Raw genomic sequence first — 72,089 nt, 5'->3', positions numbered from 1 at the left:
ACATTGGATACCATTTTGTCACAGGAGAGGTTTGCCTCAAGAATAGATCCTAGGTATGTAATTTCCTTCTTACTTATGACAATAATGTCACCCACTGCAACTGAGAAGTCGTCGGATTTGCTGAGATTATGTTTCGAACCGAAGAGAATGGACTCTGTTTTACCCAGGTGTAATGATAATTTATTATCGGCGAGCCAGGTGCAGATTCTGCCGAGCTCGGAGCTGAGGGTTTTTTCAACCTGCAATCTGCTCTTGTCAGAGACCAGCAGGGCTGAGTCGTCCGCGAACAGGAACAAGTTGCAGTCACATGCTGATGACATGTCATTTGCATAAATTAGGAACAGTAACGGACCTAATATGCTTCCTTGTGGAACACCACAGCTCACTGGGAGGGGGGGGGGGACAGAGTACCGTTTACCTCCACCATCTGTTCTCTCCCCTCCAGGTAGGACCGCATCCAGCTCACCGATAGTTTATCAAAACCAATTGCTTTTCGCTTGTCAATCAGAATGGGGTGATTGACAGTGTCGAAAGCCTTTTGTAGGTCCAGCATCACCATGCCGCAGTACTTGCCCTCGTCCACCTCTTGTTTGATGTGGTCGCTCAAATAAAGAAGGCATGTGTCAGTGGAGTGGGATGTTCTAAAGCCAGATTGAAATTCATAGATTAGTTTATTTTCCGCGAGGTACTTTTCGACCTGTTCATATACTATTTTTTCCATGACTTTCGAGATGGAGGTAAGTATAGAAACAGGGCGGTAGTTGCCTGGGTCCAATTTGCTGCCCTTTTTGTGCAGGGGGGTTACTCTTGCAATTTTGAAGTCTTTGGGTACTTTTCCCTGTTTTATGGAGAGGTTAATTATGTGAGCTATGACTGGTGAGATGGCGGTTGCTGTGTCTCTGAGGAATTTGGAGGGGATATTGTCGTGGCCAGTGGCCTTGTTAGGTTGGAGGGCGCTTAGTTTAATGAGTACCTCTGCTGTTGTTACCCTTGCTAGACTGAAATCATCTTTGCGTACCCCTAGGTTTTTGTAGTAGGTCATGATGTGATCTACCCCAAAAAGCCCTGAGTGGGAGGGTAATTTATTTACAAGAGTTGTGGCTATGTTTGTGAAAAAATGTATCTTCATGAAATGTCTCATCTCTCCTCTCAAGTAAAATCACTTAATACTTACCTTTCATAACTCTGTTCAAGTGCTGTTATGCAAGAAACTGGGGCAGACTAGTAGATTGTCTGCATGTGTGTCTCATAGAATAAGGACATATTTGTAATAAAGATACCTAGAAAAAAAAGTGTTGGATTATATAACTGCAGTATAATATAGCAATCTTATTATTAGTTTTCATATTATTTGAGTATAAATAAAAGATTTCAATCTGCTGGTGCTGCTCAATGAACTCCAGAGGACCTCCAAAGTCCCATCTTCAGCGGCCCATAAGGGTCCAAACAAAATGTTATAGAAATCTATTAAAAAATCTAAAACAATCTAAAAAAGAAAGCAAAAGGTGTATCCTTTTGGGAACTTGAATGACTAATGGAAATGTTATGATAATGTTGACAAAGTTAACATTGTGTCCTGCAAGTGGGACAACAGAACCTAAAAAAATGTGAAAAAAGTTTTATGTTTAAAATATACCAAAATACACACGCATTAGCTGCTTTATATTTGAAGAACATTTATTATTTGGGGGTTTTGTCCATTACATACCATAGCAGATAAGTAAGGTATAAGGTCGAGTTTCTCCATGCCACAATGAACAAACAGCAGGTTATTTGCTAAACATCATCTTCAGTGAGCCTGTAATTCTTCAAATCTGCTCTTGAAATAGTCACAACATCTGTGGCAGCCATGACAGAAATATGAGTGCCCAGGAGCTTCAGCATTTCACGCTGAATGGCCCTGGAAATATTTGATTGACAGCCAACTTCCAGTGAGGTTGGACCTGCGGGAGGGAAAGGTGACGGGACAGCATTTTCTGCGACACGCAGCTCATCCCAGAGCTCTGAACTGTCACATGCAGGGTCATCAGACTGAGGCGGGACACAGCTTGTTGAAAAGCTTCATGTGAGAGGTGACAACTTTTCTGACCGCAGAATTGTTCATGATCAGCGCTCAGCAATGCTCACCTGTGCATGCTTTAGATATCACTGATGACCCTGCGAATGTTACATAACCTAAACATCTGCTGTCTGCAGGGCAAAGATCACCTGCAGACACTTTATCTGCCATATAATCTAATTACCTTCTATTACTTCAGAGGATTGAAAGGCTTTATTTCTCAAATGCACAACAGTTTATATTTGGCATTGAAAATCTATCAATGATCTTCTAAAATGTCCGTGCGCAATAATAACCCAACCCATAGATCCGTGGGTGAATAATGTCAATCACCACATTACACACATCCCTTCACATTTACATTTTAATTTACATTAAAGTATTTCGTGAGGCCTTCTAAAATGTTTTTAAATATAATTAGGGTTGTAGTTAATTAATTTAATTAATTCCACAACCACACACATGGATTAACATCGATTTATACATTAATGTAGCCTTTGTTTCTGCTAAAAGAGGTGTCAACCAGATGGGCCAACAAAAAAATCGGCGAAATCGAGTGTGACTATTAAAAAATAAATAATTATTATATTAATATTGACAATAACAACCGACCGTAGGGTAGAGCATTTGCCGGGGAGCGTTCTCATGGCGTCTATTATCAACGCTATGGGAGGTCTATGAAGGTCTATGGGACGCCCTGCCCGTTGAAAACTGACTCTCAAGGGGTACCCTGTGCGTAATAGAGTGACGGGGAGGGGCCCTGACTGACTGTCAACATGTGATGGGTTGGGAGTGAGAACGTGTTGGTTGTACAGTGCGTAGATGCGGCGGACAGACGGGTCTCAGTTGGTTTGGTGTCCTATGCTTACTTTTAATACTTGTAAATACAACTTTTGGCCCGGAATTTCAATTCCCCATTTCAGCGACCAGAGAGAGAGGGGGGGGGGTATATCAACCTGGTCTCACCAGAATGCGTGACTCCACCACGACTCCTTAACACCGCAGTACGTGGTGGAATCACGCACTCTGTTACGTGTCGGCACCACGCAAAGAAACCCCAATGTAAAGTGAATGAGGCTCCTTTGTCGTAGTGCACACACGCATTTCTACAACATCCAGCAGTGAGCTTTTATTCTATAAAACGTTTTTAAAATCTACTTTATAGCTTGTAGTAAGTCACGGGAGGCTTCTTTTATTTTATTTGTATTCATAATAATTTTTATTTTTCGTAAGAATGTAAAAATTACATTAGTTACGATTTTTTTTTCTCAAAAAACAGTGCATTGTGTGTAATACAACTGTGATTTTTATTAAATTAGTTAGTTTTTAAGGAAGGCCAGAGCTTCAGCTGTGTCAAATAGATTGTTCCCTTTAGTTCACGTTTTTTAAAAGAACATTATATTACGATTTGATCATGTCCCCTTTATTGTATTACGGAGAGCAATGTGAGCGTCCATTCCCACCCGGAAGTAAGTATTCTCCTTACTGTCGATTGATTTTACAGTGATATCTGCACTACTCATCAACTCAAAAACATCAGATTATCCTTGTTAATTACACAACATTGATTGGTTTAAATTGTGTACAATACTTTTGTATTTTCCCCTTTCGATTCGGAGAAACAAATATTTTTTCGGGATTTTTGGATGGCAGAAGACACTACACTACCCAGAATCCTCAGCTATCGTTTGGGACTACACCATGTGCTTAGCTTGACAAACCCCATCACTGCCACTCCAATATCCAATCACAGAGCTTGAGGACTGATCACGGGGTTTGTCAAGCTAAGCACATGGTGGCCCCGTCTCAGGTCGGTTAAATTAAATCCTTGCTTCCCTCACTTGCGTCGTTTCCCTGCGTCTAGTCCCTCCCACCAGGAAAGCATGGAGGGACGCAAGGAAACCACGAGAAGCAGGGAAATTAGTTTTAAGAGCAATGGGACGTCCTTTCCTCCGGAGCGTCACGTGAAGCGACGTCCGTTTGTGATGACGCCCCACAGCTGTTCGTCTGACAGCAGCTCTGTCCCCGTTGTTTTCACAAACACCCCTGCCACACATTAGGCTTGTTTGAGACAAGTTGCGGCTCGCCTCGAAAGTAGACGAGAATAGCCGATCGCAGCCGGGGGAGGTCTCAAAAAGCTCGCCTGAAGTCGGACAGCTCGGAGTCGGCTTCGTCTTCTTCTTCTTTCGGTTTTTTAAATTATACATGAATTGAAACCAAACACAGTATAAACTGAGGAGTGACTCCCGTGAGGTTCATGTATTTTCTTCACTCCGATGGGAAACGGCTCTCATGTCAAGAAGCATGAGATCAGTGCATGCACTGCATCGTCCAATCAGTGAGCAATACACAGTAAGGGGGCGGGGCGAATGTCTGAAGATTTAATCGGAGGATGGATTGGTGGTTCCTCGATTATCGCTCCTCTATTATCGCTCCTCGCTCCTCGATCCTCGGTCCTCCGGCAGAAATAAGAGCCATGGGACGGTAGCCTACTCAAGATGGTGCAGACAAATCAACTTCCGGTGAGAGGAAATGAAAATAGTCGACCTGAGACAGGGGGCCCTTCTCACTTCTCTTATTTTTCATTTCCTCGCTCCTCGGTCTCGGTATCACCGGAAGTTAATTTGTCTGCGCCATCTTGAGTAGCGTCCCAATGGCCTTATTTCTGCCAGAGGAGCGAGGAACGAGGAGCGGTAATGGAGGAGCTATAATCGAGGAACCACCAGACCATCCTTCGATGAAATCCTCAGACATTCGCCCCGCCCCCTTACTGTGTATCGCTCACTGATTGGACGATGCAGCGCATGCACTGATCTGATGCTTCTTGACATGAGAGCAGTTTCCCATCGGAGTGAAGAAAACACATGAACCTCACGAGAGTCACTCCTCAGTTTATACCGTGTTTTGTTTCAATTCATGTATCATTTAGTTACAAATATGTGATATATCTGAACAACAAAGTGGTCAAAAATCATTTTATTCATTTTTTGGAAACATTTTCATGATCGCTTTTTTCGTTTTACATTTGAATTTATTGTCATTTCCATTCAGTCAGTCATTAAGTGCTATTAAAATGTTAATGTGCTACATATCCACACAAACAAACAAACAAAGTGTGCAATCCAATGAATGTTAATCTAACTGGGTTTTGATAGATAACATATCTCTTTTTCTTCTCAATTATTTTATTTCTATTGTGCACTCTAATCAATATTAATCCAACTAATGTTCGTTTATACATTTTAAGAATGGCGTTTATCTTTTTTGAGAATGAGGTCTTATTTGATTTAATGTATTTGGGTCTACAACAGATGATACAAATGTTTGTGTCAGTAAATGTGTACTAACAGAGGCGGGGGTGTTTGTGAACACCACGGGGACAGAGCTGGGTTGCATTCCAGGGTTGCATTCCAATAGTCCATTTAGCTTAGGAACCTTCCTAACGGAGTGAAATGACCCGAAAGTACGTCACTGGCAGCCATGATAAGTGCCGTTCCAATTCTCCAAATGAAAGGAAAGGAGGTTTCAAACTTCCTTTATAACCTCCTTTAGCTTAGGAACCACTGGACCTCCCTAACCGAAAGGAGAGGAGAAAATGCTGCCCCACAATGCATTGCAGCCGCAGCATTTGCCATCACAACAGTCGGCCGTTCACGGAAACAACCGATTATGACCGAGAAATTATATCATGAAAGTTACGGTGCTTATTAAGCATTTTAAAACGTATATGGTAAGTTACCAAAGTGCTTTGTTCTGAATGTTCATCAGTATTATAATCAAAAAGAGAAATATGAACGTTAGTTTTTACTGAAATGATCAAATAAAGTCTACATCTCACAGTCTTTACTGAGCTGTGTGGAGTTTGTTCAACTTTTAAAAGATGTTTGAATGGTGATATACACAGTGATAGATGTTAAGGACTAACGTTTATAATAAATACAGTATTTATGTTAAGATCTTTTCATACAATCATACGTATTGGGATCATTTGTATTAATGTGGACCGGAGGGAGAGGGTGACGAGCATAAGTTTCACTTTCCTTTTTTATTTCAATTCCAACTTTGGTCATGAAGAATATGTTTCTCTGTTGTCCACGTTCATAAAGCATAAAGCAACAGCATCAGAGCACGGTGCAGAGTCTATAGATGAATTTACAGTAGTCCCTCGTTCTTATTAAACATCCATGTTGTAGTCCGCCGTATAGAAAACTGTAGTTTCCATAGTTTCTGTAGTTTCCATAGTTTCCCCACAGCAGCAGCCTCCCCTGTCATACTCATAGACTGGCCATACTACAATGTAACGGAAAAACATCTAAAGAAAAACTAAATAGTAATAATAATAAAATGTCTCCACTGATCTGTGTTGTGAATGTGATTTATGTATGATTCCAATCGCTTTTTATAGTCAAAATCAGAAAATTTGCCGAGCTCCGCTACAACTACATGGGAGCGATGAGGAGTGAGGCAGGGACGAGCTCTGCCTCTCGTAAGCCCACAGTAACTTGCTGGAGCGCGGGCACTAATTTAGCGCGGGCACTTATTTTGTGAGCGTGCTCAAGCCAGTTACTGTGGTGAGGTGAGGCACAGATGAGCTCTGCCTCACCTCAAAATCAAGCCCCCAGGAAGTGCGCCGGACTCAGATGAAAATATTCGTGCTGGCCAAACGGCGGTACTACACTTCCGTTTGGTTGCCAGGCCCGGAAACACTTTTTCCCATTGACTTACATGGGGAAAGAGTGGTCTGTAACTCGTTGGATAATTTTTTTTAAACTAAATAAACTACCCAGTATGAACGTTTGTATAGCCCTTATTAAAAACATTCGTTCCTCAAGTTGTAAAAATATGCTAATAACGTTATTCTGAGAGTTATTTCCCTCTGCATTATGAACGCGCATCTAACCCACGGGACCGCGCCGCCCGGCACATTCATGTTACGTGTCCCGACCAATCAGAGCACACTGCTCACAGGGAGGGTGGGGGCTGGAGCTATTGGAGCTACAACGAGCCGTTAAAGGCAGAGAGTGAAATTCAGTGAATACACGTAGTCAGGGCCGTATTCAGGATTTCCTAAATACCGAGGTCCAAACATGCTAGGGGAATTCGGGGGATACCCCCCGAGAATTTTGGGATTTTCATGATCTAGTTATGGTGCTTTTTAAGTCCTATGGGGGGTCACAAATTGGATAATATATCGATTTCAAACCATGTCAGTGGGCTGACAATGTCAGCATCAATTATTTTGAAAGTGTAATACATAATAAGAATCAGTTGATTGTTACTATTAATGATCTGGACATGCAGAAGAGGCTAAAATGATCACAAAACATTGTCAACATCAGTGGCGAGCCGTGACTTTTATACCTAGGCCCTTCTGACGCCCACCCCTTCCCTCGAGTTATTACGTCACAGCGTATACGTATACTTCAGCGGAATATCAAAACAACGGCCCGGGGTGCAAAACGCATCAATGAAAGCGACCCTCTACCACACAAAACAACACCTGTAAATAACCCTATTTGTGTTCTTTGAAATTGAAAAGGATATTGCATTGTGTTTGTTACTTTCGTTGCAGTTGTATGTCTTAAGTGTAATTTGGCATGCTTTTATTTTGAAGGCGAGTTAACGCTGTTGACAGGAAGTTGTTGTTGCTATGGAAACAAGAAACGTTTCACAGCGGACAGAACTTGTCATAAAGTCCGCGATAATAACACCCACCCATTTAGCGGGAAGATATGATTGGTCAATTGTACTGTCATTTGACATTACTCTCTCGTTCAGTTACTATAGCGGGGCCCTCTGTGAATTCATAGCTGGACCGCCTGGACGTCCAACAGCTCCTCTCTTCACAGTAACTTGCAGAGACGAGCTTCTTTCATTTAACTCTTCACATTCCAACATAAACTGAATAGGCAGATTCGAAGGATTTATTTCTTTAGAAATGTTATTTTAAATACAATTAAATCAAGTTATTTTGGTAAAACTAATGAAAAATATAACTAAAAAAATATATTAAAAAATATATAATTTGTTTTAATGTTTTTAAATATTATTTTGTAGAATATCTTAGGCCCTCACAGAGGGCCCTGACGGCTAACCTACAGCCTCTCTTCCATCTTCTTGAGTCTCTCTGTCTTCTTCCTGTTCATTACTCTCTCTGTCCTCTACGCTTTCTCTTTGTTCAATCTCTCCCTCGTTGTTCACTTTTTGCTCCTCTTCACTTGTCGCTCCTGCCAGTGAATCAAAAGCAATTCAGCAATTTAGTTCATTTCACTTGTTTGTTTGCATTCTTTTTTTATTTAAATCTGTTTTGTTTGATTCTCAAAAGAGAACAAAGATGTAAGCAAATTGTGTTTTATACAATTGTATGTTATTATGACATCATCACAAGACTATTGTTATAGACACATTACATATTTCTGCAGTGATTGCAATTCATGTAAACAGTGGCCCTGGTGGCTTTTTTCTGCGTGCCGGGACAAGCCGTGGAGACGTCCTGTCTATGATAACTTTGTCACTTTAGTGGGGGAGCAGGGAAAGGAGGAGCGTCTCTCTCTCTCTCTCTCTCTCTCTCTCTCTCTCTCTCTCTCTCTCTCTCTCTCTCTCTCTCTCTCTCTCTCTCTCTCTCTCTCTCTCTCTCTCTCTCTCTCTCACCAAGCTGAGCTTCGACTGACTGACGTAGTCTTCTCATTATATCTGAGTCAGTGTAAAAAGAAAACAATACAATGTTATATCTTCGATGTTTTACTCAAATTGAAATAAAAGAAAAGCATTACAACGTTTGTTAAAAGGTAATCCTTCTGACATTGGATGAATGTAATTAACTTTAGCTCTCTAGCTAGTTTATTCACGCAATTTAAACCAAAGTATAGCCTATAGCTGCAATATAAGTTAGTGTGCATGTTGTCGGACGTCCACTGACTAACGTAGAGCGTTCACACAGGATCTGCTGCTCATATGATGTCCTGATGAACAGAAACACAAGTAGCCCGCTGGACTCAGATCTACCTCATACCTCATCACTCCTCCGCTGCTCCGGTACAAGTCCGGGCTGCGGTGATTTGTTGATACATGTCGTCTTCTTCTGTTTGCTTTAATCGAGGCTACGTAGTTATGCAGCGCCCCCATGGTCAGTAAATGGAAATACTACAAAGAACCCCGTTTAGTGTAATTATTTCACAAGTTTTGTTATACACAGCTCGGAAAATATTACCGAGGTCCGGACCTCGGTGACCTCAATGGTAGATACGGCCATGCACGTAGTTTACAGCGATGCTGTTTGAGAAACCAATGTGAGTTGCGTTTATCTTTACCCATGGATGCACAATAAGAACGGACCCATATCGTCTTACTGCCACCCCACGGAGCTGTAATAATGGATATATTGCACATGTTTGCTGTAATTCATTATCATACTACATGGGCTGTATGATTACATTTTGTACCGTAAATGTTGTATTAAATAAAGTTAATATTACCGACATTATTAACGTCCCTGTAGCTTCGTATTGCACTAAGAAGCTTGCACTGTATATAAATATATATATATATATATATATATATATATATATATATACAGTGCAATAATTATTTCATGCTAAATGAAGCTCTGTTGGATATCACTAGATCCTGTTACAGCGTAATATAAGTACATAACGATTGATGTGTACATTAGCATCATTACTAGCTAGCCGCTAGCTGCTAACTGCCGCCTCGTTCATATCAAATCCATGATAACAACAATACATTACCATGCTGTCATGAACGCGCGGTGCTGTTACGTGTACGCAAATTGACGTGCTTGATGTGAACGAGCATTTTGGTTAAAGTTGCGCATGCTCTATGAGTGCACATACGGGTACTTCTCAGGCATGCTGGGTAATCTGTGACGTTTCACTCTCTCAAAAGTTGGGCCATTTTATCATCATGCGCTAATGAGCAGCTCTCATAGGAATGAATGAGGCCCCGCCTCCCACGCTGTATCCAGTTCTTATTATACATCCATGCTCAAAATGCGTCACCTCACAGAAACTGGCTGGAAAGCGGGCACTAAGCGCATGCCTGTTACCATCTCACTGTAGGTCACCAATGTAATGTTTGTAGATCCCTTTATTACATTTATCCTCGCCATCCATAGTCTCTAAATAACTTATTTCACGTATATATGATATTTAGGCTCGCCGTACAACGGCAATGAAAAAAGCACCAGGGGAGGCAGCCATAACCTCTGCCGCACTGAAGGGGGCGCACGTGAGCCCACAGGTCCTTGTTGCTACTGTTATTCTACGCAGAGACGGTATAGACGCGAACAACAAACTAGACTTTTGAAACTCGAGGAAGATAAGGAGGACTTTTACAAAAAAGTAATAGAGATTGTTGTCCAGAAGGATAGCATGGACTTCATCTTCAAGTCAAGGTAAGACCACATTGGTAATGAAAATTGATTCTTACTAAGAAAGAACAATCCAATATTTAGATTGTGGGTATCCTTTTGTTGAACGGTCTGTTTAAAATGAATCGAAACATCAGACCAAAAAAGCTTTGGAAAATAACATTAATAATAATATTAAGGTCAGAATATAATATTTGTAAATCTGACTCTGAAAGAGTCAGTGCCTCACCAGCCATGAACCTCACCGCACGTCACTGATGTGTGTGTATATGTCCGCAGCTGTAGCCTGTTATTGTCTCATTATACCGCACTGTCAATTAATTAAAAGTAAATATATAAGTCGTCATGAACACATCTGTCCATCAGACAGAGTGCTGCTGTGCCTCCTGTCATCATTGATGGACGTCTCTTTAAAATGACCGCTCAGAGGAGAGGAGTTCTCATTTCTCTAACCGCCTGCTGCTTCCACTCCTCTCTCCTCGGTTCCCCTCCTCAGTCCTCCGCTCGCATCTCCTGTGGGCGGGACTAAGTATCGAGGATAGGAGTCGAGGAAAGGAGTCGAGGAGGGGAAATTAGAGTATTGAGAAACCTCTTGACTTGCATAGAGCTCCCTGAGCGCTGGTAATAGACGAGTTGGGAGAAAATGCTCTCCGCAGACGCATTCTCACAGCGTTGTAAATATTTTTCTTACTCAATATCAAGCCATGTTTGTGTGTGCTCGGGATGAGTTTCGCTGTGTTTCGCTGTATCGCCGACCCGGAAACCTGTTCGCTCCTCGCAGCAGCGAGCCTCGCAACGTCCCGAGTCCCGACCAATCAGAGCACACTGGGCTCAAATTGCACAATTTAAATCTATTCTAGTAGACCTCAACAATGGAATTATGATCAGTAGAAATGGCCATGACATGGGACCTTTAAGATACAAATAAAAATACATAGTAATAGTGCAACACACATAATCGTGCAAGTAAGTTCCAGGAATAATAACATTGTATGCATGAACTAATGTAATAGATAGAATAACATAAAACAGAATGTAAAATCTAATCGTTGATACTTAGAACTGATTTGAAGTCTAAAATATGTTAAATATTTTTTATTTATTGCTAAAGTGTCACATGTTTCCCGGAAAAAAGTCCTTCTCTATTTAGCATTTAAAAATAATTTCTAAACCCTAAATAGGCGGTTTATAACAAACTTGAATGTAGTACATTTAAGGACTTTGATATTCATACAGATATATTGCTACTGTATAAGTTTGATTCCCCTCTGCATTCAACATGTTGAAGATACCACACCTTAGAAGTTATTGAGTGTATGTAAATTGTTTATTAGGGTTGCAAAGTTCCGGGAATTTTCAAAGATGGAAACTTTCCATGGGAATTAACGGGAATTAACGGGAATAAATGAGAATAAACCGGAATTTATGGGAATAAACTGCATGGACATTTTCAAAATTGAAGGTTGGCTCTTCATAGGGAACTTAAATATAGTTGGGGAAAGTATATTTTAGCATAATCTTGACTAAAACAAAACAAATGCCATTCAAGTACACTTGAATATCCATGCTATAGCACACTGCTTACTGCATGGCTATTGAGACCACACCCCCTACAGGCACTGTGCATTCCTCCATCACATGCACAGATGATTTCGAGAAGACACTTTTGAGCCCAAAGCACAAGACAAGTGAAGCCACATCTTTTCATTTAACATTTTGAATGGGACTTTGTCTGGATTTTTGGATGGGGGGTGCATTTTTGTTCATTTTTTAATGAGTGGGGTTGGGGGGGGATGAGTAATTCAACATTCCTGTTTTCGTTCTTCAATGAAACAAATAATTGTTCAATAAAATAATTAAAACTTGTTCTGTTACATGTATACTTCCATTTTTTTTTTAAAAATCTATTGAAATGTCATGTTTTTTCCGAATATTTCCAAAATTCCCCAGCTTAACTTCCCACGGAAACTTTCCAGAAAGTTTCCGCCCCTTTGCAACCCTACTTAGGATAGTAGGCGTCAGCTTCATAATATGTAATATGTAAATACCTAGTATTAAATATGTGTACTCATAATGATACATAATCATACATTGAGTTAGGAGTGGATGTTGTTTATGGAAACATTCGTGAACATTTCAAATGTCCTGATTATGGTTACAGCTCCAATATAGCATCACTTTTTAAGACTGCCACCACAATAAATCATTGTAAAATACACTTCTAAAATGTTTGCTAATGCATCGTTGTTGTTGTTGTTGTTGTCATAGCTGTTGAACACATTACCGTCACCTTTATGGATTTATTGCCTCATCCCTAAACTTCTTACTGATGGCACAGTCCATAATAATTCTGTAGTGTCCCATTAGGAGGACGAGGATTGATTAACATTTTATGGGATTATTTCCATGAAAAGCCTCTTATGCCATTCAGGTAATCCACAAATAAACCCTTATGAATGAAGGCACAATCAGTCCAGAAAAAAATACAGAAAATGTATGTCTGTGAGGGTTTTCAGAAACCCCTTGAACTATGGAGATTTAAAACCCCTTTATATACATCAATCATTGCATTTTTAAATAGTACACCTGAAACTTCAAAGTGTAGTTACTTGTAATGTTGTTTGGTTCATTTACAGGTTTTGACACTTTGTTTTTACTTGAATGTTGTTGTTAAAATGTTAAGACTTAGTTAGATTCTTAGAGATTGTTTAACTGAAAGCAAGATGAGCTATTAAAAAGCCTTTATCATGCTAGTTAACTGTTTAATATGTTATATCTATCACCTGCAGAGTCAGTTTAATAGCTATAGCAGACTAAAACACTGCAAATAATGTCAATAAAAACAAAAGGTGACCAAAAATGCCTGTGAAATAGCTCATCTGGGCTCACATGGACTTATGTTTCACAGTTCTCTCCTTGTTCATGGTGGAAATCCAGTTGTAAAGCGATGGTGGAAATGTGGAAATACACAAGTTGGAATCGACGCAAACGATTTTTGAAATCAAACCACATACACACACACACACACACACACACTCATCACTCACATCCTGTGTGACGTACCTCAGGCGGGATTTGACCAAGCGTGTCCTTCTTGCTGGATGGTGTTGCTCACCAGTGGACCATCTTTGGCACAATTTCCCCTACAAATCCTTAAAATGAAGGTCAGATTGAAGCTGCAGAAACTTCCCCTTCATCAACTTGCAGAGAAACAGACAGTAGACAATTGTGGACTTTAGACTGAACGATATTCAAATTGAAACATGTTTAACCTAACAATGTCTTACGTTTTTGTGTCTGTTATTCGAATTATTTAACAGTGCAGGGATTGGTGAGTTTAAATAGCTCAGCTGGTAAAGAGGGTGCTTCATAATTTGAGGTATCTGAGTTCAAATCCCTCCTGAACTCTTTGTGTTTTCCTCCTGTCAACCCTCGGAGGATTGTTTAATTAAGTTGACTCTTCAAGCCTTTCTTCAGTTACCCTCAAAACTCTGCGTACACACAGCTAAAGAAAGACTGAATTGACCAAAATGTCTCAGAGGGAACAAATCAGTCAAAATTGGACAAAAGGTCTGGAAGTGATATTTGTTTTTTCGTCTTTTATAATGAGTAAAGCACTTTGTCAATTTTGACTCATGAAGTGACTCATATCTCAGCTGAACTGCAGAGGAGTTTAACCTGCCAGCAGCTGCCGATGATGGACTGACGTTTAGGGAAGACTTTATTTTTCAGATGTCAGAAAGATGCCTTACAAATTGGTTGGTTCAAATCCCACTGGAAGACTTCATTTCAATTCAACTATACATCAACACTCACAGGGCCATTTTATTACGATGATTCCATTTCAAAAAGAAATAAATGGAATGCAGGTGTATGGTTGATTATTACCTTGTGACATTTTATTGTGACAGTTTAAAGATTGATAGTGGATAATTTGTATACTGCAGGACATGATTGGAGCCTTTTACACTCAGTGATCGCACATGCCTGCTGCTGGTTGAAGAAATGAAGTGGCTGGAGGTAGCAATTAAAAAAAAAAACGTTATAGGTCATTTCTATAATTGCAGACAATCAACACTTGGCAAAAAGTCCATAGAAAACATTAAAAACGCGTTGTGTTTTGATTTGTGCTGCTCTTAAACATCTCAACAATTTTACGGCAGCAATAAAACACATTAAGGTTTACATTAATGCTTACACAGTGCATTATTTTTTACATGATACTGATGTTCTTATATAATATAATTATTCATCTCACCCCTCCAGCACTGAGGTCACTGGAGAGCTGCAGCTAATGGATTAAGAGCTAACAAGTTAATTAAGCATGAGGATCAGTGCTGTGCAACATTATCCAACACAAGCAGCAAGCTATATGTCTAAAGATACAGGGGGATACAATCGAAATTAATCGCATAAAATGCTTTATTGCACAGTGTTAAAAAAAAGAAAAAGATTCCCAAACATCACTGAATTTATCACACTGAAGAACCTGAAACTTTGACTTTAATTAAATGTAATATGTTAACAAATCTCACATAACTGTATTAAGTTGAACCTAATATTATTGCTTTCAACTAACCTTATACAGTTATGTAAACTATGTTGACATAATACATTTAATTAAGGTCAATGTTTCAGTTTTTTCAGGGCATGTTGATTCTATGGTTGTTGTGTAACTTTGTAACTTTTTAATGCTGGTGCAGAGGGCCAGAATAAATGTCAGATAATGGAAAATCATGCAAATCTTGTCATCTTTTAGAGCAGGGGTGTCAAACTCAATTTCATCGCGGGCCACATTGGAATTATGGTGGCACTCAAAGGGGCCGGTTGTAACTTTAAGACTATATAAATATTTAATATATATAAAATGATGTATTATATTACATTGCCTCTGCATTGGATTATTATCGGATAGGGCAATAACTTCATAATTAACTACGTCTGAAAGCAGAAGTCTACGGCAAATAATTGCAAGTCTCTTCGGTGAGAATGTCACAAAATGATTTAAAAAGCAAAGCCAAATCCCGAAGAAAAAAAGTGACATTTTGGGGAAAAAGTAACGTTTTGAAAAAAATTGAATTCTGAGAAAAAGTCAAATTCTAAGAAAAAAGGCATATTTTGAAAAAAAAAGGTCAAATTCTGAGAAAAAAAGTCAAATTTGAGATGCATTGTGGGACATGTAGTTTATGGGCAATGTGCTTCTGTAAATCGGCATGTAACCATATAATAAACATATTATATTCTTTGCAAGCTCTTGTGGGCCACAGGCCGGATTTGGCCCCCGGGCCTTGAGTTTGACACCCCTGTTTGAGAGGGTTAAATGAATAAAATATGTTGTGATGTAAGCTGTTCTCACATTTGAAAGACACATATGTAACGTATTGTTGAAGAAATGGTTGAATCATGTTTTGATCTCCAGAATATGTTGATTTTAGTAAGGATGTTTTGAGAAAAAATGACAATACAATTGTGTATTTAGTAACCTTTCCACCTTACTACTCCACTGTTAAATAGTTCATTAGAATTAATAAGCATTTGCTTCCTCCTACTCCCTTTCGGACACATATGATTTTTTAAATTATTATTATTAATATGAAGATATTATTATTATTAATATATATATATATTGTATCATGAATGTGGATAAATACTGTATTTTAACAATACGGTATTCTACGGAGCCCCTAAAGCAGGGATCACCAACTACATTTGTCCAAGGGCCAAAATGTATCCAATAGACACAATCGCGGGCCAGCGATTTTCATATAGTCCACAATGCTAGTGGAGCACGCTCAGCAACTGCATGCGGACCTTTAATTTATTATCTGAAACGATGTAATAACTTTTAAAACTTGTTCCAGTCACTTGCCCCATGCATTCAGCAGCAGCAGGCCATTCACTTTGATCGTTATGAAATGTCATAATTTCGACAATAAAGAAATGCTACATAAACGTTATCTTGCACATTTTATCTAACCATCTCCATTTCTAACTTTCAATATATTTTAAAAGAGATCTCTCTCTCATCTGCGTGCGGGGGCGGGGCCTCACAGACGCGCTGCATCTCTCTCGCTCACAGACATGCTGCAGCGCCGTGCAGTGTGCACACAGCTCTGCCGGTAATGAATATTACATTTTGTGAGGAATCTTTTCCACCAATAATTCCAATAAGTATTCCAAAATGTATTCACTTCAGGTTTACGAAAGTAACTGTAATCAGATTACTCGTTTTTCAAATGTAACGCCAGCTGAATACAGTTAGCCTACTTGATTTTTATATTCTGCGTAACGCCGTTACATGTATTCCGTTACAACCCAACCCTGCTTCTAGGCTACTGTCCCGCAGCTCCTGCCTCTCTGTTGGATTCCGTCGCAGCGGGGCTACTGCTGTGGTGCGAAGCGCACAAAGCAGACTCTTCACAACGAAGGATCACTTCTTCTTCAAGGCAGGGAATGTTTCGCAGTACGCAGTCTACTGTCCCGCAGCTGCTGCCTCTCTGTTGGACTCCGGTACTGCACCTTACTCACGACGTTGTAAAAAAAAAAAATGGGTGGGGGGCGAACGCAGTAACCACTCCGCCAACGCCACAGTCACCCCCGTCGTGCGGGCCGGATGAGAATGTCTGGCGGGCCGGATGTGGCCCGCGGGCCGCCAGTTGGTGGTCACTGCCCTAAAGGGACATGTAAAAAAAAAAAAAAAACAGAGAGAGAAAAAAAAAAGTCAGGATAACGAGTTAGTATCTCGTGCGCACGAGATACTAACTCGTTATCCTGACTTTTTTTTTACTAACTCGTGCGCACTTTTTTTTTGTTGAGAAAATTACCGGTGCGCCAAGGAGGAAGTGAAGCGCACAGGAGACAACCATTTCATTGCAGACTGTTATGTTTACGTGGGGAAATGACAGTGCATACATTATTTGAGATATATATCGTACTTAGACGGCTAGTGACGGGCGGCCCACTTTGGTACCGGCCCAATGGGATTCGTCCCGATGGCCAGTCCGCCACTGGCTCTGTGTGTGTGTGTGTGTGTGTGTGTGTGTGTGTGTGTGTGTGTGTGTGTGTGTGTGTGTGTGTGTGTGTGTGTGTGTGTGTGTGTGTGTGTGTGTGTGTGTGTGTGTGTGTGTGTGTGTGTGTGTGTGTGTGTGTGTGTTTCCCTATAAAACAGCTGCGGGCAGCAGGTACTCTGAGAGTCACGGACATTAATTCATAGATCAAAACAGACTCGCCAGTGTTTTGCCAATCCGCTGCTTAAACCAAAAGCTCTATACCCCTGGCCGAAATGTCCATAAAATTAAGTCTGACTTCAAAATATATCTCAAATAATGTATGCGCTGTCATTTCCCCACGTAAACATAACAGTCTGCAATGAAATGGGTTGTCTCGTGTTCCACTTCCTCCTTGGTGCATCGGTAACTTTATAAAAAAAAATAAAGTCAGGAAAACGGATTTGTTTCTCGTGCGCACGAGAAACAAATCCGTTTTCCTGACTGGAATTGTGTATTTACATTCCTCCGGTGACTGCAGTATGGCCTCTCCTGTTGGAAAAAGCCGCTCACCATTCCCGGCACTGTTTATATTTTGATTTACTGCATTGAAATATATTGCATATGTTTTTAATACGAGAATAAAATAAACAACAGCTACCATGAACTCTGCAGACACAAAGCAAGACTTCCAGGCAGAGCTTTTGTTTAAAGCATACTCTATTTTTGATTTTGGATCGTCTTACGTTCAACTGAAAGGTGAGACTAAGGAATGCAGGAATCAAATTAGGATTGCAAATATGTAGCCAAACCATTTATAGAAAACTCACATTTTTTAAGAAGTTTGAAACTCAAATAATCAAGATATTAATCACCATTGTTCCATGACGTAGCAGGGTCTGCAGCAACAGGAGTAAGATCAGACGTTTGAGTCCATATTTGGCCACAGTCACACAGATCTGTCTTAGTGTACTGTGAATCTGCCTGACTCCTAAAAACAGAGGTTAGACTCATGGTCTTTATTTAATAACAAACCTGAAAGAATAGTATATTCAATGTTGGATATAAAAATCGAATTTGTGAATCAGAATCATTTCAGGAATGGCATTTCAATCAGTTTAAAGCAAGAAAAGTAATTTAATTCAGGTTTTTTTTTTACATAAACTTCAAGTTGAGGCCTTTTTTTCTCACATAACTTTACTGTTTGCTTTGCACAATGTTATCAAAACACACACATAATATGCTGCGTGTTATAAAATATGACGCAGACGTGCCTGACCTGCGACCCGCTGTCCCTCCTGTCCACTCGTCTCCTCTCTGAGCATTATTCCTGTATCAGCAACACACCAGCACATTTGTTCTGATTATACATCAGACGCTGAGGGCTGTCTTTCGTTACACAATCGCTCTCTGGCGGTACTCAGTGTGCTGGTAGCAGGAACCTGGGCTCTCTGAAGAGGCCTTCAAACACACCGCGCTTTAGAGGAATTATTAAGCAGCTCGTCCCTTTGAGAGATTTCAGAAGAGCAGGCTTGAAAAGTAAAGTATTCTTGAGACAGAAAAGAAAACACACCTGGGGATTCTAAGTCCGTTCTTTATTTTCAAATTTAAATAATGTAAAGACCCTAAAAGTGTATTCATACTGCATGTGATGAAGTTTGCATGAATCATATTATGATGGACATATTGTGAGACAATAGCCTTCTGGGCACAGACATTCAAAAAGCCTCTCCTATAAGAGTAAGACACACTGACTATAGTTTTTACCGGTGTTTTGTGTTGCTTAATCATCATTTTGTGTCTCTTTGTATCTGTTTTGAATCTCTTTGAAGTCGTTGTCTTACGTTTCTTTGTGGTATTTTGAGTCTCTGTCTAGTTGATTTGTGTCTCTTCATGGTTATTTTGCCCCATGTCTTAGTTGTTGTTGAGTCTTTTCATATTTGGTACATGTCTCTTTTAGTGAAATGTAAAGGCCACCATGCCAAGTTTGTTAATTTTGCCTCATCCTCTTGTTCTGTTGAATTTGTTAGTTATTAGGTGCATGTTATATGTTTCATGTTTAGTTTAGAGTCTATGTTTAGATTTGCCTACTTGTTTAGTCATCTCTCGTTGTTCACGTGTAAAGTTACAGACACTTATGACCTTGTCTCGTCATGCACTGTCATTTCACTTCCGGTTTTATTTTGTACTTCCTGCCATTGTGTGTTTTCCCGCCAGTGAGATTGTCAGCCGCACCCTTGATTCCCATTATCTCCCATATACATATCCTTTTCTCCTTTTGTCCAGTGCTAATCCGTCTTGCCTTGTCAATAGAGCCAGTGTTTTCCAAGCCAAGAACTTGAATTTATACCTAGAGCCACATTCATTTAGTCTTGTATTTGTTGCCTTTTCTTAGTTTTATCCTCTTGAAGAATGATTTTTTGAAGTACTTCATTTCTTAAAAAACAAGTTAAGACTTTTTTACTTTTGTACCAAGTCGTTGCTTTTGAGTCGGTCTTTTCGACACATTTCTGACAATTGATATTTAATAACAAACTTGAGACCCTGCCTGTCTGAATATGTCTTTAATATTTAATTATTGCTGTATAGATGCTTGTGATTTCAAGTGCAATCAAAAGAGGGTTATCAGTAGTGTTAATTTCATAATTAATACCTCTAAATTTCACTGAACAGAATGTCCTGTTGCCTGTTGCGTATGGATTTCACAACAATCACTTCAGGTCATATCTGGGTTGATTATCTAACCGTCGAGGAGCTTCGCGACTTTGCCGGGGTGTGCGGGGGTACTGAGGGAACTGGCAAATGTTCCTGCAGATCTACTTGGAGGACACCTAATCACAAGTGACACGGGAGCAGCGCTGCAGATTTGATGGTAATCCATGCTGAAGTCAGAAACATTTCCAAGGCTCTCAGCGGTTCTTTCTAGATAAAAGGGTACGATTGAAATTGTGCCATGAAGGCTGTGATGTGATACCTATTTCAATCATTCACACACACCTTCGGCTAGGAGTATAAGGAGTAAAATACTGGACTATAAGCATCCAAGAAATACACTGTGAAGCTTTAAGATCTGCACCAACACTCGGTGGCTTTTATCTGTTGATGTACTTGGCCTTGAATATAAGCTTTTTCTCTTACTATATGAATGCACAATGTGAAGTGTTATGATGAATTGTTAGGATCTGTCTGTGTTGGTGTTTTTCTTGTCTTTTACTATCTTTGGGTTTCCTGTTTTATTTTGTAAAGTGTTCACCCCGGTTTCCTGCCTGTTTGCTTTCTGTCTGTTTCCCTCCCTGATTACCCGATTGTGTTCACCTGGTGCCTCTGTGTTTTCTCCTCCCTCCTCACCTGTCTCGTGTTTATGTGATTAGTCCTGGGTGTATTTAAGTTCTGGGTTTTCTGTCTCTCTTGGTCGGGTTGTCTTGTGTAATGACCAGTTCATCGGTGAGTGTTCCGTTCTGTCTCTGTTTATTGTATATTTGTAGCCTTGAAATAAAGGAGTTATTTTCGTTATATCTGCATTTGGGTCCTGATTCCTGCACACCGTAATATTACAACCCGACCAAAATATGGGCCCAGCAGATCCTTTTGAGCAGGAGCTATTGGAGTTTTCCTTTGCTTTGGATGACTGCTCGTATCGATGGTTGGGAGCGTCCAGGGTTCAGCAGCTAGAGGCTGTTCTGGCAGAGGCACGCCGGATTACTATGGAGAAGCCAGGCTTGGTTAAATTCTTATCGGGCAGGATTTTGGATTTTCTCACGGTGTGTTATCCCCTGCCTGACAGCCCCAGGCCTCCCAACTCCCGTTTTGATACCACGCATCGGTGTGGTCCGTCTGGCGTCAGCCCCTGCTTCTCACCCAGTGTTTGCTACAGTCCAGGAGCCATTCGCTGGTACTCGTCTGGCCTTTGGAGGTCCACGGAGCCTCCAAACGGCTCCTAAAGGAAGGAGTCGCAAGGCCAGGTTGGCAGCACGAGCCCAAAGGGCCAGGGTTCCAGAACCAGTTCAGCCCCCAGCAGCCATGGTTACGGACCCAGTTCTGGCCCCAACAGCCATGGTTCCGGCTCCAGTGCCGGACCCAGCAGCCATGTTTCCGGCTCCAGAACCGGACCTTATAGCCATGTTTCCGGCTTCAGAACCGGACCTTACAGCCATGATTCTGGCTTTAATTCCGGCTCCAGAGCCGGACCATACAGCCATGTTTCCGGCTTCAGAACTGGATCATACAGCCATGTTTCCGGCTTCAGAACTGGATCATACAGCCATGTTTCCGGCTTCTGAACCGGACCTTAAAGCCAGGATTCTGGCTTCAATTCCGGCCCCAGTCTCGAGTCCCTTCTCCAGTCCCCTCTCGGATCCCTTCTCGAGTCCCCTCTCGAGTCCCTCCTCTAGTCCCTCCTCTAGTCCCCTCTCGAGTCCCTCCTCGAGTCCCCTCTCTAGTTCCCCTCGCGAGTCCCCTCTCGAGTTCCCTTCTCTAGTTCCTCCTCTAGTTCCTCCTCTAGTCCCTCCTCTAGTCTCTCCTCTAGTCCCCTCTCGAGTCCCCTCTCTAGTTCTCCTCTCGAGTCCCCTCTCGAGTTCCCCCTTGGTTCCCCTCTCGAGTCTCCTCTCGAGTCCCGTCTCAAGTCCCTACCCAATGTCCTGGTCCGTTGGAGGTTCCGCTGGGGGTCCTGCCAACTCCATGTGCTGTCCCTTTGAAGGCCCCGTCGACTACTCCTCTGCCGGGGGTCCTACCAATCCATGTACTGTCCCTTTGGAGGTCCCGCCGACTACTCTCATGCCGGGGATCCTGCCAACCCTTTGTCCTGTGCCGTTGGAGGCCCCGCCGACTACTCTCCTGCCGGGGGTCCTGCCAACCCTTTGTCCTGTCCCGTTGGAGGCCCCGCCGACTACTCTCCTGGCGGGGGTCCTGCCAACCCCTTTGTCCTGTCCCGTTGGAGGCCCCGCCGACTACTCTCCTGCCGGGGGTCCTGCCAACCCTTTGTCCTGTCCCGTTGGAGGTTCCGCCGTCTACTCTCCTGCCGGGGGTCCTGCCAATCCTTTGTCCTGTCCCGTTGGAGGTTCCGCCGTCTACTCTCCTGCCGGGGGTCCTGCCAACCCTTTGTCCTGTCCCGTTGGAGGTCCCGCCGTCTACTCTCCTGCCGGGGGTCCTGCCAACCCTTTGTCCTGTCCCGTTGGAGGCCCCGCCGACTACTCTCCTGCCGGGGGTCCTGCCAACCCTTTGTCCTGTCCCGTTGGAGGCCCCGCCGACTACTCTCCTGCCGGGGGTCCTGCCAACCCTTTGTCCTGTCCCGTTGGAGGTTCCGCCGTCTACTCTCCTGCCGGGGGTCCTGCCAACCCTTTGTCCTGTCCCGTTGGAGGTCCCGCCGTCTACTCTCCTGCCGGGGGTCCTGCCAACCCTTTGTCCTGTCTCGTTGGAGGCCCCGTCGATTACTCACCTGCCGGGGGTCCTGCCAACCCCATGTCCTGTGCCGTTGGAGGTCCCGCAGACTGCTCTTCTGCCGGGGGTCCTGCCAACTCCACGCCTTGTCCCGTTGGAGGTCCCGCAGACTGCTCTTCTGCCGGGGGTCCTGCCAACCCCATGTCCTGTCCCGTTGGAGGTCCCGCCGACTGCGCTCCTGCCGGGGGTCCTGCCAATCCTTTGTCCTGTCCCGTTGGGGGTCCCGCCGACTGCCCTCCTGCCGGGGGTCCTGCCAACCCTATGTCCTGTCCCGTTGGGGGTCCCGCCGACTGCGCTCCTGCCGGGGGTCCTGCCAATCCTGTGTCCTGTCCCGTTGGGGGTCCCGCCTCCTGCCCTCCTGCCGAGGGTCCTGCCAACTCCTGGTCCTCTTCCGTGGGGAATCTTGCCGACACCTGTCCCACCGGCTCCGGATCCTGTCCGGTCGACAACGGCTCCTGCCCGGCCTCCGGAGCTGTCCGGTCTTCGCCCTCGAGCCCGGCCCCCTGAGAGCCACGGTCTTCGCCCTCAAGCCCGGCCCCCTGAGAGCCGCGGTCTTCGCCCTCGAGCCCGGCCCCCTGACTCTTCCTGCCGTTGCCTTCGCCCTCGGGCCCGGCCCCCTGACTCTTCCTGCCGCTGCCTTCACCCCTCCATGGTCCCCACCTTGGACTCTGCCTTGCCCCCGGGCCGTCCGCCCGACTTCCCCTTTTTGGACTTTGCCTTGCCCCCGGGCCGTCCGCCCGAGACCCCTTCCTGGTCCTCTGCCGTGACCCTGGGCGGTCAGTTCAGTCCCGTCCTCCTGACCCCCTCCACCCACCCTGGTGGCTTAGTGATGCGTCCCTCCTCCGGACCCCCTCCATCCACCCTGCTTGAGGTTTTGGACTTTTTTGTTTGTTTTGGGACGTCTGGGATCCGTCCCTTGAGGGGGGGGTACTGTTAGGATCTGTCTGTGTTGGTGTTTTTCTTGTCTTTTTCTATCTTTGGGTTTCCTGTTTTATTTTGTAAAGTGTTCACCCCCGTTTCCTGCCTGTTTGCTTTCTGTCTGTTTCCCTCCCTGATTACCCGATTGTGTTCACCTGGTGCCTCTGTGTTTTCTCCTCCCTCCTCACCTGTCTCGTGTTTATGTGATTAGTCCTGGGTGTATGTAAGTTCTGGGTTTTCTGTCTCTTGGTCGGGTTGTCTTGTGTAATGACCAGTTCATCGGTGAGTGTTCCGTTCTGTCTCTGTTTATTGTATATTTGTAGCCTTGAAATAAAGGAGTTATTTTCGTTATATCTGCATTTGGGTCCTGATTCCTGCACACCGTAACATGAATATTTGGTCTGTTTCCTTACCTTAATCTAGTAGTCCATATACACAATTTGAATGTGTTCAATGTAAGTGTGGTCCAAGTATGAATACAGTACAGTAAGCTATAGGTATACCATAATAGCTAGACAAGTAGCACAGATGTATAAAAGAAAATTCGAGGTGGAAATATAAGAGCCTTCCTGAAGCTTTGCTTTGTTGCTTAAAAGACGTTGCTTTTTCCCTGTTTGAACTAAATCCACTCATGTTCAAGGAAGAAAAAGCCTCTAAATGAATAGGAAGAACATTAAATAGGCCTATGTTGGAGAGATGAAAAAAAAAGACATTTGAAGATGTAAAAGATGAGGAACCACTTGAACTTTTTCTCAATAATGGAGATATTGAATTACTGTACGGCTTCTGAAGTCTGCTTTTCTCTGAGATTGTGTTAGTGCAGGACGTGTCGTGCATGTTTTTGATGTCTGATGGCTTTCTTTTGATGGTCCCTCTGAGTGCAGCTCTATCAAATCAACCTGACAGGCCTGCCCATTAGTCATGTATTACACCTCACAACACACTAATGATCCAACACCAGATACTCTAATGAGCAAAGGCTTCACATGAAGACGTGTACGTTTATTTTTCCACAGATTATGTATCCACACAGTTTATATAACGCCATGAATAAAATATTTTGAACAAGGAGAAAAAAGGGCAGCAGCACGCGCTTATTCAACAGTTGAATTGGCTGTTCCCTCGTGTGTAAACATGTTTAGTCTTTTAAGATATGTGAAGGATTTGCAGTTGCTGAATAACGGGGGGTAACCGATTACATGTAATATGACAAGGTAATCAGGATACAAAAGCAGGTAACTTTATTCCCTTACAGTTACATTAAAATGACTCAGGGTTACAATGTGACAAAAAGCGCATATCGTGTTCCTTGTAAAAGGATCGGATTTTCTGTAGATTAATACTTTAATTGTGAATCTACTACTGCCTGAATTTGTTTTATGGTTCTCACTTGCTATTAGCTTTTATTTTTAATGTGTTTCATTGTTGGTGTATACTGTAGGGTAGGCTACTGCCTGAATATGTAACCTGCTTGCTTTACTACGGAAAGTAATCAGGTTACATTTCTTTTAGGCCCCGGCCACACGAGGACGAAAACGGCTAAACGCATAGGATTAACGCAAACGCAATCGCAAAAAAGCTTCCGTCCACACGCAATATTCACCGGATAGTGTCTGTCCACACGAGACAGCTCCATTTAGCTCCAACCGCTGGAGAAGCTGCAGTACATATACAGGAGCCTGTACGTGGCGCTGTAACTTCCTCCACAAAAGCAGCGAAGAAGCATGGTTGTCATGGTTGCCCTTCCGTTTATTCTCCGCGGTGGGGGCCGAGGGAACCGGGCAGAGTTTTTCGCCAGTCAACGTGTATTAAAGTTTAAATCTTCCGACAAAATTATAAAAGTGCCGGTCAAAGGTCTTCTTTGTTATTTATTGAGCTTTAAAACAAATGAATAACGACTCTATATAATATAATAATAAAATACACGGAGCCTCTCTTTTTCCACCCTCTCTTTGGACAGCGCCAGTGTCTGTTTCATGCAACAGCTGATCCAGTAATGAGTGACCCGGCCTACAGTAAAAATAAACATATTTATAACTAGTTTAGGTAGTTTGAGAGGTGTCTCCGTCCTGTCAGATTAGATTTCACTCGCGTTTATGTCCATATCGAGAGAAAGATAAATAATCTGAATTCAGTGTGCAGTTTACTTTGACGCAGGGGTGAGCAGCAGAGGTGGGGAGAGGTGGGGCTATTGCCTCATCATTATCAGAAAATGATCGTATAGGGCGTACACACGGAGCCGTTGGACCCCCCAGAGCGTTGCATATGCCGTTCTATCCACCTTGGGACCCGTTATCGTTTCCGCAGTCGTTTGGTGCCGTATTCGGTCGTCCTCGTGTGGCCGAATGGTCTATATGACACTAAACAGTAACGCAAACGACCGTTTTCATCCTCGTGTGGCCGGGGCCTTAGATACTAAAATGTAATCTTGAAAACCTGTACTTCTTCTTCGTATCCAACTCACTGTCACGTCAAATCAAGGCTCTGGATGCTAACTCAGTTTTCTTTGTCAATACAAGACGCACTGAGGAATTATTACGTCAATTATCGACTACATTGACCATCAACATTGATTGGACATCCACTTGACATTCTCCCTTTAAGACCAGTGCATGTCACAAATGTTTGTATCTTTAAAAAAAATACATGGGAAGGTAATTACTCTTCATTGTGGTTGGTCTCCTTTTGGGCCATTCTGTATATTCAGTAGAGAGTATATGAGATGCATTAGAGCAGTGGAAAAAAACCGTCTTAACCTTTGACCTTCAGCATGTTTATTGCTTGTTTTACTAACTCTATGTGTTACTAAAACTGTCTATGTTTCCATAGACATGTCCAGCCTTTGCTCACCTGTTCTGTTTAGTGTCCATTATGAGCCAATCCTTGTGTGTCCCTACTTAAGCGAGAGCCTGCCTACTCCAGCTGTGTCTTGTTTTTGTAATATGTTCTCTGTATAATACACGGGTGAATTTCCATTCACTCTGTGTTTCCTGGTATTAACAATTGTCATTTTGGCTCCCTGTGTCATAAGGTTGCCATTTCTTTTATCAGTTTCTTTTACAATCTTGTCGCTTTTTTGCATTTGGGTCCACCTGCCTGCATTCCTTTGATTACATTTGATTTAAAATAAAAAATAGTAATATAAAATGATCCTCTGTCAAAGGATTTTTTATTTATAAATTGAAGGTGGGGTAGGTAAGTTTGAGAAACCGGCTTGAGATACACTTTTTGTTATATTCCATGGAATGCTCTTAACATCCCGATAGCAATGAATATCTGAAGTGCTTTGACAAAAAATCCATAAAAAAATGTCATCTGTGGAAGCCGTAGTGCTGTAAAAAGCACGACCAATCATTTTAGCCGGCCCGGCTAAAGTAACTGGATGGCCTACCTGCCTGTCAGCCTTCCATCTGTGCACAAACTTACCTCGTGCCCTCATTGGTCATGTGCGCCTTCGTGTGTGTTGGAGGAGGGGCTCTGTAAGGAAGTGGCAGATTATTTCCGGCTGTGTATTTTCAAATTCTAAAGTTACAGTATTTCTGCATCACATGATGTGATTGCAGTGAAATCAGTACCATGGTCAGATTCGACTTCCCGCCTGATCTCGAGTCAGCTGACGGCATCAACGGATCAGAAGAACATCTCACCAAGTGCCAACAGCTTGTTTGGCCACAAAGATGGGTTCATGTCTGAAGCCATGCGAGCAGAATGATCACAGAGGAGGAGGGGGAGGAGGAGGGGCGGCTGCAGAGCCGGGGGTCACAGTTATGTAACACCACTAATGTCAGACCATCACATAAGATGAGAAACTCTCCAGCATCCCTGTTGCTGGATGCCATTTTCTTTCAACATCAGTTAAAATAATCACATGCTGAAGCCAGCCGATTCAGACCCGGGTGTCCAGTTGATTCAGGTGTAAAATGAAGATGGAACAGGGTCAATGTGTTTTGACTTCTGAAGAAATGTTTTATTATTTTTATAGTCTGCCATTAGGTTATCTCTATCATCTCTGCAGCTCTTGTCTGATTCATTTGAACAGCTAACGCTTCTGTGACGGCTAAACAATGTAGAATAAACTGCTCAGAAAACCGTTCAACATTGCGGAAAACGTGCCTATTCTTGCCCAGAGTTTGATAAGAACTCAATACCACTTGAACATATTTACAATAAATATGAAGCAAGCTGCTGATTAGCTTATAACATAAACTGGGAGAAACAGCTAGCCTGGTTGTTATATATTGAACAGACGTGAAAGTAGCATCAAAATAAACTCCAAGGGGCCCTATTATGTTCATGTTCAGGCTTTGTATTTTGTGTCTCTACTGTGAAATGTTTACATGCTTTAATGTTCAAAAAGGTCTTTATTTTTCTCATACTGCCTGTGCTGCAGCACCTCTTTTAGCATAATATGTGTTGGAGCGCTAGCGAATAGAAGTTTGAAAAAAAGCAAAAACAGAATAGGTCCCCTTTAATATGAAGCAAAATGCTGATTAGCTTAGCATAAAAACTAGGTGAAGCAGCTAGCCTGGTTGATATACTGGGTGTTTTTCAATCTTGAGTAAAGCTGCTCCAGAGCCACTATTTCAAGCATACTACGTCATCGAGTGCCGCCGAAGTACTGTTCCAATGTCCAGCATACTTGGAATTCTACAGAGCCTGGCGTACTTAGTTTGGAGAAATTTTCGAGGCTGCACATGTGTAGACTCCGCGGTCTTAAAATCCCCACAATGCTTTGCGCACCGACCAATTTCCCCAAATCTGTGGCGGAAAATGTAAGGCGGGGCCTCTCATATGACGCACACATGCACACTTGCTAGCCTGTACCACTTTCTTTTTTTTTTAATGCCAGGAAGTATTGTTGCCTCGCTTCTGAAGAAAGACGCTCGGAAGACATGTGCTACTAAGCAAGCGTACTCGAGATTGAGAAACACCCACTGTATATTGAACAGACAGACATGAAAGTAGCATCAAAATCAACTCAAACTCAATTATTGTATAACTTAACAACAAGGCTTAATTTCTGTTTGTGCTTCTCAAGTCCATCGCCTTTCTTCACAATGGAAACTCTCGGTTGTCATGGAGATCATAAGATCTATGACCTATGGTATTTTCTTTAAGCTGCTTTTTCGAAGGTCACAGGATGTATCTTCAAGCTAGATAAATAAATATAAATATAAAATGTAAATATAAGGACCTTCTTCCTGCTTGGAGCAGGGCCTGTGGTCGAAACATGTTCACAACGATATTTCAATACTGTACGTTGCCGCTCTAAAGGCATTGGCTGCTTTCATAGTGTGCCACTTTTTCTACTTTACAACTGATTCAAGCAACATCTGAAACATTTTTATAATGTTTATGTTGTAAATAAAAGAAAGGGCATTCATTTAAAAAAAAAAAAAAAAGAAGTAAAACACCTTACCTCTGAAGTGAAATGATAAAAAGACAGAAGGACAGGGGGAGAGATGAACTCCCCTTTTACAGATTGGGATTGACGTTTCTTGACAGGGGACAGCTTGTGGATTTCTTTCTTTCATGAGTGGCAGCAATTAGTGTGTGACATTTACTTTAAGTGTTTTTTTGTTTGCTGTCAATCTCAAGAAAGCACTATGAGAAAGCATGCATTTGGCAGTTAGTAACTGCACTCACCATCTTGCTTGATCAGGAGAGAAGGTTTTCAGCACATAAAAAGGCATTTCCTCTCTAAATAATAACAGCAGAGAGCAGGGCAGGCCATTCATGTCTATCTTGGCTTTTTTTTTCAGCTTTCTGTAGAAAGACGTGTTTGCTTAATGCAATGCAATGGGACTTGGGTGTGAGATAAACTGAATACTGGACATTCATAGGTGGAGGCTATGGAACAATTAGAAACCCATCACTCACTAAAAAACCCTCGTTTTCCACTCCAATTTCATTTCTTCCTGGGAATATGCTCTGCTGAAAAGTACTTGTCTCTATTCTTGTCTTGCTCGATCTCAGTGCTGCATTTGATACTATCGACCATGATATACTATTGCAAAGAGCACTTAGTTGGCATAAAGGAAACTGCTTTAGGTCCTATCTGTCTGAACGGTATCAGTTTGTGTTTGTCAACGATGAATCTTCCATGCAAACCAAAGTGAGCCATGGAGTACCACAGGGCTCAGTGCTTGGACCTATTTTGTTTGCATTATTATGCTTCCGTTAGGCAATATCATAAGGAATCATTCTGTAAATTTCCATTGTTATGCGGATGATACTCAACTATATTTATCCATCAAGCCTGATGAATCCAATCATCTAAATAAAATGTAGTGTACTAACCAGAGTTCGGAAAAGGGACCACATTACTCCTGTTCTGGCTGCCTTACACTGGCTCCCTATAGAACACAGGATAGAATTTAAAATGATTCTTCTCGCCTACAAAGCCCTTAATGGGCAGGTGTCATCTTACCTTAAATAACTCATTATACCCTACTGTCCTACTAGGGCATTGCGTTCCAAGAATGCAGGGTTGTTGGTTGTTCATAGAGTCTCTTAAAGTACAATGGGCGCGAGAGCCTTTTCTTATCAAGCTCCACTTGTGTGGAACCAGCTTCCAGTTTGTGTTTGGGCGGTAGACAGCCTATCCGTTTTTAAGAGTACGCTTAAGACCTTCCATTTTGATAAATGTAACATTTGTGATATTGGGCTATATAAACTAACATTGATTGATTGATTGATTGATTGCTGTCTCTGAAAAGGACTCATCCAGAGATTATTCCTTGGAATAATGACGGCATATTCCACAAGGTGCCAATCTCAGGAGTCAAAAAAGTGAGAGGAAAAGCTTGAGGGAAATGGCTTTACACATTTTAAGGTGCAGAAACCTCCCATGTATTGAAAAATAGCCTGTATACAAGGTATGTATGTTTCTGTCTATCCCCCCTTTTAACAGTTGTATGGCTTCTTCTCTTAAAATCAATGCCTTGATTTGACAGCCTGCTGATTTCTGAGTATCTTTACAAGGTCAAGATGATCTTTTCCAGCTAGTTTCTTGGTCGTGGATACACTTTTGAAGTGTGATTAGCAACCATACTGCGGCTGAGAGTGCTCCATATACTGTTGCTGTGTAATTACGCATGGAAAACATGAGGCCTTGCATATTATCTTTCCACTCAAATGTTACCTCTGAGAATCTTTATCTGAAGTGATGAAAAAAATGTACATGACAGGCATACACGTCTAAAGATTTGTCATTAACCTTCTCTGGAGTTTTTGCACGTTTGAAGTGCAGCATCACTTCAGATTTTTCCCTCTGCTCATTTTGTAATGCTTGACCGTCCAAGCATGAAGAACTGTGGCCTGTCAGATGTCATTTGTGTCCTCAATCCATGTACTTTCTGTACTTTGCTCAGATACACACAGCTCTGAAGGAGTGCTCATCAGTGGCTTTTAACTATGACAGAGAACAACATTTGGATGGCATTGCAATATATGAATAAATAGTTCAAAACCAAAGGACCAAATGCATTAGAGATCAAATAAACTGACCAAAACAGGCTTATTATCATGGCTGTAGATGCAGAGGACAGAATGTTCCCTGTAATGTGTCCAGAAAATGTGAGAAGGAGTAACTCACATTGAATTACACACAAACTACAACTTTGCCTGTTTACTTTCTTACTCCTTAAAAGACTGCCCATTTATTCAGTGTATTAATGAGGATGGCCGGGTTTCATCGGGCCCCGGAGGCTCCCTGCTCCTCGGCTGTCTGAAGGACCGAGGCCGTTTGGAGGTGTGGGACCCGGGCGACAGAGAGGCTCCTGTGCCACCCTTTTTTTTTGTACACACTGATTTCGACAGGAGATGTTAAGATGAAGAAGAGCGGAGGAGATCTGTCTCTACAGTCACGCCTTGCAGGGTGAAGGATGAAAAGTAATGTCCTACTTTGAAAAGTGACAGATATATGATAAATATCATAAGAGAGATTAGTAAACCTAAAGTCACTTTGTCCTTAATTTGGTTATGTAACCGTGGAAAACTCAGCGAGCAGACTCTTTCTGCTGAGACTGAGGTCTTTCGGGGTGCAGGGGGCACTCCTTCAGACATTTTTAAGACTCTGTTGTGGCATCAGCCATTTTCTATGGTGTGGCCGGCTGGGGCAGCAGCATCTCGGCTGCTGACAGGAAGAGACTGAACAGACTGGTAAGGAAGGCCAGCTCTGTCCTAGGGAGTCCTCTGGACACTGTGGAGGTGGTGGGAGACAGGAGAATGGCAGCCAAGCTGTCCTCCCTGCTGGACTATGTGTCCCACCCCCTTCAGGACACCCTGTCCTCACTGTAAAGCTCCTTCAGCGATAGGCTGCTGCACCCCCGCTGTCTCACCGCAGGTCTTTCCTTCCTGCAGCGGTCAGACTATACAACCAGCACAGCCCCTAGTTGACCCCCCCCCACACACACACACACCACAACAAAGACTATATCACCCCTTGCTGCTAAATATCAACAAACAATGTGCAATATGTGCAATATATATAGATGCCGTTAATAACTGTGTAATATATATCTGGCTGCTAAATCCTAAGAACTGTTACAAGGTGTGTATTTTGTAAATTGTGTAACTTGTTAAATACCAACCACCTATGTGCAATATGTGATAGATGTGCAATATATATAGGTGCCGTTAATAACTGTAATATATACCTGGCTGCTAAATCCTAAGAACTGTTACAGGATGTGTATTTTTTTTAAATGATGTAACTTTTTATTTTTTATAATTTTTTTAATTATATCATAACTTAGTACTTTTTTTTTTTAATGCATGTCACATATTTAACATATGTAACATTAAGCTGTCTGTGGCTCTTTTTCCTGCTGTAACTACGCACATTTCCCCTCCGTGGGGCTAATAAAGGTATTCTGATTCTGATATGATGAAAGCGGTGGTGACACAGTCAGCAGAGATTTGCGGCAACAGCCCAGGCCACATGGAGGTAGGGTTTTACTTTACTTAACAAGACGGATTCCTCCCCAGACAAGCTTAATTTATAATGCATGTCATGTAAATTAAAAAAAACTATTTGTTGTGTTTTACAAAATGGTTTGAAAATAAGCAGGAGCAGAAATGTGTATATAAAATATGAGAATAAAAAAATTACGATGCAATTGATGCAAGTGATAAAAAATACCTTTCTATAAAGCAGTTCAGCAATTTAGCATTTGGGCATTGAAATGAAGACCATCTTTCTTTGGTCTGTGAAACGGGCTCCAGCTTTCAGTTGAATTCATGTTTGCTCTTTAATTGTTGAAGAAATGATCTCTATTCGTCTAATATTCATTCCCTGATGGTCCAAATGGCTACAGTTGTTCATTTCACCTGCATTGAACGTCATAGTGATAGTAAGTAATACTAAACCACAGAACCTGTGCATTAGTGTTGAATGCACTGCAACAGATCCCTTATTTCTCTTTGGCTGAACTAGTTTTTAGATTCGTGATGTAAAGGACTATGAATATTTTACCAATAATAACAGCAACATTAGCAGACCATTGGACACTGAAATGAAATAAACTTTTGTTTTAAATTAAATCATACTTTATTATGATAGAAGAAAAAAAACATAGTATGTATAGCCACACAAAGCTCCAGTCCCTCTTTCAGTTCATTTGAGAGGCTAAACAACGTTAATAAGAATTTTCCAGTAGAAAAGATAAAGGTGAAAATGTGACTGAAATGAAGGTTATATGTCTAAAAGATTTAGATATTTTTAAGTATAAAACAATGATTATGTAAGAAAAAATAAATAAAACAAGAACACAAATGAACACTGCACAAAGACCTCAGTTAATGGAGTTTGTTTATGTGGAGCGAAGACCCCCCAAAGGGCATGAGGTGCAAACTCAGATCTTCATAAGTGAGGTGTACTGCTATTATTCTCAACCATTAACAACGCAGAGTATCGAGTCAAACCTCTCGGACTGATAACAAATGAAACAATTAATTAGAGCGTGTCATTTACATAACAAAACATGAAGTGATTGGATTAAATAAAAAAATAAAATAGTGCACAGAATGCCCTAAAGTATTCTAAGGTGCAGCAGTGAACAAGATATCACTCTATATATACTATGCACAATGTGAGCTTACACGGTCAAACTATCAGAATATAGTTGTGCTATATGAAAACATACTGTATGATGAGCAACAGGTACATCAAATAGTTTGATGTACAGGAAGAACTATGAACGATAGATTCATAGTGGTGAGGTCTGAAAGAGTCGGCAGGGAGGCCTTTAGTAGTCAGAGACAGAGCTACATGTGTCCCGTCTATTAACAAAACATTTAAAGCTGAACCTGCTCGATCATTCTCTATCGTCGTTTAAATGCTGTCGATATGGAAGGGAAAAACATGAAACAGACAGAAAAGCTTGGCTTGAACCTGAACTTCAGTAACAGACACACAGGAGAAGACACTGAGAACATTTTGGAAATCTTTCACTGAAAAAATAAGCTTTTCCTCCATAATACCTACAAGTGAAGTGCCCAAATATATACATATTTTCATTTCACTGCAGTTATTATAATACCTACAACCAAAGATTCCTTTCTTGGAAAAAGTGGATTTCAAATATTTCTTCATAGCGGGGAATTATACATACAATCCCTCTTAAAAAGGTGTCTCACAGTGTACTTTGTCCCTTTTCATACTAGAAAAGTAAATTCTGTCGCCTGAACAAAGAAAATAATTAATTCAATATTATTTTAATATAAGAATTCACGAGTGAAGAGAGCTGCACACGTGTTTCCCCCTGTCTTCACTCAGCAACAGTTTCAGAGTTTGTGTGTTGAGAATGCTTCTTAAACAACTATTAGCATTATTTCTCCGTGCCATCAACAATAATGTTAGTGCTCGATGGTTTGTGCTTAGCTAATGGAAGTCAAAAACATGGAGTCTGGAGGCTTCTCAGTGCCAGAAAGAAGCAAACATCGGGAGTTCTGCGTCCCTGGAGGACTGGAGTATTCCTCGGATGTCCTCAGCTAATGTTAGCAGTTTCCTCCTCAAGGACTTAACCTCAGAAAAACATAAAGTCCACGAGGTTAGATGGAGCTTCTGCGTTTATTGAGTCTTCTGTAAGTGTTGATGCTGTGCAGACCAGTGGAAACTGAGCTGATGCCTGAGTGGCGCTGCAGGCTGCACACACAGCCGTTAGAGTGCAGCGGGTTGGAGAACGCCTCGCCATGCTCCATGTAGGTGTCCGAGGTGGAGAGGTCACGCGGTATGATCATGGGCATGGAGTATTGAAGCTTCTCTCTGCTTTTGTACCAAAGGCAGGAGCACATGGATTGGAAGTGGAGCACTTCAGCGTAAACATTACGTAGACCCCGGCCCGCCGCCCCTCCACCACTTCCTCCAACCCCGCTCCCTCCACAGCCCAAGGGCGTGGAGGAGTCGGAGGCCTGGTCTACAGAGCAGTGTATGTGTCCGCCTGCCTGACCGTTATGAGCGAGGAGAGCCCTCTGCTCGGCATCCCTCTTCTCGTCCTCTGCGTTCATGGTCATGAAGCGCAGCACGGCTAAGTTGAGGAAGGCTCCGATCACAGCCAGGCCCGTCAGGATGTAGATGAAGCTGAAGGCTACGTACTCCGGCTTGGTCTGCAGCGCATGCTCGTTCTGCAGCGCCACGTAGTCCCCGAAGCCTATGGTGGTCAGCGTGATGAAGCAGTAGTAGTAAGCATGAAAGAAGCTCCATCCTTCAAAGTGCGAGAAGGCCAGGGCCCCCACACACAGAGTGCATGTGCAGGATATGGAGCCGATGGTCACCATGTTGACCATGGACACCTCGGTGTGCCTCATGCCGATGCACTTCTTCAGGCGGTGCAGCAGGAACCTGACGAAGGTGTTGATCCGTTCACCTACGCTCTGGAACATCACCAAGGTGAGAGGGATGCCCAGGAGGGCGTAGAGCATGCAGAACACCTTCCCTCCATCTGTGCTGGGGGCTGCATGTCCATATCCTGAGGGGGAGAAGGAGAAAGGAGCAGGGTTACTAGGGCAGAACTAATTAAATCTACAGTGCAGAGGACAGGGGTCTGAGAAAAGAAGGCTGCAGGCTGGGAAAGATAGTCAAACCCAGAGAAGACACATATAAATGATTTGTATTCTTTACTTCTTATACATTCAAAGACTCTTCATCTCACAGCGGAAGAATGCAATTGAAGATGAGAATGCACAGCCATGCGGCGGGACTGTCCGAGCATCGATGCAGTGTATGTGAGAGACAGCCTGAATTATTCATTGACGATAGGTCTCTGTGGAGTGACCCCAGCTAATGAATACATTCTCACATAATTAGTCCTCTCCATTTTTCCAAATCAAATAAACTTGACAGAGCAGAATACGTGCAAATATTAGTCCTTATTTGGTTTATGAAATCTCTCTTTGTCCTGCAGTCCTTTTGAATTTTAGGATTACAAGAGCCCGGTAGCAGAATACAATAAATCGGCAGTATGGGTTTGTGTGTGCTTCATTGAGTCTTCTGAACAGTGACACAGTCTCCCCCCAAAAAGAACATAACTTTTCCACAGAGTTAATGAAGCAGCTTAATGGCACAGAACATGTAATGTCAAAGTTTGAACAAGAAGCATTTTAGTAGCTTATTTCCCATAAAACTGAGAAGAACCAATGAACCATACCACAGACAGATTACAAATATATGGAAATGAGGAAGAGGAATGTTAATACGCAAATACTGGTATTGTTGTTATTGGTTTACTTTTTCGAGTTATTGCTTCTTTCTACTCCACCCACTCCCCCCTTCTTCCTCTTCTACCTTTTTATTCATTGATATGTATTTGTATTTACTTTTCTTTATGGACTTTCATGGCTGGGAGGTTCAGAAGGGTTGCTGCTTGAAGTGGACATATAATGCTAATTTCCAGGTTCATATTAGTATTTTCTGCCTCGTCCGCTTCATGTTTCCAGGTATTAATGTTCAAAGGGTCTTTATTTTTCTCATACTGCCTGTTCTGCAGCACCTTTTTGTTTTGTATTACCTATCTCAATGAGTCATTAACCAGTGTAAAACTCCTGCCTGTGTTCATCTGTACAAACTCTATAATTCTTAAACCTAACTATCCCTTTAAGAAATTATAAACCCATTCTAAATATTATTCTATGTGTCACCATGACATATATTTGTTTCTATTCAAATGATCTAAATAAAGTATATTCATTTCAATATTGTATTGTCAGGGACTGAAATGGCTGTGTGGAGAATAACAGCGAGCGCTCTCCAGCAGCCAATTTCATATCAGTATGACTCAGACTGACTCTGACTTATTCTGTATTCATTCACACTGCAGAGCTCATGAATTTCAGGATGGATTTGAGCCTCCTTCTGGCACATTTTAGGTTAAGCGCCAACCTTTTGTCACGTAACGTCATCCTCTCACTCCTATTGTATAGCGCAGGAAATGCAACATCATTACAGAGTGAGAGATATATTCCCCACATGTGGACCTGTTGCACACAGGAGCCGAGATGATGTCTCTGATAACAATGGGATCAGCAAATGGAAAAGGTTGACCAACAGTTTGAATTTAATTACTCTGAGGGTTGATTTAATTCTTTGGGCTCTGGTGTTCTTGTCACACTGATCCGTGTGGTTGATCCATCTGTCTGTCTAGTGCCAAATCTGTTTAAAGCTTTCCCAGTTGGGTGAGGGGAAATGAGAGCCATAACAAGTGATATATATTTATCTTTGTGGAGGGAAAAACCTGAAGAACATATATATATTTTAAACTGGATTACATATTTTTTTCAAAACAATTTATCTAAATTTTAACCATTTATCCATAACTTTAAATAGCTTGAAATGTTTTCTTTAAGCTATTTTTACTTAATTCATAAGTACTGAAAAAAGAAAAATGGAAGCACAAGCAGAGGACGGTTATAGAGTTACATAATGAAAACTGACTGAAAAATGGAAAACCCAAGCTAACATACGCTACTGGTCATACCAGACTGAGTAAGGTAGCAAGGTCAAAAACTCTGAGTGTATTAAACTGAGCATGAGTGAGTTGTATTGCTTATGATTTGAACTTGCTAAAAGAAAGAGTGTGTTATTTCCAGGGCCGTCCCTCCCTACAGGCCGATCATCCAGACTGCGTGGGGCCTCACCTTGCGGAGGGGGACTCATCTTGCGGAGGGTGCCTCAACTGAGCCGAAAATGAGGCGCACCTATGCAGCACGGTTTCGCCGATGCGAGGCTCCACTAGCAGTGCCCCCAGCACTGAGATTTTTTTTAAAATATTGAAGTTGAAAGCATCAATCTGGTGCACTTTGAGAGCAACATTAACCCTGCCTTAATAACACCTTAAAGTGGACAAAAGGCACTGGAGAACACTCATTAACACCCTTTAATGAAGCAAACTAATGCCTTAACTCACTCAAATAGTCGTTTACTTATTAAGGTGAAACGAATGTGCGTAGAGTTTTAAAGGATGCGGATAGTCTCACCTTGATTCTGGCGCATTGCTATCGTTTTATAGATCTATTCTCATCCACCATCTTTGTTTGTGACGTAAAAAATGTGTAAGAGTCACGTTTCTGAATCGGACACTCTGAGTGGATGCAGTCACAGCCAATTGGAGTCTGATTCAGAGGGTTGCCTGTCAGTTCCGTTATGTGTACTGAAACGAGAGCCGGTATAATTCCACGCGTGAAAACAAAATAAAAAATGGAATACGTTATTTTAGTGTCTTAAAAGTAGACTGAGGTATGAAGGGTTAACGTTACATCTTAGGATAATTTTTAGTCATGTTCTTTATACATACTAACATATAAGGGTATACTTAGTGTGGTTACTCCATGTTTACTAGCTATAACATTAACGTTACATCACTCTTTTTTACTTCTTACTCAGTCAGCCAGAGTGCAGATATCACCATTAGATTCACAAACTTGAAACATCATCCATTTCTTCACTGCTGGTGATGACATTGTTGTCAGCTGCTGATACTGCTGCTGCTGCAGCTTGTGGCGCCTGCTTCGATGGCAATAACTTTCTAATATCCATAACTGATAGGCTATTAGCTTAAAACTCGTCAGGCACTAGGAAGGATCACTTCTACTTCAGGGCAGGCTACGCAGTACGCAGGCTAATGTCCCGCAGCGGATGCCTCTCTGGTGGACTCCGGTACTGCACATTACTCCCGAGACGTTTTAAAAACGTTTTTCAGAAAACATCCGGGGCTTGAGCCCAAGTAGCCACCCCCTAGCGCCGCCACTGGGCCTCATGTTGGCCAGTGACGGCCCTGGTTATTTCCTATTTAGAGGGGACTCTCTTTCAGTCTCATTCGAGGAAGTATATTCTGCTGGTAAGTAAATCCACTTAGTGGCCGTTGATCACAGAAAGAGCAGGGCAGTGTGTTCAGGTGAGCACAGTGTGAGCTGCAGGCCTGCCAGAATCTGTCAGCAGAGGATCGGGACACGGGGAGGACCGGAGTGACAGCGGCGCGTGTCAAAAGCAGACGCAGGAGCTGGAGGCGACAAGGCCAGCAGAGAGAGAGAGAGAGAGAGAGAGAGAGAGAGAGAGAGAGAGAGAGAGAGAGAGAGAGAGAGAGAGAGAGAGAGAGAGACCCGCTCCTCCTTTCCCTGCTCCTCCTTTCCCTGCTCCCCCACTAAAGTGACAAAGTTATCATAGACAGGACGTCTCCACGGCTTGTCCCGGCACGCAGAAAAAAGCCACCAGGGCCACTGTTTACATGAATTGCAATCACTGCACAGGAAGAGGAAAAAGTGCTGCCTCACCGCTCTGAAAGGTGAAAAAAACAACGGTCCAAAGAGGTTTGAATGACATCTGAATAACCCCAGACCTTTGCACCAGCTGAAGCTTCAACACCGAACACTTGACTGCAGCTATTTGCACATATTTCATGCATAGACTGGGAAAACTGAAAAGAGACATGTGGGAAATGACAGGCCATCAGGTCTTTCTGAAGGAAACACTGATTCCCGCTCAAATTAGCTTAGTTTCTCAATTTGTGTAATGATTGTTGCAACATATAAAAGGAAAATCAAAGACTTTGCTGCAACCCGGGGCCGATCGTCTCATAATCTAATTTCTGTAATTATCATGTGAAAGAAAATGTGAAAATTGCATAATGAGGAAATGCGATAAGAGCTTTTAAACGACTTGTTACGCAAAACAAGCAGGGGAGGCTTGGGTTTATAAATGTCAACGGGGCACAGGTGCAGCATACTCTAAAGCTCATTCCCCCCTCGCTGCTGCCTCTCATTACTGAGGCGTAATTTACAGCCAATCATTTACGTTGAGACCTCTGGCAACAAGATCATTTACATTCTTCAAAACAAATCATTTTCCAGAGAGGAAAATATTCCTTTATGATATCCTTGCCATTCTAAAATACTGCTCATATAATTTGGAGATTGAATGTAAAGTCATGAAAAAATTAATATTACTCTGCAATTCATTTCACAATTTCGAATCCAATTATTCATCCAAGCAGATGGTCCCACATCTTTATTCAGTGCTATGCCATGTTAAACCTTACTCATAGTTTCTAATTTCATGGTTTCTTCCAATTTTAGTCATCTCTACCAATGCAAATAACATAATTGATTCTGGCTGCTGTTACACCTTTTGGTCCTTTGATTGTGAGTTTCCCTCCAAAGAGGACGGCTCAGCATGTACAGTTCTGTCCTGGTGGTATCTGTCTCTAAAACACAACACCACCCACTGCATCTAAAGCCTTCATTAGACTGATTAATTAGGCAGGGATATAAACAGGCTTTGAAAAAACATCAAAGAATGGCATAATGTGCCTGTTAGGGCTCCGCTTCTCTGTCAGTCAATTACATTTTCATTGATTACCAGGCACAATTTGTTCTCGCCAACCAGAGGAGGAGCACAACCTATTCATCAGCTCCGCAGCTCAACTAATGGGGCGGGATGCTCACAGAGGCGGCACATTTATCAGGGGCTAATCTATCAGGAATTTGTAAAAAAGCGGAAGTAACCAATGTGTAAATAATATATATGCCCACAACATGCAAACAAAAGACCACAGTGGTGTAATTTCACATATATAAAATGAAAGATATGTGCACACCAGTGGGACATGCTTAACAAAGTGTGTAATGAAACATGCCATGGTTTACACACATACATAATCTATATCAAACAGAAGACAAAGTCTCTGGAGAGGAGACTTCAGGATGTGTAACAGAAATGCTGCTGGCAGGCTCTCCAGGTTGACTGATAATGTGCTCAGACGTCTCTGCACCCAGGGCCACACTGTATAAAACACACATCAGTGTGTATGTGTGTGTGTGTGTGTGTGCGTGTGTGTGTGTGGGGCAGGGTTTCACTCCAGACCGAGAGGCAAAGGTGAAAACAGTAGACGGCTGGATCCATGTCTTTGCGTAAATGTGTAATGAAAGGAAGCTTCTCATGTGGTTAATTACTTTCGGAATAATTCCAAATGAGGTTTAGTCGTTTATAAAAGCCTCTAAATAAATAGTTAAACTAAATCAATTAGTGTATGTGCATCGTTCTCATATAGATGATCTTTTAACAATTGTTCAAGTGTAAATTGTACTTTATTCTTCTGCTTTTGATAACAATGTATTACATTTTCAGACTGAAACTGCATCTTCCAACACCGCAGAAGGAGAAACTGTGCATTTCAAATAATATCAGATATTGAGATTAAATCGTTTGCTATGTTGTTGATTATTGTGAGTGCAGGCCGGGTGCTAAATGAAGGTGACTCAGACATTTTGATTAATTGTAAAAGCTTCTGTCATTTGGATTATGGCATGGTTATATACTGTGAGGAAACAGTTTAAAGAGGTTTAAGGGAGCAAATCAGGGGGGAGTTTGTGGGAGAGAAACTCCCTGTGGAGGGAACTTTGGGATTTTAGCTTTAGAAGACCATTTACATGCACAAAAACCACATTATAGGAAAGGGAAAAACCCTAAAAAGCATAAAAGGGCCCCTTTAGAAAAAAACAACGAAAATGTGAAAAAGACACACAAAAGAAAATCTCCTTTAGAAGCAGTGAAACTGGAGTAGTTCTGATGATTTACAGCTCTACTAACAGCTGACTGTCAGTATGCTATCTCTGCACTGTTCTGTAAACAAACTCTTTCTGCAAAGCTGACATGTGCTCCAAGGTGTTACACAGAATCCCAATATGTATCCGTATATGGCCGGCCTAATTCTTCCCCATACAGGTGGCCCGAGCAGCCAGCTTCGTGTGACGTCACTCTTTTACGCCATCCAGAAAATACTGCGCAGATAGAGGAATGTTCTGTACAACCATGCAGATAAACAGCGACTATGTCATCCGTTTGGTACACACTGTATTTGAGCAGCAGCCCACTCTGCTTCCCAGCGTGCCTCCTTCTTTCATCTCCAGCTGCGTCTGGCCAAAGATAAAGTGTAGCTCTTGTCCACTTGTAAGCATTTCCGCAGATATCACCCAAAGATGATATATCACAAAATGACATTGAACAGCCATATCCCACACATTATGTCCCATTTCTAACTTAAACTCACATCTGTACTCTGTCACAGACATCTCAAACTCCAGATGACCCCTGAGTGTTTATTCCGTCCCTCAAACACAAGCCCTGCTCCTCCCGCCCTCACTCCTTTACTTCGTCCGACTTCTGACCCACAGGGCTTTGCTGACAGCTGCTGTGTAATGTCCCTGTGTGTGAAAGCCAATAATTCTAGGAATACATTTTATTGGAAGAAAAAACAATATCAATATTTAAAGTCAATGAGTGCAATCATGAATCTAAGAAGCATGGTTGCCTCATTCATTTCTAATGAGTAATGGATTAGAGGGAAAGCATATTTTGCTGTTTCAATCATTTCAGTGCAGTATTACTCATTAGGGCAGCAGAGGTGCAAAGCTGGATGCCAATATATTTTAGTGCCATCAGTTAATGAAGCTAAAAACGATGTCAGTGCCCCTATAATTCATTAAGCTTCATACAGTATACCCCTATAACATCGGTTTTAAAGTGTTTGAAGGGATGGCGTGTCTATTTCCACTTGTGTATTGTCATTTCAAAGAAAGCCTGTCTTCTCAGGTAGTTGAATCACTTGGTATTGGTGGAAAGTAACATTTACTCAAGTACTGTACTTAAGTACTATTTTGTCGTACTTTATTTGAGTATTTTCCATTTATTCTACTTTTTACTCCACTATCTTTATTTAACCATAGGTACCAGCATACTGTTTACATATAAAACGTAATTGAATGTACTTTAAAATGATATTTAGCTGACAATACTACATTTCTACTACTACTTTCTAATTGAGGACTTTCACTTGTAATGGAGTATTTTCTGACCAGATCATTTCTACTTTTACTTAAGGATTTAAGTACTTTTTCCAACTTTGTTACTTGGTTTAAGGTAAGGAAAATATTGAGGTTGTAGATCTGGGAGAACGAATCCTTTGACTAACACCTGACGTTTGAAAGTTAAAATGTGCACGTATTTGCAATTAAAACAATTAGTTTGTTGTACTGGTTTTTTTCAGCACTAAACGATATCCTGCTGCTTATGCCCTTGCTACTGACGGACATATTTCATCATCATTTCAGCAAACGTCCCCGTCGATTCTCACCATCAATCATGTTGGTTTCTATATAAAATGTTTCTATATGTTTGGCTTTTTGATTTTAATTGATAGAACAGCCACACAGTTAGGAGAGAGTGGATGACATGAAGAACATGAGTGCCCATCAGATTTTTATCTTGGTTTGGATTTTATCCTGGGTCACTTCGGAAACGACTAAGCCTCAGTATATGGGTCACCCAGTACAGGTGAGCTATCCAGGTGCCCATACTAAGATGTTTTTTTAGCTAAAACCAAACCCAAGCCTCTCTGATGGAAAAACACATATATGTTTTATATATAGTTGCTCTTGTACCTGTTGTGTTTTTCAACTTTGTGAATAATATTTATAATAAGTTATAAATCACAGAAATTGGAACATATTTTGTCCTGCAGGCTGGATTGCATTTAATGTCAAAATACATTTCCACAGTTAAAATTGAGATGGTATAATAAAGAATTTATGTAATGATGGGTTTGAGGGCTAGCCAAAGTCAGCAGGTATAAGGTCTTCTGCTAAGTGCAGCATTGGGGCTTAAATCTCTGTTTCGTCCTGTATTTAATGTGACAGTGTCCTTGAGGATGACACCAAACCCTGTTGCTTTAAAGTTGGGCCTGTCCCAAAACCAAGATACTTTAATCACTGGTCCATCCTTTAAATGCCAAGACACTTTTTGGCTCTTAATGTATGTTGGCTTTTCAACCTGGATCAGAATATTTGGAACGATGCTCTTTTTATTATTTAGTACTTGTAATGATGTCTGCTGTTTTGACTTTACTCTGTTGTTGCAGCAAGAATAATCTCTCCAATCAAACTTTCATTATAAGCCCCGGCAGGGAGCAGAAGACAGAGAGAGAGAAAGTGGTATAAGGGATGTATTCATCACAAGCAATCATGCTGTAACGCCAGAGGAGACAGCACATTGGCAAAGTGTCTGTCTGGGTTCACTTTAACTCGGTTACCCCTCTGTGGGCTCCAAATCTGGCCTGGGAGCGTGTGCTCTCATCCAGCACACAGCTGAGGCCCAAACAATAAAAGCATCACCAACCTGAATCTATCCCTGAATGTACCTGTGTTGTTGTGAATTCCTTTCATCATCTCACGCAATACAGCATTCACATGTTTTCTGTGCTTCCATCAAAAGCAGAAATCTGTGTCTGTGTGTGTTCGACCGTCCTGGTTTTATGTTTGGCTTTCACTGTGAAAAAAAAATCCCTATCAGGGTCTATTTCCAAAAGGAGTCCTAAGGTTCCTTTTTAGGGGATATGAGAGGAAACCTTGGCAGGCTGTGGTTTTCCATGAGGTCAGTAAGCAAGACATTCCAGGCAGAGTGTGAGATCTCAGGGAGGGTTTAGCTAATTAAATAAATCACGTGATTGATGTACCTGATATACAGTTGATATGGACTTGTTTTAAAACTCACAACACAGCTGGACTAAAATGGGGTTCAGATACACAGATACTGTACACAACGGTGAGGGGGGCTGGAGAAGAGGGTAGGAGAGGACAGGAAATATAGTGGGATGAAAGGGTAAAGAAATAAAGATGAAGGGAAACAGATTTTGCATACATAACTCATGATTTCACCTGTAGTAAATTTAAAAAAGACCCATTAAGGGAGTTACGTGTAAAGCTTTAAAACTTAATTCAGATGGTAGGAAGTCTTTAATTTGTAGTCATTGCTAATGTAGGATTTCTTTCCAGGCTCGAAGGAGGTCAACTCAAATAACAGAGGTATCCGTTTCAAGTGCTCCATTTGGGTTATCTGCTTTAAAAGTGTGCCTGTGTTGGCAGGAAGAGAGAAAGAGTGAAGAGAAAGTGAGAATATGGTGTGTAATATGATCCTGGAATTTGAAATAGTTTCTTTAGGGAATAGATGCTGAAACCCTGTGGTAACCAGCTGCCAAGAGCACTAAACACTTTCCTTTTGCTGCCAACAAATTAAGGGGAAAAGAAAATACTCAGAATGATGACGTAATTGCTCAGCCAACGTGCTCCATTTTCTGACCTCTTTCTCCGTCAACAGCTATGACAAGTAATTCCCAAACAGGGGTACTGTACGTGGAAAGATTGTGGAGATGCTCAAATATAAAAAAATAATATTAATATTATGATTGAAATTAAAATCCACATGTTGAAAACACATGATGCAAGAGAGAGGTTACTGGTAATGCATTGGTAAATTGACAGCTTAAAGCAACAGATACATAATTTAAATAAATAAGTAATGATACAACTTTGAAATAGCTGATCATTTGGTTAACTAAAGGTAATCGTGGCTTTTGGTGGCTAAAAAATATGACTACTTCCTACTACTAGCTACTTCCAGCTCGGAAGTAGTTTGTCAAAAGTATTGTATAAACAGTTGTTATATTTGTTAGCTAAAAATAATTGTGACACAAAACAACAACAAACTTTTGCCGAGCCAATTGGAGAGTTTCATCAGCAGCACGGGGTAAAAACCACCAATGAGCGCTCAGCTCGAGATACCAGCGAGTCGTTTCCCATCAAGCATTTCGCTTCCGCAGCCCGTGGAGAGGAACTGCGCCGCCTCGCCGCGCCTCGCTGCGGGCGTCTTTGTCCCGCGAGATTTCAACGTCTCATGTAGGCGAGCCTCCAGAGCAAGTCGGACAAAATGACTCACCATCATGCAACGCACTAGCAAGACGTTGATCGCAACTGCGCAGGTCTCTCTTGTCTCAAACAAGCCTAGTGCCTGCTTGCATTTATTGTGGACCCATTTGTTAGATTTACAGTTCAGTGTGTCCCCTCAAAATAGTTGTAAAATTGCCAAAAGACAATTGAGGAAATTTAAGTTGTGTGTTATTTAGGCAAGGCAAGTTTATTTATATAGCACTTTTCAACACAGGGCAATTCAAAGTGCTTTACAAAAAATGAAAGACATTAAGAAAAAGGCATTTAAAATCAGTCATTAAAAAGAAAAGCTAATAAAAGAAACATTAAAAGAAAAAATACATGGATCAAAGTTTCAGTGCAGTCTAAGATATGAATAGTTCAATTAAAAGCAGCGACAAAAAGAAAAGTCTTCAGCCTGGATTTAAAAGTAGTCAGAGTTGCAGCGGACCTCCAGGTTTTAGATGTATTTCACTGTCTATTTGTCTTTGAGTAATTCATTGATCTGCTGAATTAAGTAGAGGTAATTTTGTTAAATTAATTAATTAATTATAAAGGTAATTTCCCTAACTTTTAGAGGGGGATATTTGTGTTACTTGTTATTGGATAATGTATTTCCACTTCATAGAGTAAAGGCTAATTGTACATTGTTACAAAACAGTCAGTAAACAATTTTTCAGTTTACTCCAACTCCTTGTTTTGGGTCAGATATTTAAAATAGAGCGTATAGTAAACTGGATTAGGTCTGATGTTAAGTATGCCAATTTCCCTATTTAATTGTATGGTATTACCATTGACCCTAGAGGTAGCTTTAGGCCGCTTCCTTGAGAAAACAAACTCAAACACCGCCTCATTCCAGTCAAATTAAAAGGTATGGATGTGGCTAATAGTTATAGCTATCGCGAAACAGAATAATCAAAGTTTAAAGGTCCTCTTGCGTGTTATGAAGGTTTTTATGCATGTAAACGGTCTGCAGAGTCAAAAACCCTCAAAGTACACCCTGTAGCGAGTAAAACTCTAACACAGAAAAGACCTGGCTATGCTGCCCCAGAACGCCTCGTTGGAGATTTCTCTTTTTCCATTTGTTTCTTCCAGGAACCGCATGACGTCATGCGGTTCCCGGAACCAAAATGGACCAATCCGCGGAGCTCCTCACACACCAGGACCTTTAGCGTACATTTTCAACTGACAGGGAGTCCCATTGACTTGCATAGAGCGCCCTGGTTGGTAATAGACGAGTTGGGATCGCAGACCCATTCTCACAGCGTTTATAAACCTTTTTCTTACTCAATATCAAGCCACACTTATTGTTTTTACTTCGGCTGTGAGTGTTTGTGTGTGCTCAGGATGAGTTTTGCGCTGTCCCGCTGTATCGCCGACCCGGAAACCACACCAGTAAGCCAGATCATTGAGCAGCGAGCCTCGCAACGTCCCGACCAATCAGAGCACACTTGGCTCACAGGGAGGGGGGGCAGGAGCTCCAACAAGCGTTTAGGACAGAGAGGGAATACCTGGTGAATACACATACTATACAGAGATGCTGTATGAGAAACCAATGTGAGTTTGGAAAATTGCACAATATAAATGTATTCTAGTCAGTGTTGTGCTAGTTACTGAAAACCAGTAACTAGTTACCATTACTAGTTACTTCATGTAAAAAGTAACTCAGTTACTTTACTAGTTACTTACACCAACAAGTAATGCGTTACTGTGAAAAGTAACGTTTTTGTTACTTAACAAAGGTCTCCCATTAATGCCCTTATAGCCTTCCTTTCTGTACTGTTATTGCATTGGAGAATAATACAATCTGTTGATCAACTTGACATGCATTATATGCAATCTGGATTGCATCGATATTAGCTGGCTTTCCATTTTTGTATATTCTTTCTCCAGGTAGTTGGAAAAAGTTTTCCGTCCCATATGCCGTGTGCCGCCCGGACATGCTATCATGCTAACTAGCTCCCTGAAAGCGGGTGACTCCACTGTAGCAATAGCCTGCATGTGTTCTACAACATACCGTGCAATGGCTTTATCGACTTTTCCCTGGCTAGCAGTCCCTTGGTTAAAATCCAGCCGCTGTTGCTTAGGTGGAGGTGGAGTGGCGTCGGCTGAGTCTCTGTGGTCTTAGCTACTAGCTTCGTCCCAGCATGTTGTTTTTGCAGATGTTTTAAGAGATTTGAATTACTGGTTTGGGCAGTAGATAGGATCTTTGACCCGCCAAGACACAACTTACATTTAACTAAAACGTTATTTTCTTTGTGCTCGACAAAAGTGAAATAGTGAGAATATCTCCAGGTGGAGAAACTAGACTTGAGCTCCGCCGCCGCCATGATAGTCTTGTTAGTAAACAACACAAACACGCCCACAGCCCGTCTCCGCATGTGACACAGGAAGTATCTAAGTACATTTACTCAAGTACTGTACTTAAGTACAGTTCTCATCTCTGTTCGCCTGGCTGTTGACTATAGAAAAAAAACTAACGGAGTAACGCACCATGTAGTAACGGTAACTGAGTTACTGAATTAAAAAAGTAATGCGTTAGAGTACTAGTTACTGTCAAAAATAACGGCGTTACAGTAACGCGTTACTGTGTAACGTGTTAGTCCCAACACTGATTCTAGTAGACCTCAGCAATTTAATTATGATCAGTAGAAATGGCCATGACATGGGACCTTTAAGTGATGTAACAAATATGTATTTTAAGCTAAACCAAGCTGTTTTACTAAGTTACCATTTGTTTATGTTTCATTGTTGATTGTTGACACGTTAACCACAACTTTAAAACTGGCTATCATCCGAAAAACAAACGTTCTCTTGATTCTTTATCAAGAAGTTGAATTGGAAAATCATTTTCAGGAGAAAGGGTTGACAAATGAGCGATCAATAGTTTGATATCCACTTTTAATAATAGATAGTGGTAAATATAATTCAAAAAAGCAATGCAAAGAAAATAAATGACAGATATATTAACTTAAGTGTTGATGAAGGAGTTATGCGACAGGGCCGAGGGCACAGCATGGACGGCGGCTGGGAAGAACTCGCCCAGACTACAGTTTGCATAATTAGTCACAGATGTCACAGCAGATGATGGGGCTGAGGATGACGGAGATAATTGTTGGTGGAATATAAAAAGAGCAGTGACACACTTACATCTAGGCTAGGAATAGGGCCAAGTTTGAATCAGCTGACAATTGTTAAAAATGCACACACTATTAACTGCCTTTGATCCATCTGCACCCGAAACAAGTGTTTAGTCTCTGACGCATGTGACGGTGCAGAGACAGCTGATACTGATGAGCGTAAACAATATTTCATGGTTGTTAGTCCTGACACACTGGAGGAGGTCCCTGCGGTCCAGCAAATTAAACATTGCATGAGAAAATAGTGCAGCTTGATGTCATTTAAAAACAAAACATACGTGACAAGCCAGTTAAAGTTTGACATGATTATTTTGCGCCTGCCTTGTGATTCTGGTAATTTGGCAGCAGCCGGATAATGTTTTATTCAGTTGGATGCTCTTTTTAAAAATAGCTTCTGCTTGTCTTGCTGACTTATTTTACCCTCCGACACATTTATTTTCATCCCTGTTTTTGACTTCCCACCCTCCTCTCAGTATATATTTCACCGCCCCGCCAGTGTCTAACTCAAAGAGGTGCATTTTCTCTCTATTTGCAGCCTCTGCAGCACAGTCACCTGTCTCTGTCACCTGATTCTTCTGATATACTCCAACACGCTCTGGCCTCAGTTCAGCTCGTTCAGCTGTTCTCAGGGAACAGATGCTGTCCTAAACTGACATGTGCTGGCAAAAAGAGGTGAAACGCACAACACAAACACAGCTCAATTTACACAGCAAAAGGAAAACAATATGGAACAACGCTGGATGTAATGAGAAGAGCACCCATAGGGACAATGACAAACATCAGTGCCGGGTTACACAAAAAAATGAATTGAAAAATGCAAAGTTAATCCTGTACTGAACATATTGCAGAGTACTATCCTTTGTGTCTTTATGTTGTTGTAGTTGTGTGTTTTTTTTATACTACTTTTAACAAATCAGACTTTCACCAATGTTTGGGACTAGGAGTAGAGTGTAATTTCTTAGTATGGAAACAAGTAATCAAACAACAGCAATACAAAATAAAAGGTTCTTGGTTTGCTCACCAGACATCTTTATTATATAATATTATTTATTAGATACATAGCAGGGATCCTTTTAAGTTTTCTATGTGATGTGTTCACATAAAAAATTGGTATAAATGTGGTTATATTTCTAAAAACAACAACTTCACTTTAAAGGAATTTTCATTTTGGGAAATTTGTTTAGAGTTAGATGACATCATCAATACCACTTTTGTGTCATGTTTACGGTATTTGAATTATGTTTTAGCTTAGTAATGAGTGAGTCCAATTTTTTTAATAATAATTTTAAGTCACAGAGAAGAATGCTCCTAACGAGGTGCCCGAACCACCTCAACTGGCTCCTTTCGACGCGAAGGAGGAGCGGTTCAACTCTGAGTCCCTCCCGGGTGACCGAACTTCTCACCTTATCCCTAAAGGCCCTGTCACACTGTCCCGAAATTGACACCCGATGGACACACGAATATGGAATTGTGAATTTCGCACGAAGATGGCCCCGAACCACACACGAAGGCAACATTTACATTACATTTAAGACATACAACTGCAATGAAAGTACCAAAAACAATTATGTTACAGTACTATGATACTGTACTGATATCTTCAGACTTTGTTCTTTACTTTATCCGTCGTTATATGTAGAAAATATTACGTTTTCTTCGTAATGTTGTTTCCATAACAACAACAACTTCCTGTCAACTGTCCTTCAAAATAATATATTATATCCTTTTTAGTTTCACAGAACACAAATTGGGTTATTTACATAATATATTTACATGATTTTGTTGTGCAATAAAACAACCCGATGGACACACGATAAAGGAAATGTTCAAATTCGGCTGTGATCGTAGCAACATCGGGCCATTCGTGAGGGCATCTTAAGCCCTTCGTATGACCGCCGGTGGAGTTTCTCAGGCTCCGGCAGCAACTTCGTGAGCGGTGGCAAAATCTTTGGCATGCCAAAAAATTGACTTGCGAAAGTTCATTTTCGTGTTGAATTCGTGTGTCAATTGTGCCCTTCGTAAGGCCATCGTGAGGGCATCTTGTTATCATCGGTGCCATCGGGCATTCGCCCCGATCAGAGTGAGGGTGAATGCACCGATGATAACACGAAGATGACACGATTTGACAAGATGCCCTCACGATGCCTTACGAAGTTGCCGCTCACGAAGTTGCTGCCGGAGCCTGAGAAACTCCACCGGCGGTCATACGATGGCTTAAGATGCCCTCACGAATGGCCCGATGTTGCTACGATCACAGCCGAATTTGAACATTTCCTTTATCGTGTGTCCATCGGGTGTCAATTTTGGGACAGTGTGACAGGGCCTTTAGGGAGACACCAGCCACCCTACGGAGAAAACCCATCTCGGCCGCTTGTACCCGCGATCTCGTTCTTTCGGTCACCTAGTTAGGATGCCACCTGGGCGCCTCCCTAGGGAGGTGTTCCAGGCACGTCCAGCTGGGAAGAGACCAAGGGGTAGACCTAGGACCAGGTGGAGGGATTATATCTCTTCGCTGGCCTGGGAGCGCCTTGGGATCCCCCAGTCAGAGCTGGTTGATGTGGCCAGGGAAAATAAAGTTTGGGGCTCTCTGCTGGAACTGCTACCCCCGCGACCCGACCACGGATAAGCGGGAGAAGATGGATGGATGGATGGAGAGAAGAATGCTGATATTAAAGTCTAACTGACGACGTGAAACACACACCCTAGCATGCATACAACACATATAAGACAACGTGTTTGAACACTCACAATGAGTGTGTGCGGTCCTTTGACAACAGCTTTCTACTGGAGACATGAGTCCCCATCAAGGTCCTTGCTGAGCCGTGTGCCTGGGCTCATTGCCACATTGTAAAGCTATCATATGTCATGTCATGTGATGAGTCTAATACTGGCACCTGGCTTAGCGAACAAATGCAATTAAATCAAGTAATGGATCTTATTAAGGTGTTATATGAACCCTTTGACTGTAATGTCTGCTGCTCCCGATCGTCCTCTGTGCTGAACAAAATATATGTGTGTTGTGTGTCATTGTGTTCATTTTTGTTGTGCTAAAAAAAAGAACTAGAAATAACAAACAACTGAATCTATTTGACATAAAAATGCCGATTGACATCATTTTACTGTAAGGGTACATGAATCATCATGAATTCATGCATGAAAAAGCATGAATTCATTCATGTAGTACTCATGAACTATCAGTAATGTACAGGTATTAATAGTATCTCAAGCATGACTTAATGCAGGAACAATACCTTAATTAATGCATCAACATCAACTGTATCTCAATCATCATGACTTCTGAGTTATTAATGATGTTCATGTCTTCTTCAGATCTTCAATCTGGATAGCTGAAGTAACCTTGAAGTCTGCTTGCTGCTATATTGCCTTTGAGCCAAAAAACGATACATTCCATGCAAACCTGTCTTTGTACGCATGACTAACTCCTAATTAAACTAATTATAGTCATAACTTCATCCAAACTTTGACTGAATGAAAATCCAGTATTAACTTTGAGGTAAAACTTTCACCTTGGTGAGGTAACCTGCCTCGGGCTGCCCATATGGCGGGAGCAGACAGACAGGCAGACAGACATGGTAGCATCCGCTCCACCGCCCCTCAATCTGCAGATTCACCTCACCAGATCTGGGTCACACAGTATCTGCAAATGCACCCGTTATATTTGTTTTAACCTACTTGAAGAAGTGTATGGACGAGGTTTATTGCACCATCGACATTGTGATTTTGTTACATTTTGCTTGTGTTAATGTTAAGAAAATATCACTCGTCACCGGCTTGATCTTCAATATCAGGATACATGTATTTATTATCCTTGCAAGAATGGAAGTAGTCATCACATACAAAGCTGCATGGGACGAATAGTTCCCCCAATAGTGTCCTTCACATGCCTTAAATACAAGAGAGTGTTACAGGCACAAGATACCGGTTCAAAGCCGTATTCAATGTTCAGATTAGCTACGGCCTGCGTAAGCAATAAACATGACAGTCATATGTCTATCTCCATAGAGGCTGAATCATCATGTTATTCATTGTCACATAGCTATCATATGCCTAAAACAGTCCTGACGCTCTTCTAGGTAATCATACATCCTGTTACGTATACAGCTACGTAGGGCCTTTGTTATCATGTGCTACTCTGATATTAGAAGAGTACATTCAGTATTTTCCCAACAGTTATTGTATGACATAATACCATTTATTATCATGAATCTTGTCCATACAGTAGTGTCTGGAAAGTGTGTTTAATTGGCTTCTTTTGTCTCAAAGGTTGTCTTGACTTTCTCTTATTGGGTGGTATATCTTATGTGGTACACTCAGACAGTCTGGAGGATAAAGCGACTATAATAAGGACACGCAAATGTCACATCACTAAAGTTTATGTTCCCGCCTGATGTTCATTAGGAGCCCGAACAGCCAGACGGCTCACTGATTCATTAGATCATGACACAGTCACATTGTGTCTTCTAATAATCCAACAAAAGATAGCGGTGGAACTCTTCTTGTGGCACACAGCAGTTATTTGCAGTTTTCCTTTTCTGTGAGGCAAAACCATGAGCACACGAGCAAATGAAATGTCCAAAGAGAAGGCATTGGCAGCTTTTCTTTCTGAAACTAAAGTGTGTCAAAACAGTTTTGTTTTCTTTCTAAGGGCTGACACGGAGCAAAGTAACCAAAGACCATAAATATCAATAGCCATTACTTTTTAATGCTGGAATAATAGCCGGTCGGTTGAGTGGCAAGCCAGTGTAAATGTATTTTTGTTCGAGGACCAAAGAAGGAGTTCAAATGCCCCTTGCTTTGTGTTTGGATCAATCCGAAGCGGGAGGTGTTGCCTTATTAGTGTCATGCCATGAAGACAAATACATAGGTTTGCTTAGAGGCTTTATCAATTGAATTTAACTGGAAAAAAAATCCTTTAACTCTATGATTGTTTTTTACAGTCAAATAAGTCCATTACGTAGCTGCAGTTTACAGAAACAGACATAGTAAACAAATGCTGGGCAGAGATGAGACAACTTTCTGTACCCAAGAAAATAGAATTTAAAATAATAATTTCACTAATAATAATAATAATAATAATAATAATGGTCCCTCGCTGTTAGGTTACTTGAAACCCTATCACCAGAGAAGAAAGTGGATATTAAGACGGCTCCGAACCCTGGATTATATTCAACAACTTGATGAACTAGACCTCTGCCAAGTTTCCATAAGTAAGAAAATGATCCGTATTTACCCCATGATTCAGATCTGCTACAAGATCACATGGGGTTATCCTCGGTTCATTCTACACCCTTTCTGGAAGTGTCGTAAAAATAGGGCTTTATTTACGTTATCCTGCTGAAAAACTGACCAACAAACCGAATCGGAAACAAAAGCTTTTACAATTATGACAATGAATTGAACTTATAATAAAATGATTGCTATTCAGTCAAAAGAGAGACAATAACAAATAACTTTATAAAAGCTATTTTTTATTTAAAAAATGTATTTCCTGCCATCGTGGTAGTCATCATTTAATAACCAGGAAACGTTATACAGGCACTTGTAATGTCATCATTGACAACATTGAAAATCACATATTTACTATTTTAAGTGAAGAAATAAAAGGAACCAAGGCAAGTCTTTCGCATCATAATATCTCAAGTCACAAGTCTTTACTATTCTAGTTCAAGTCTGAAATCATTTATTTTCTGTTAAGTTGAAAATGTTTTTTTAAACAGTGCACACTAATTCTTTCATTGGCACCATATATTGCCTGAATTGAAAGGTCCAATATAGACAACATTGCAAAGTCTACATAGCAGCTATAGTGTCATAAATGGTCAACACAGTGATGTCATGCTTCTAATGCATTTTTCACCAATCCAACTGCATCATTAGCCATTAGAGCTAATAGCCATACACAATAAGTACTCTATCACTGTTTCCACCAACACACAACCAGCATAATGACTGTTGTGATATGAGGATTATTCAACCGGAAACAGGTTGGTTTAGCCCAAGGTTGTCACAGGGTGCCGGTTTGTTTGTTTTTTGTGTATGGATATTAAACATGAACTCATAAGCTCTTACTCCCGTCGCAGCCCTCGGGGGTAAACACAACCCACCTATCATAGTTATTGTTATTATCATTAGGCCCCCCTGTGTGTGACAGTCCACTTCATCCAGGTTGGCTTGTTGAGAGATAAAGCAGATGCTGGAAATAAATTGGAAAACAAATTCCCCTGGGAGAAGGTATATATGCCAGACGAGAGCCGGTCGCTTGGCGCTGTCTGACCGAATCATTGCAGCGCTCTGAGCCAGTTAGAGTAGCGTAAAGCTAATGCAGCACCTGGGCTACCAAAGCATTCAACACAAGGAGAAGGTTCGAGCTGTCAGCAGCCAGTGACTTCTGAGAAAATCACTTCAGGTTGTTATGATAAGGACGGCAATGAAAGCGCTCATTTGTGAACCGTAAACATACGGTATTAGCTTCTCACTTCTCACTTCAGTGTTTACACGCTGTCCGCTGAACAGACTGCCATGCTTGATGTGGAAAGACTTGCTTTTTGGCACATGTCTGTATCGAGGCAGAAAAGGCTACTGAGGCTTCGCCACCAACTCTGGGCGCTGCATGGGGAGACAGCTCGTTGCTTTCGGCAAATAAGCAGCCGGCTGGTATAAACCCCCTCGCATCTGAGGGAAATGTGTGTGAGAGCTTCGTTTCATGACATTGTGAGTTCCTCAGGGAGAGTTTCTCTGGTGCGGTTGTGTGACTAGCTGTGTATCAGCTTTTTATAGCAGCAGAGTTTAGCTTTTTGATCTCCAGCAATAAAGCTTCTACTGGTGTTTTTGATTACATTTTTAATTTGAAGCAGAAACAATATCATCATTTGCCAGGTGATCAATTTTCAGATCTTGATTCTCAAAACTTGGCTTTGGTACACCGAGCTGTTTTTGTGTGTCGTGCTGTGGGGTTACCACATCCCTACAGTGGCTCTGTGCTGATGCTTGACTCAAGGGGGTAGAAAGAGTTCAATTGCAGTAAAACATAGGACACACAGATACACAATGCATGCATTGTACACATAATGAGCTTGTCGGTTCAAATTACCCATCAGCATTCAGACATTTCTCGAAGAAATAAACACAGACAATTTGCCGCTCAGTGTGGGCTATAATGTCGTGTCTCTTAAGAATTGTCTAGGAGAACATCTAAATGATTTTGTCGGAGCCATTACCAACATTTCTGCATTATTTGCCAAACGCAAAGCACATTCTTTCAGTCAGTTCACATGATATGGCTTGCATTGATTGGCTTTTCTTTTTTAGATTGCTTCCATCCAATCAAATGCAGCCGTGTGAATTAAATACGTTTCCTATCTGAAAGAATAAATATCTAGGGAGACATCATTTGAGTGTCATAAGTGTGAATTTGATTAGGGACTTGTCAGGCAGTATTGTGAGATTTCACTGAACAAATCCCAATCAGAGCCTCAAACACACCCAACTCTCAAAACAGTGTTTTTTCTTCAGGCCTGCAATCGGATATGATGATATTTTGGTGAATTAACAAATAAAAATTGTCGTCGTGTTATTTGGAAATGTTACTAGCACGATTGCTGTGGACACTTACATAAAGGAGTTTATTCAGACTTAATATCTCAAAATGAAATTAAAGAAAAGGGTGAGTGTCTGAAGAGAGTTTAATTACAGTAGTAAAAGGGCCAATTAAAAGAATGAAGCCTAATTTCATTGGCAGAAAACCTTCACAAAAGTATCCCAAATTATCAAAAGCAGCCAAATCAAATAAAATGTTTTAGGTTTTGATGGAAAAAACGTCCACTTTTGAAACACGAACTGTAAAAATTGTTTGTATTCTTGTTGAACTCTCCCTGTGAAGTCTTTCTCTCTGCGATGGACAAAAGTAGAGAACCACGACAGCCGCGACCTTGTTAGAAGTTTTGTTTCCAGGAATCACATCTTAGCTGAACTGTCTGAACAAGTTTCCAATACCTTTCCTTTTCAGGTCAAGAGAGAAGAACCACAGTGACAGTCCTACTTAAGAGCAGTGTGGAAGAAGTATATAGTCAAAGTAGCAATACCTGTAAGTGAAAGACCTCAGCAAACATTTTAACCAGGGTAAAAGTATTCAAGTATTGGCATTAAAATAAACAAAATGTGCTTATGCAGAGTGGCCTGTTTTATAATAACTATAATTATAAATAGATTCATGTACACTACATAACATTGCAGCTTACATTGTGAAATTCATTTTAAAGAGGTAATACACAACAATCATTGATTCAGTCAAAGCCTGCACAAGAATTTCTTCATGGAAAAGGTTGAGCAGCTGGCAGTGCTCACAGCGGACAACATGCACAAACATGCATGCAAGTTAATAAAGTAGAAGTATAAAACAACATACAATGGGGGAAAATGCTGAAGTAAAGTAAAAGTATCTCAAAATTGTACCTAAGTACAGTTATTGAGTAAATGTACTTACTTTTCAGCACTGCTCAAGATGTGCACACTGATGATCTTTGTTAATGATCAAATAAAAAGATGTAGATGGAGCTTATGGGTTTACAAACAATACTTAAAGCATAATGCACACAAAGATACCATATAGATACTCAAAAACATTCCAGCATGCAATATTATTAATCACAGGATCAGTTCAGTCAACGCTTTATCTTATTCTGTTCCAAGCACTATCACAATCATGTCAAATCTTCCTATAAACATGAACGCTGTTTGTTATTTGGAGTTAATACTAGATACACCATCCTGCTTCAGTAAATATTCACTTGAGAACCAAATGTGTGTTAATCTGCTGAAAATAGTCCCCAAACAAAAGCATGATTTCCTACAGTTAAAAAACCACAGTGCCCAGCAGTTTGACACAGTCCTTAGCTTCTCTTATATCTACAGGAAGATAACTATGTGAGGTAGAGAAGTACCATTTTTAAATATAAACTGAGGCAGTATATTTGTTCTCCTTTCTTGATGGAATTGTAACACCTATTTATAGGCTTCAGTCCTGAGACACATCTCAGTTTATCTCAGATATCCAACAGAAAGATGTAATACATTAGTCGAGCAGCTGTGTGCAGCACTCACTAAAAAGCTTTGGGTTGTAAAAAACCACATGATATAATATTCAAGGACATGAGGTTATTGGCATCTTCCATTCAGAGGAAAAGAGAGTCTTGATTTCTAGTCAGACTAACCTCACCGGAGTCAGTTTGCCACGGTGTAGCAGAGACCTAACGTCATGCAGTGTATGTTTACACTCTGGAACATAATCATAGGAAACTTAAAGTGATAGAGCGTCAGATCTCACTACTGTGTACTATTTTATTTGGTTAAACTCCAGTTAGGCCCCGCTGGATTATGAAGTCTAATAAATACAAAGTCGTGTTTTGTTTAGAGAGTCAGGCCAGCACTCAACTTTCCATCCAGGCAGCGGAGCATAAAGCAGACGTACAATTGGTAAACATTGGCTGGTCATGTGAACGGAGCAGCCGCAGCAATGAGAGTCACTTCTGTCAACTTTCTCAGACTTACTGCCTCAGATCCAGAACAGCAACAAGCTCTCTCAGCCAATAATAATGTTTCAACATTTCTCTCCGTGCGCTCACTTTGTACCCACAGCTCAGTGAAATTAGGGCCTTTGAAGCTGAAATCTAATCATTATTTTTAAGTCGCTTTTAATTAAAGAGACTGAATGTTATTGGAAAAAGCATGAGAAATCCATGAAACCCTTTGAGAGGGACTGGTTTGCTTTGTTATATAATTATCTATACAACTGCTGACTTGTACAGCTGTTGGTGTTTTACTTTCCTCGTGGCTTTGTAATATTTACCCTCTTTAATAACTTCAGTAGAATAATTACAATTACAAAACAAAGATCCCATTTAAATCCATTTTATTGTAGCACTGCAGTCTTCATTATAGTTTGGAGAACTCTTGCATCTATGCCTCCTATTTGTGCATGTTATGTTCAGTTACATTTACTTTCACTGCGGTACATTTCGTAATTTCTCAGTAATCCTTTATCCAGGCCTGCCAGCATGTCAACTCACTCAGAGCTGTTTACAATTACTTGTGAAGAGGATCAATATCTGCCTCCCTGACCCCCTTCTCCTACAGCGGTCAGTGTTTCGTACTCCGCTGCTCACATATAGTTGTCTCTGTTTTGAAGTTGGCGATTTATTTTGTACCCTCAGTGACACAGACACTAAGAGGGCAAATCAAACAAAGAGTCAGTCAAAAGTGAGTCATCCTTTCAGCTTTAACTTTTCAGTGATGGCCCTGAGGCGGCACTGACTCAAAGACTGTCCTATGTCCACTATGCTTTCTTAATTAACGCTTTTTATCTATCAAGCACATATATGTCATGCTTGGTTTTTCCCATGACCTTTGGGAACATCAGACATGTTTAAGGTCTGTTGGGTAATATCAGAAATTACAATAGTCATACTTTCTTTCCTTTTTTTCCCTGTGCTAATTCAATTCTTTGCAAACAGTGCTATGGTTTGTTATATCTGAGTGTGTCTGCGTGGTTAGGAGGGCAGCGGCTCAGTGAGGAGAATTGGGTTTTACAAGGTAACTTTAGGGCCTATTTATGCAAACACCAGGAACAGTTACAGTTACCTTATCTCCCAAATCACTAAAAACACTGCTGCTTCACAGTAAGGCCAGGATCAACTCCCCAAGTTTAATTAAACTGAATCGGCTCTGGTTGATCATGCACCCCTTAATACTCATAGGCTGCGTGAAGCATTTAAAACCATTTCTGAGCAATTTAGATCTCGCAGAGGTGTCATTGTGTCAACACTGTCGATTTTTAAAGTAGTTCCATAAAAGAAAAAACTATCATTCAAAACCCTTTACAGTATTTCTTCAAATGAACATATTAATCCCATTTAGTAGCAAAGCTCCAGTCTTCATCATTTAGAGCAGGGGTGTCAAACTCAATTTCATCACGGGCCACATCAGCCATCAAAGGGCCGGTTGTAACTTCAAGACTATATAAATACACATATATAAATATATAATATATATTAAATAATGTATTATATTACATGATTGCCTCTGCATTGGATTATTATCGGATCGGGTAATAACTTCATAATTAATAACGTCTGAAAGCAGAAGTCTAGGGCAAATAATTGCAAGTCTCTTCAGTGCGAATGTCACAAAATGATTTAAAAAGAAAAGCCCAATTCTGAAGAAAAAAGTCTAATTTGAGATGCATTGTGGGACATGTAGTTTATGGGCAATGTGCTTCTGTAAAGCGGCATGTAACTGTATAATAAACATATGATATTCTTTGCAAGCTCTTGTGGGGCCGCATGAAATGAAGTCGCGTGCCGGATTTGGCCCCCGGGCCTTGAGTTTGACACCCCTGATTTAGAGCAACAAGTCAAGTAAACAAGAAAAAAGTCTGAAATTGTGTTAGTAAATATGTGGATGTATTCAGGTTCAGTGATAAGAGAATGTGTACCATTCCTATGTTATTTGCCAAATTATTAGGACAAAACCTAAAGGAAAATTGTTAACATTATGTCATTGGTTTTGCAGGTATTTAGCCATAAACAAAACTATTGGACAACTATTGGAGAGCTATGGATGACCCAAATTACATGGAAAACACATCTAGTTGAAGCACAAATGTGATCCTGGCGATGAATAAAAAAATCTAACGGATACAGACTAACGGTCAGGAAGATTGATATCAAATAAAAGCCTTTGATGACTCTGTTTGGCTTCTTCATGCAGTAACCAAACAGAAGAAGCATCTCTATGATCTCACTACTAATGCCAAAAGATGACTGAGTGCAACACAACTGTTTATTTATTTGTATTGTCACCTTGCCGACGCTCCACAGCTCTCCTCTGAGAAACAGCTGAAGCATCCGTCTCCCTCCGTCTGTCTGCAGATGATAGGAGCCCGTGTGGAATAAGCTGGTAAGAGTTATATTCTCTGTGCACTCAACCACTTACTGCACTAACCTCTTAAGCAGACTGAATAATAATGATGATACTAATGTAAGTAATTACCATTAATATTTCAGCATCGGACCTCCAATTATGCAACGGCAGAAAATGGTTGCACGCCTGATGCCAAATCAAAGTCCACGTCAGAGATGGAAATAGAAAGAATGATCAGATATTTTATTCATTGTGAGTCCACATATAGAAACATTAGATGCACTGACCCACACAGGATTCACTGCTCTTTCTCAGCGCCAGCCTGCTTTACATTCACACACTAATGTACTTCCACCCTTGGTAGCTTCCTAGTGCATCAACAACTGATGCACTGCTGGTCACGGAGAAACTAAACCAGAGCTGGAAGGGCTTCAGCTCTCTGATCCGAGCCACTTCTGATCTGAGGGATGAGTGTTGCCTGCAAACCAACCAGGCTTCAACACTGACTGGATTATAGAAATGCGTTCAGATCACATGCCCCGAATGCATTTTAATTTCTTCTCTCCAGACACAGATGAAAATCTAACACTGACCTCATGTCTACTGAATCTGTAGGAGGAGAACAGCCAAGTGATCAAAAAGCATTTTACAAGAGGTGATTCACAACAATAAACATCCAAAAGGAATGGTTTTCTAACTGAAACAATATGGGGACTTTAAAGGGTCCTTTTCAAAAAACTAGAAGTGTATTTATGAGCCAAATAGGAATGTTAGTGACTTAAGAAAGTAGATATTAGCCAGAGGGTGAGATGTCAAGTTTTTTTTTCTTTCTAATATTACATTCCCACAACTTAACCAGTTAAGCCCCGAGCCTGTTTTTCAGGCCTCAGGCTCGAAAATGACATTCCCAGAACAAATGACTATCTTCACTTCTTAAAGGGGTAAATTCATAATCTTTTTTCTCAAAGCAATGATAAACCTGTGAGTTGGATGTAGAAAAGTCAGAATCAATATAGATTTTTTTTTATTTTAAAGTAAATTTAGATTGAACATAGTAAGAAAATGTAAATTATAGTGTCTGTCCAAAGAAAAAAACATTACTTATACAGTAGTGAAAACCACCCTTGAATGATGGGATCAGAGACTAAAAGCTTTAGGAATCCAAACTATAACATATAATAAGTACCCTGTATCAAGATTGATGCAAAACAAGGGACATTTGACCTTTTTAGGTTTAGCAAAAATAAACACTTCTGGGGTCATTTGGGTGGATTTTCCATATCTCTGGCCCCCCTCGATCGATTTTGATGATTGACAGCTCTTTTGAACAGTTAGAGCCAATAGAATCGAGGGGAAGTTCCTAAAATCCATCTAAACATTACCCATTGGTGAATGAGTGATGCATAGCCAAAATGCTCAAAACCGGAAGCTGTCATACTCTCTGGTAGCAGCTAATATGAAATCTCCGTTATTGACATAAATATGAAGATGGATTATCAGTAATCATTTCAAAGTGACAGACACATTAGATTAACCTTCAGCAGCGTTCTTATCGTTTTAATTCCATTGAACACAACTTTTTATCAGAAACAGCAAAAGGTAAGACACATTGGCCGTGTTTGCTCCATAAAGCTACGTGGTGTGATGTCTGGTTTTGATTCCCATGCCGCGAGTCGTGATCGCTCAGTGATGATACTTATATTTCTGGAATCTGTGTAATTTCAGCTTGCCAATCGATGTCTTGTTTGTGCATATCCAGTGTTGGGACTAACGCGTTACAAGTAACGCGTTACTATAACGCCGTTATTTTTGGCAGTAACTAGTAGGCCTACTCTAACGCATAACTTTTACAATTCAGTAACTCAGTTACCGTTACTACACGGTGCGTTACTCCGTTAGTTTTTTTTATATAGTCAACAGCCAGGCGAACAGAGATGAGAACTGTACTTAAGTACAGTACTTGAGTAAATGTACTTAGATACTTCCTGTGTCACATGCGGAGACGGGCTGTGGGCGTGTTTGTGTTGTTTACTAACAAGACTATCATGGTGGCAGCGGAGTTCAAGTCTAGTTTCTCCACCTGGAGATATTCTCACTATTTCACTTTTGTCGAGCACAAAGAAAAGAACGTTTTAGTTAAATGTAAGTTGTGTCTTGGCGGGTCAAAGATCCTATCTACTGCCCAAACCAGTAATTCAAATCTTAAAACATCTGCAAAAACAACATGCTGGGACGAAGCTAGTAGCTAAGACCACAGAGACTCAGCCGACGCCACTCCACCTCCACCTAAGCAACAGCGGCTGGATTTTAACCAAGGGACTGCTAGCCAGGGAAAAGTCGATAAAGCCATTGCACGGTATGTTGTAGAACACATGCAGGCTATTGCTACAGTGGAGTCACCCGCTTTCAGGGAGCTAGTTAGCATGATAGCATGTCCGGACGGCACACGGCATATGGGACGGAACACTTTTTCCAACTACCTGGAGAAAGAATATAGAAAAATGGAAAGCCAGCTAATATCGATGCAATCCAGATTGCATATAATGCATGTCAAGTTGATCAACAGATTGTATTATTCTCCAATGCAATAACAGTACTGAAATGAAGGCTATAAGGGCATTAATGGGAGCCCTTGTATCAAGTAACTAAAACGTTACTTTTTACAGTAACGCATTACTTTTGGGTGTAAGTAACTAGTAAAGTAACTGAGTTACTTTTGAGATGAAGTAACTAGTAATGGTAACTAGTTACTGGTTTTCAGTAACTAGCACAACACTGTGCATATCTGATAAGGGTATTTTACCGTGAGTTCTGTGCTAAGTGTGTTAGCATTTTTTTCGCTCAGGGCTAATTCAGAGCCTTTGTTATTACCCTTGTGTTTCGTTTAGCTACAAATTGTTAATATTATCTGATAGCTGAGTTTCTTCCCGTTAAGTGGGTATGACACATTCATAGTTTGTTAAATGTTAAGAAGCTCTCAGACGCTGTAAGATGTTGCGTTTTGCCCCCTGTACCGGGAGCATGGGGCTTAACTGGTGAGAAATAGGTCAGCTACTTGTTAAAGGGACAGTTCAACCAAATTTTAAAAATAAACGTTTTACTTACTCCTAGTTCCTAACTCGTTTTGTTTTACCTTCCCAGGTTTTGTGACATGCAACTCTGATATTTCTGGCTGCAACCTAATAAAACAAGGTGAATCTTTGTTTGAATATTAACGTGTTTCCCTAAACAGTTTCCTTGTTAATCTGGAGAATCTACAGAATTCATTTAAGGGACTTAACATTTTAAATCAAAGATGCTGATTTACATACATTTTGTGTGTGTGATTGGAATAATTCAGCTTGTGTAAACACACTGAAATATCATATTGTGTGTTACACAAAGACTTCTGCCTGTCAACATGTGATTTAAAGAAAACAAACAAGGCAGCTGCCGGAGAAGCACAGCACGACATGTTCCGCCCCGATCAGATGTCATGTAGCACGAACAATAACACGCAGAGGATATGAGCCGTGTCATATTTGTAAGACATTGTTTTCATGTTGTGTGTTTGTCCTCTACGCAGCCTGTGTGACCTTGAACTGCAGCCTGGACGCTGAGTGCTGCGGTCACATACGCTGGCGTGGCACTGACAACATGTACATCCCTGGGGAGTGGGTGACTGTTTGTACCCACGAGAAGACCCCCCTCCTGAGGCCCAGCCTGTATCCACTCCCACCATCTTGAGAGCGCTTTCTCATTCAAAGCTAATTTATTTTCCCCTCGTTGTGTTTCTCACATCGCCTCAGCCTTTTCCCCCCACACTGGCTGAGTAAATGGACACCCCTGCCCTCTGCCTCCCCTGTCCTCAGTGGAAAGTAATGACTGATTACTGATTGCGGCCTCCCTTCTTCACTTATGTTAAATTATTAGTAGAGCATAGTCGGGCCAGATCTTGTCATGTGTGTTAGCCGGTTTCCACTGGCGGTTGTACAGTTTAAACATATGAAAATTGCTTATTTATTCATAGCTTCCCAGAAAAACATTGTGTTATCATATAATTGACGGCATATGTGTTATGGATTTTATGAATTTCAAAACAGTCCTTAGCCTCTTTCCTCTGATTTTTCAACTGAATGTCCTCAGGCCTCCTCATTCCTAAATAGAATTTTTGACTTATTTAAACGAAAATGAAGGGAAGAATTAGGTCTTTCCTTATGCTGTCCTTTGGTCGGTGACATAAACAGACTTTTTTTAATGAATTGCAGCTTTTGCTCAGATTTATCAATATATATTTTAGCCGTGTATTGTGGCTCAGCATTTGGACTGTCAGTTTAGCTGCATGTATAGTGTGTGCAGCAAAGTATATACAATGTTACTGTTGTGTGCCAGGAGGCCAGTGGAACAGCGAGGGTCTGGTGTTGTCATTAATACTTAATGGCAGGCTGAAACGCCAATCACTGTGTTCATAGCAGCCGTGGGGCTCACATTTACAGAATGCGGTTACAGACACCCAGGGTTGGGTTAGTGTACAATTAGCCGGCTGCATCTGATAGGGTTACAAGTCACAGGTCACTCCTGACAACTGCCCGAGTCACCAAACACAGGCGGAAGTTCAGAGAGGAGATGGCGATAAAGAAGGCCTCTTAAGAGGTGAATAGAAGACGTCAAAACAACTCAGTTACTTTTACAAGAATAGAAAAGACGATCTCCCACTTACAAATGAAAGGTTGACATTTCTCAATTGAATGCACACTCAAGTGTTTTGCAACTACAGCCATGCTTGGTCCGGTTTGACCATTAGCTCATGGGGGCTAATGTTAGCTTAGGTTGTCAATTGTATACATAATGAGCAAAATTTAAAAAAGCAAATTCAGTGTCACAGTGTTCGCTGCTATGCAAGAGTTACAAATGTTGCTTTAACCCTCATCATAGCATTGCATTAAACATACTATAGGACAACTGACCAAAAATATACAACTTTAAGAAACAACCTTCGAAGCAAAAATTAGCACCCATTAAGGCTCATTGCACACATGAACTTGGTAAACATTTATTAAAACTACCTAGGTTGGATTGGTTGTTTTTGAGTGGGGTCTCCCATTCAGGACACCTACTGTATACATTTTTTTTAAAGAACACGAAATATTTATGTCATTAGAAACAAATTGATAAAGTCATGAAAACAGGAAAGATGTACTAAAGCACCTCTGAGATATGACAACAATGTGCTTTATAAATGTAATTCTAAGGTAAAAGTCTTAAAGGACCAGTGTGTAGGATTGAATGGCATCTAGTGGTCAGGCTTCAGATTGCAACCAACTGAACTGGCCATCAAGTAATGAAAAAACATTAAAGATGCCTCTCTAGAGCCAGAGTTTGGTTTTTCAGTTATGAGCTACTGTAGAAGAAATGGACCCGATCCATACGTAAATTAAAAGGCACATTTTTGGCGAAAAACACAAAAATTCTCAAGCTGACTTTTGGCTCTGCACTGTCTTCGAAGACTAGCGGAAGCGTTACCATCAACGCCACGTACCATTAACTAAATTGTCGCCAAGGGCTGTGCTCACAGTTAAAAATGGTTCAACTTTAACCTGGTTTGCTGCTGACCTTTTTGACGAGCAACCAAAGATGTTAGCTGTGCTAAGCAGGCAAGCCAGCCGGGAAATAAGCATAGAAACTAAGTTTAACTAGCTGTTTTCATTGCAAGTCCGCGCCAACCTCACGATGATGGCGGTGGTGGTGAAGTCCATAGGGAGTTGGCTTGACAACTGGAAGGTCACAAGTTCAAGTCCCGGAAAGACCAAGTGCTACCGAGGTGTCCCTGAGCAAGGCACCGTTCCCTACACGGCTCCCCGGGCGCCGTACATAATGGCAGCCCACTGCTCCTAACAAGGATGGGTCAAATGCAGAGGAACTGTTTCGTTACATAGTACCTGTACTACGTAATGACAATAAGTTGAATCTTCAATCTTCTCCAATGAGCAAATTGCTTATTATGCAGGTGTCAGGTGATCATAGTCAAATGAAAGTTATGAATATTGCTCAATTTGTGCATGAATCCTAAATCCTACACTGGCCCTCTACATTCTGAGACAAAGGTAAACAAGCCATCCTTTTCTTTTCTTTTGATGTTTATTTTCCAATGTTTTAAGATGTCTGACTAAGTTTAGCTAGCAGTTGTGTTATGCAAAGAGCTGAGGGAAGTTTAAATGAAAGAACAACCATGCTCATTCTCAAGGCTATTGTGTGATAAAGTGGGCAAAGAGCTTGAAGGCTTGTGTTGTTGCAGGGCCTTTTGGAGGAGGAATAATGAGTAAGAGCACCAGAGAAGAGGCAAATGAATGTCTCATAACCAACGTCTCCTGGAGCATCTCCTCTAAAAACAACCTTTAGTTATGAGCAGCAGAATTTCACATTTGCTAAGATTCTTAGCAAATTAGCAAAAAGATTCTCCCACATTGCTAACCCTGTTTGTCTGGGTTCAGTCTAAAATAAGGTCTCCTCTCTGCTCAGTCTGTGTGAAGCAATTCACACGATGTTAACACTGCAGTAGTGGGGCTTCAAGCTGCCAGAAACACCTTATGCTGAAAAACGTGTCAGTGATGTTCAATATTCAGGTTATATAAGATGATCTCATTTAGGATATGTTTAACCTTCTCTGCTTTCACAATAATAATCATATCATTTTAAGATGTTAATAGTATTTTCTGTACACAAATATATATAAGTATACATTTGATTGCACTTTATCCATCTCTGACATTATTACCATATTGTGTTTCCAACTGTGTCAGCATGTTTTATATGTCTTCGGTAAGTATCTGAGTGTCTTGCTCTTTTTTTATTTGAATACTTTCATTTCATTTACTTTCATTTGTACATTTGTAACACATTAACCTCACAGCTACAGGTGTTACTTTATCTGCAGATTCAGATTTACTTAAAAGCAAAACCCTATGATGGTTTTTATGTTTTTGATGCTTTCCTAAATTAAACAACCCATTAGTGGACAATATACGTTTATAAAACGGACAAGTCAAATCAAGCAATCTGATTGGTTCTTAGCCGTGATATAATGAGCGACGCGTAGAATAACATTTTAGTTACTTTTCACAAGTCAGTATACCTCCGCGTCTGAGAAAAAGTTACAACCGTTACAACTTGGCTACATTACGTCCGTTACGAAACTAACTAACTAACAAAGCTTAACATGGAAACATGTAAGGTTAACTTCGACCTCCGGGGTGGCCTTACTATCGAGGAGTGGATTGAGCAGTGCCTATCTCCAGAAAAAAAAAAGCACCTAAATGGCGACATGCAGAGCTACGTGAAGAGCAGGTAGACCAACTGACCGGAGAAAGTGGAGCAATATTCTCGCCACACCAAGCAACAGCCTATACTACCTCAGCCTATAGTACAAGTAACCTCGTAAGCCATTCTACTGATGCTGGACAGTTTTTCAGTGGGTGCACAATAAACGGCAACATACAAATTAATGTAAATAAATAGCCAAATAATCGATCAAAGCTGTCTGTCTAATATGGTTGTTAGCTGTTAGTGGTGTTGCATAGCAACCACCTCGCACATGTTTTGTGCAGAAGGCAACGGAGGGACTATTTTATTTTGAACATCATTATTTAAAAATACAAACTATTTAAATTGGAGTGTGTATTTTTCTTTCATATTGCCATACTTGGTAACCGTTTATAAAAGCAATAGCTCACTTCAGGCCGTGATATATGGTCATTATATCACGGCCTGTCGTGAGCTATACATGTAAAGTAGCATTCAAACTAAATCATATACTATGATAATAAAAAACAACCACATTACAATCTGATACTTTCATTTTTGAAACATTGAACTTGCTTTTAAATGCAGTAGCCTACTTTCACTTGTAATGGATACTTTTATATTGAAGTAATTTGAGGTGTGAGTGGACATCTATTAATCAGAGAAGTATGATTATACATTGGGTAGCAGGCTATGTCACTTTGCATCTGTTGTAGCCTACATACTAGCTGAGTTCATGCATATTCTCAATCTGTGATATTACCTATATACCAGACTAATGTTACTATAAATATTGGTACGAAATGTTTTTGATATTTGCTATAATATTCCCTATGATCTACGGTCTTGCTGTGAGGTCATTGTCTTTCCAAACACCATGCTTAGCCTATAAGTTGTTTAATATGAGTATACAGTCAGATATTGCCTCATATTAAACCGAAACCGACTTTCAACCCAATATATCAACTTTTTCCCAAAGCCCAAAAATAAGTTCCCACACAGTATGCTTCCGTACCTATGGTGGTGATCACAGTGATGGCGAAATAAAAGGATCCGGCGAATTTCCACTGCACCCCGGCTTTGTGCGGCTTCAGCTCCAGCACCACTTTCTCCAGCTCGTCAAAGTCCTCCACGGACAGGTTGAAGGTCCTCAACAGATCCACTTTCCTCCGGACCAGCTCCCCAATCTGGGACGTCTCCTTCTGGGACTCCAGCGCGTCGAAGATCGCGGCTCCGACTATCAGGTAGGTGAAGGTGCAGATGATGAGGGCGAGGGTCCTCACGTTTTGCCTCTTCATGGTGCTGTGGCGCGTGTCAGGGGGTCGGGCGGTGAGTGCTCGCGGGTCTGGAGGACGGGGAGCTCGGCTGGCTCATGGCTGTGCTGCTCTGAGGAGCGGAGACTCTCTCTGACCACTTTATGAGCCGAGGAGCTGTTCGTTCAGCACCACGCCTCCCTCCCACTGCAGGAATCCTCCCCCTACACCCCTCTGCACCTCTCCCTTTATCTCAGGGGTAATATTGTGTGAATCCCAGTGTAAACTTTATTACAATAAACACAGTGTGGGCTGTTGGTACTCAAGTGGCCTATACTGAAGTAGGTCTACTTTTACTTGAATATGTCAACTATTTCTCAAAGTTATTGAAGTAACTGTTATATTGATTGTTGTGCTTTTATTCATGTCTAAATGTGTGCATATGTATACATCTGTCTGTTGATTGTGTATACATAGGTAGGCCTATATACATATTTTTATATATCTTTGTTATTGTATTCGGGATTGTGGGAAACGTTATTTCGATCTCTCTGTCAGTACCGGTCAGTACACACAAACTGAAACATTGACAATAAAGTTGACTTTGACTTTGACTAAAGTTTTCTCAACTTTTAATTGATGTGTCACCAATCACGCAGCCACAAGTGCTTCACACAGATTAAAACATTACACAAAACCAAAAACACACTGACTGAAAGACTTGAAGGGGTCCTATTGTGCTTTTTTGGTGAGACCCAAATGTCTGACCGTATAAAAATGTCTATCTTGCGGGCTGCAACAATTAGTTGATTAATCAATTCATCTGCAGCTTTGTTGATAATCAATTAATTATTGTATTTTTATTTTTGCAAAAGTTTCTTCTGTTTAATGTTGTTTGTGTTTTATATAATGTCAATGCAGATGTATCTTATATATCAGGAGAAACAAGTATCAATCTGTGCTTAAAGGTAAGGTAGGTATGGAGAAATCAGCTCGAGTGCACTAGAATTTGAAACGCAGTCGAAAAAATCTGCCCCTTCCTTCAGACTTCCTTACAGAGCCCCTCCTCCAACACACACGAACGCGCACATGACCAATGAGGGCACGAGATAAGTGTGTGCAGGAGATGGAAGACTGACAGGCAGGTAGGCCATCCAGTTATTTTCGGCGGGCCGGTGAAAATAATTGGTCGTGCTTTTTACAGCGCCACGGCTTCCACAGATGACGTTTTTTTAATGTATTTATTGTCAAAGCATTTAATGTATTCATTGCTATCGGGATGTTAAGAGCATTCCATGGAATATAACAAAAAGTGTTTCTGAAGTGAATTACCTACCCCACCTTTAAGGACATGTTGTCGTGTTACTGTATCTAAATGATTGTGACAATGTGATTTATTCTTGATGGATAAAGTGTATATCTTCTCAAAACGTTATTGATCAATCTCTTCCAAACATATCACAGTGAAAATTAAATAGGAATAGAAAGAGGAACGTGTCTGAAAACTAATGTATTCCAACTTTGGCAACAGTGTATTTTTTCTACCAAATGAAAGTCCATGAAACTTGGCCAAAAAAGTACAACACAAAGGTCACTTTTCAGAAACTATAACACAAACTTCTTTACTTTGATTGGAGTCTTGGACATTCCTATGAGACTATGTGGGACTGCTGTGGCCTTGTTTTTTGTTTGTTTTTTTACCACTGAGCTGCTTGAGCAGAGCAGCTGGGGGTAGAAAGCCCTGATATTTATTCACATTCACTGCTGTGAGGAGGTTTCTATTTTTGAAAGGAAACTCTTTGAGTGATGCTCCACCGAATCCAGCTGTTACTTTGGCTCCACGAAACTCTTAAAGGTCATTTTGTTGACCTTATCAGTCCCCTGTGCATCCAGGCAATACCAGAAAATAACATTTCAAACTTGAGAAGAAAAAACAGCTTATATGAAAGTTTCAAACCTTGTTAAAATAATGCTTGTTTATGATATGTGTGGAACAGTTAATGGCGATGATTTGACTCGGAGAGACAAGATGTCAAGTGAAAGTCTGACTTGGGCCAAATTGGATGGCCTTCGGTGTCATTGGTTTCCAGTCGGTGGTTCCCTGTTGCGTTGCACGTCAGACACTTTTTGGCTGGGATGCTTCGAAAAGAGGTCAACACTATATCCACATCAGATTTCATTGCTTTTCATTCCTCAAGTATTGCTGATTTCTCCTGCCAAACAAATACTTTCTTATCCAGAAAAATAAAACAAGGGGTCATCAACATTCATTTCATAAACTGCAACACCAGAGAGTTATTTCTTGCTTTTAAGTGACAACAAATGCTTTTTTTCTCTAGAGTTTTACACATCCTTATACCTTAAAACATATTTAAACAGCATAGTTTGACCAAACTGTGAAAGACAACGCCATCTTTTCTGCACCTGCTCCTTTGAGTGATA

The 72,089-nt window shown here is 41.1% G+C and overlaps 1 protein-coding gene across 1 annotated transcript; it reads right to left on the bottom strand.

Moving 5' to 3' along the window:
• Positions 1–33,373: 33,373 nt before the first annotated feature.
• kcnk3a (potassium channel, subfamily K, member 3a) lies at positions 33,374–69,756 on the bottom strand. Its single transcript, XM_034240143.1, has 2 exons — positions 69,410–69,756; positions 33,374–35,760 (listed from the first exon to the last, which is right to left on the bottom strand). The coding sequence occupies exons 1-2, from the start codon at positions 69,690–69,692 to the stop codon at positions 34,844–34,846; spliced, it is 1,200 nt and encodes a 399-aa protein (XP_034096034.1). The 5' UTR covers positions 69,693–69,756; the 3' UTR covers positions 33,374–34,843.
• Between the last annotated feature and the right edge of the window lie 2,333 nt (positions 69,757–72,089).

The sequence above is a fragment of the Gymnodraco acuticeps genome, unplaced genomic scaffold (assembly GCF_902827175.1).
Source record: "Gymnodraco acuticeps unplaced genomic scaffold, fGymAcu1.1, whole genome shotgun sequence".
NCBI classification, from domain to species: Eukaryota; Metazoa; Chordata; class Actinopteri; order Perciformes; family Bathydraconidae; genus Gymnodraco; species Gymnodraco acuticeps.
This window is presented reverse-complemented; position numbering and strand designations above follow the sequence as displayed.

Coding starts and splice junctions, on each gene's coding strand:
- kcnk3a (XM_034240143.1), bottom strand. CDS start 69,692: ATGAAGAGGCAAAACGTGAGGACCCTCGCCCTCATCATCTGCACCTTC. Junction 35,761..69,409: donor CACTGTGATCACCACCATAG/GTACGGAAGCAT, acceptor TCTCCCCCTCAG/GATATGGACATGCAGCCCCC.